The sequence below is a fragment of the Lepidochelys kempii genome, chromosome 8 (assembly GCF_965140265.1).
Source record: "Lepidochelys kempii isolate rLepKem1 chromosome 8, rLepKem1.hap2, whole genome shotgun sequence".
Lineage (NCBI taxonomy): Eukaryota > Metazoa > Chordata > Testudines > Cheloniidae > Lepidochelys > Lepidochelys kempii.
In genome coordinates, this window is record NC_133263.1 from 54,402,564 (window position 1) to 54,463,661 (window position 61,098).

The window sequence follows — 61,098 nt, forward strand, 5'->3', positions numbered from 1 at the left end:
AAAAGAAAGAGACTAGGGAAAAAACAGAAAAGAAAGGGCAGAAAGTTGAAAAACTGTAAACACAATATTGATATTAAGGAAAAGTACCTCCAAGTCTTCTTTGATTATAAGTTCCCTTTGACCTTCAGCAAAACTGCTACTCTTATCAAAATCTGCAAGGAAAACTTTATCATCCGCATCTAGCAAAGCAACATAATTTGTTAATAGTAAATGAACAGTTCCTGTGCGGTGTTCCACCTTTCTATTGTGTGGCTGAATTAACCCTTTGTTCCCCAGAGCAGGATTACTCAGAGGGATGCCCTGATCCCTCCAAATAGTGGTAAAGCTGCTCAACTGCAGGCTTTGTTGCCACTGCGATCAGGTTTCCTTCCCCCTTGTCTGTCTGTCTGTCTGGGATACACACAATATCCTTGTCTTTCACACATATACATACTACAACATCCTTGTTGTGAAAACACACACACACACACGGTGCAAGTCACGGGTTTGAATCTTCTCTAATACCCTGCTTTCTAGAATTTCTCTCCCAGCCAGGCTGCAGGATTAAATGGAACTGAATGTAAAACACACAAACCTATCAAAATGTTACGTGGGTGCAGGTCTCCATGGCCTAATTCCAAAGAGTGCAGATCTCTCACTGCTCCCAAGAGTGTCTTGAGGATGTCATGATTATTCACTCCCTGTACAGATTTTCTCAGATGATCCTCAAGGCTGCTCTCACAGAGGGAGAGGCAGAAGAGCTGGCAGTTGCCATGAGTCTCAGTCCCATGAAGTTTTACCATATGTCTGTTTCTATGGCAGTGACTGAGACACGTGGATTCTTGTTTAGCCTTATCACTGCCAAGAAGGAATCTCTTCACAGCCACCTCTTTCCCTGCATGGAACCCTAGGTAGATGCCTCCTTCAGAGATGCTCTCAATGCGTAATACTCATCAAATATGATGTTGAGTTTTCTAATCTGAGGGGAATTTATACCGTGAAGACGCCGTAGTTGCTCTCCCCAGCATTTGCTGGTGGGTGCCCACTCTTTAGGAGGCTGACTATTAGTAGCCGTTGCACGGTATTTGAGCAGCAACACCACCATTTCATTGTTGTAGTTCTCTTTGGCAGCAAAAACATCACTACCATCTGCCCTGGCTCCGTTCTCACATAACAGCTTGGCTATTTCCTCATGGTTGTTTTCCACAGCTACCTTCAGCGCTGTTTCGCCATCATTGCCCATGGCGTTAACATCAACTTTGCTTGTCTTCAGTAACAATTCCACCAAATCCTGACTTTGCCTCTCTGCTGCCAGGATGAGTGAAGTCTTCCCATTTTCATCTCTTCCAGTAACGTCAGCGCCACAGTCCAGCAGAAAGGAGACGATCGGTTCTATATTCTTGTTTTGTCTAAGTATGGTGTTCCTCTTCTGAGGCAGCCGTAACGCGTGGATCAAAGCGTTCCTGCCAAAGTTATCACAGGCATGCATGCTGGCTCTCATCTCTTTCACGAGGGTTTTCACAGCTGAGAGGTGGCCTTTCCTGGCAGCATCCATCAGGGCTGTTTCCCCGCCTTTGTACATTTGTCTTTGTTGTGTACTGACTATCCGGCCCAAATTCACATCCCTCTCTTTCTCATCCGAGAAATTCTCATACAAGAATTTCAAGGCCTTCTCCCTCCCATACCAAGCAGCCTCCATAAAGGCCGTGAAGCCGTTGTTATCCTTCTCATTGATTTCTGACCCCTTAGAAAGAAAGAGCTCCAAAAGGTTCACATTCCCCACTATGCCTGCTATAATAAAGGGAGTGGCACCATTGTCCTTTCTGGCATGTGGATCAGCACCCTGCTCCAGCAGAAAGCTAACGATCTCCTCCTGATCAGCCTGTACAGCACTGTGCAGAGGTGTCCAACCACCTTCTACCTTGGAATTGACATTTGCACCTTCCTCCAACAGCTGCCGGACTGTCTTTACTGAACCTTTTTTGATAGCCTCATCTAACTGAGAGGCTGTGGCTGCTGCTGTTCCATTTCTGCAGCCGTTTGGTGCCGCTGGCTGGCTGTTGCCTGTGGCCTCCATGAAGGATAAATCAGTGGCTGTGCCCTTTGCTCCTCTTTGTCCCTTTCATGAGCAGTTTTTAGAACAAAATTTATTTCCCATACAATCGAACTGGGAAGAAGGACATGGATCTACATCTGCCTTTGATGAGAGCTGCACACAACACTTTACTGTGCAGTCCTGAAGATTCCCTCAGGAGTTTTTTTCAGCTATTTCATCTGGTTAACAGAAAAAGTAGCATCTCCTGTTAACTTAATCCCGGAGTTTACAGTTACAATAAGTGTTCTTTACAGCCATCCCCACTCTACTCCCCTCCCCTGTACTCAAGACTTATAATTATAATGAATTCATGGGAACGGAGTGGAACTCATGTTTTCTAATCTAAGGGACTAAGATGAATACTATTAAACTCATTTTCTTAATCCTGGATTAGTGCCCAAATCCCAAGAGGTGAAAAACCTACTGTGCAATAAATGCTGTATTATGTAACCCCCTAAATGGATAGATCAATACATTCAGAGGGAGCGTGGAGTTTTCCCTTGCCCTCGAGTGGGGAGGGAGGCCACTCCACCTCACTACAGGAAGACAACAAGTTTATAGGGGAAACTCCGGACCTCTGGGCAGGGCAGAGCCACAGCCAGTCTTTAGCCTGCAATCGCCTGGCTGGGGCTGACAGCAAGGAACAGTCTGGGGGGGGAGGAGGAGCTCTGGCCCTCTGGGTGGGGCAGAGCCACAAACAGTCCTTAGCCCAGCACCTCCTGGCCCAGGCAGACAGGAATTAACAGTCTAGGAAGGAGCTCTGGGCAGCTGGGTGGCTAAATTCTCTGTAAACTGCACGGCCGCGCAGCAGCCTATTTAGCACCGTGCAGGTACTCAGGGAACCCAGCCCTGGCCCAGACCTGCAGCGGCCGGGACACCATTCCCCTGGCCCCAACTCAGCCCTGGACCTGCCACACACCCCAATCCCCTATCCCAGCCCTGAGCCCCTCATCCCTGGCCCCTCCCCAGAGCTCGCACCCCCAGCCGGAGCCCTCACTCTCCTGCACCCTAACCCTCTGTCCCAGCCCTGAGCCCCCTCCCACACTCCGAACCCCTCGGCCCCACCCCCACCACATGAATTTTGTTATGTGCACCAATATGGAGGTGACGTGTCACACATCACCTCCATATTGGTGCACATAAGAAAATTCATTCCACACTAGTGTGGAAAAAAATTAGGGGGAACACTGCTGAGTGGGGCAGAGCAGGGAGCATGCTTGTGCCTAACCCTCTTGGCTAAGGCAGCCAGCAAACACAGTCTCTCAGGCAGGGGTAGTCAGTAGGCGGACCACAGTCCAAATCTGGACAGCCAGATGCTTTTCAGTGGACACCAGGGGCAAAGGTGACGTGTGGGCAGGACACACAGGGTCATATGTCCTCCCCCCCTCACATTTCTCCAGACGCCTCTGGCAGCCGTGCTCTCAGTGTGTCACTGCAGCCTGGGGAGGGAGCAGGGTGGCTGGCTGAGCTCCCCCCCGCCCCATGGAGCTGCTTCCTCTTCTCTGCAGCTGGAGTCCCAGCGCTGCTGTCTACTTCGCAGAACATCCAGACCAGCGTGCGTGGGGGGGGGCGGCAGGGGGGGCACTCTCAGGCACAGAGATTGGAGTGGGGACAAGGCACGGGGCAACCCCTCAGCAGGAGAGGGGGTGGAACAGGGCATGGACCAACCCCATGCGCAGTGTCCCCTTTTTCCTTTTGGAAATATAGTCATACTGCGCTGAGGATGGGGGGCACATGACCTTCCAGAACCTTTCATCTGTGCCCCCCCATCCCACTAGCCACAGCTACATGCTGCCTCTGCATGCAGGCTGAAGCTGAACTGGGGCTGGAGCCATGCGAATCCATGCTTGTGTTCTGAGTGGTCCCTGGTGTCGACCCATCCCACTCCAGTCTCGTGCCCCCCCACCCAGGAGCAGTTCCTGGAGCCTGCCCACCCACCCTGATCTCACACCCCTGAGCCAGCCCTGCCATAGGTGCCAACTCTGTGGGTGCTCCGGGGCTGAAGCACCCACGGGGAAAAAATGGTGGGGGCTGAGCACCCACCAGTAGCCTCCCTATCAGCACCTCCCCCTCCCCCAGCGCCTTCTGCCCACCAGTGGGTGCCTCGCCCTCCTTCCCAGCGCCTCCTGCGATCAGCTGTTCCGCAGCATACAGGAGGCTCTGGGAGGGAGGGGGAGGAGCAAGGATGCAGCAAACTAGGGGGAGGGGGAGGAACTGGATGGGACGAGGTGGGGTGGGGGTGGAGCAGGGATGGGGGCAGGAAGAGGCAGGGTGGGGCCTTGGGGAAAGGGGTGGAGTGGGGGCAGGGCCTGAGGCAGATCCAAGGGTCAAGCACTGCCCAGCACTTTGGGAAGTCGGCACCTGTGGTCCCCGCAGCACCCCCACCCTGGCCTCATGTGCTCTTCAGCCCACGCACCCAGCCCCAACCGGCCTCTTTCCCTCCACAGTCCGCCTCCAGTCACCTGCTTCTGCCACATCCTGGCCTCCTGCCATCTCCCCAGGGCTGCTATCTGGAGTCTCCTTGGTCGCTCCCACTACCCAGAGCCTCCTTCCTGCCCCTCTGCTATCCCAGCCCCGAAAGGGGCATTGCACTGCTGGCTGGATCATAATCCAACAGCTTCACCTCCTAGCTATGAGCTCAAAGGTACTCACGCATTCACACCCTGCTTTGCTGCCCAGGTCCTTGCCCATACCCATTCCTCCATCCTCATTCTTCCCACCCCATCTCTGCTACTTGGTTCAATTGGGAGCACGGAGGAACACTGCAAGAGGGGCAAAGGGTAAGCAGCAACATCAGATGACTCCAGCCCCAGCCCCTTGCGTCCCATTTTCAGTTGAGGGAAATAAGGTCACCTAACTCTCCAGGCAGAGCGGACGGGTAGCTGGCAAGCAATCGGGGAGCTTGTGGGGTTAACGGGACAGACCACAAGCAACACACAGGCCCAGGGGTGGCGTTGGCAGCAGGGGGGTCCACCGGGTCCCAGCCCAGGGGGTTAACAGTGGTGGATGGGTGTGCCACTGGGTCAGTGGGGGTCTACCCACAACACGCTGACTCACTCTCTGGCAGCAGAACCGGATTGGAGTCTGGTCCCCCGAGCTACTTCCTACCACAGTCTGTGGCAGAAGTCTGGGTGTAGGGCCCTGTGGTCCAAACATCCTTGTCTCCTCGGGGTACTTGCCCACTGGCAGCTCCTTGGGGCCCTTGTCTGCCTCCCCTAACTGCAAGGCATTGGTCCACTCAGGGGCTGGGCTGGGATCTTGCAAAAGCTCCCTAGAAGCCACATCCTCTCCCTCCCATGACTCAGCAGCAACTGAGCTCCAGGGCTCTCCTTTTCCTGGCTCTCCTGCAGAGTGTTGCAAATATAGGAGTACACTGAACAGCAATGACTTTTGACATTACTGTAGGGCATGGGGAGTCCTCCCCTTTGAAACCTTTGCCCGAGGAGCCCTACCTCTGCAACCCTATCCCTATCTAGAGGACCCTACCCTTTGGAACCCTAGCACTAGCCAGGGGAGCCCTCCCCTCAGGAACCCGATCCTATCCTGAGAAGCCCTAAAATATGGGACCCTGACCTACCAGGGGCAGTGAGTTATATGGGCCCATGGTGCCCGTGCTCCAGCAATATTCAGAGCACGGGGACCCAGCTCCACCAATGTTCAGGGCAGGGTCTGTCCCCCAGCCCCGCCCTGCCTCCCCCAAGCATCCCTACCTGTGCCGTAGGCAGCCTACGGCTGCCCCCTGCAGCTCCCCTGCGCACTGCCCTGCTGGCTCCCAGCATCAACTGCTGCCGCAGGGTCCTAGTGCCCCCCAAACACTAGTGCCAGGGCAGGCTGACCCAACCTGACCCTGACCCTGCCCTTCCGCCTCGGACAGACGGACTCTTCCCTTTTCCAGCGGGACCCTCCACCAGCAGTCACCGCTCCTGCCCCATGCTGGGCAAGGGGCAGCCCCATCCCCCACCCCCAGCAAGGCTACAATGAGGGGCAGCAGCAAGGAAGAAGGCGCACACATGATGGCAGTTCCACCCCACCCCACCAAAAGGGAGGCAAGGGGGCTTCCTGGGCCTGAGAGGGGCCCTAGGACTAAGTACAGTGAGAGTGGTGCAAGGTGCGTGTGCTGCTGGGGGGGGGCCTCCCCCAGAGCTTGCTGCTGCCAGTAGGGGGGGGGCTGGGGAAAGTCCTCTTCTCTGGCCCCAGCCGGGGGCAGCCTGCCTCCACCCCAAACTCCTCAGCCTCAGCCCCGCCCCACAACAGAGCCCTCACCCCTCCCTCTCCCCAACCCTCTGCTCCAGCCCTGAGCCCCCCCTTGAACCCCTCATCCCAACTCACCCCAACCCACCTGAGCCCCCATCACCATGAACCCCTCATCCCCAGACCCAGCCCACACCCCAACCCTCTGCCTGAGCCCTTCCCACATCCAGGGGTGAAAGTAAAATACAGCTCTTACCAGTACCGGTCCCACTCTTCCCCCTCCCCCGGAAGGGGCGGGGCCAGGGGTGGAAGTAAGTTACATTTCTTACAGGTACAGTCCAAACACAAGCAACCCACCTCCCCTAAATGCTTCATGGATCCCTCCCATTGCATGACTTAGCTATAGAAAATAAAGCTACTATTACTACTACCAAAAAGAAAAGGAGTACTTGTGGCACTTTAGAGACTAACCAATTTATTTGAGCATGAGCTTTCGTGAGCTACAGCTCACTTCATCGGATGCATACTGTGGAAAATACAGAAGATGTTTGTTTTTATACACACAAATCATGAAAAAATGGGTGTTTACCACTACAAAAGGTTTTCTCTCCCCCCACCCCACTCTCCTGCTGGTAATAGCTTACGTAAAGTGATCACTCTCCTTACAATGTGTATAATAATCAAGGCCATTTCCAGCACAAATCCAGGTTTTCTCCCCCCCACACCCCTCCCCAAACAAACCCACTTTTCTGTTGGTAATAGCTTATCTAAAGTGATCACTCTCCTTACAATGTGTATGTCTACTACCAGTACTGTCTGGAATAAAACTTTACTATTGCAATAAGCCTGAAAACTCTCTGTCCCATTTGTTTGTTTCCTTCTCCTCCTCCAGCCAGGCTGCCCACAGGGCTAGGCTCCCCGTTCCCCGGACCTCCGCACTCAGCAGGGGCTGCAGCAGCTCCCCTCTAGCTTGGAGCAGGGGGACTGGCTGAGGGAGAAGCCTCCCCAGGTAGCCTGCTGCCTGCATAAGAACAATTGAAATTTAGCTGTTCGCTCCAGGGGCTGAACCACCATTCAGGACTATTTCTGATTTCCTTGTTAATTTCATTCACAGTTGTTGGAGGTGGGGCCGGGGGAAGGTGAGACCAAGGCAGGGGCAGAATACAATAGTCATTTTACTGCACAGCTTAAATCCAGAGCTAATAAAAGCCAGTGGAAGGGGAAAACTCACTGTCACATTGGTTTCTTTCCTCCCTCCTCCTCCAGCCAGACTGCCTGAGAGGGCTAGGCTCCCGCCCCCTCAGCAGGGGCTGCAGCGGCTCCCCTCTAGCTTGGAGCAGGGGAACTGGCAGAGGGAGAAGCCTCCCCAGGATGCCTGCTGTCTGCATAAGAACAAGTTTAAATTTAGTTGTTCACCCCCTGGTCTGAACCACAGAATTAGGTGCTATTTCTGGCTTCCTTGTTAATTTCACTCAAGGTTGTTGGGGGGGAGGGGAGTACCAAAGCCTGGGCAGTTCTTTTCTGCCCCTTGGATGAGGCAAATACACAAAAAATACAATCAAAATCAGGAACCATTTCCAAGTTCAAATCTATCCCATTTCCTCCCCAGCAGAGGATCATGGTTGTGATGTCCAAACTGCTTGCAGATCCTCTTTGAAATGTTACTGTTTAAAAAAAACAACAACAAAAAACATGGAGAACTTGGTGGGAAGATGTGTTCTGATGATCAGGGTTTATTTTGGGCAAAGCAATTTTGGTAAAACAACTAAAGATTCACAGGGAAAGCAAATAGCCCCATAGACAAAACCACAAAGGGACTGAAGGGGAAAACTGGATATTCAGTTAAATTATTGTGCCTCCTTTGAAAGAAATAGTAGTTTTCATTCCATCCTCTTTATATATTGAATTAAACACCTGAAATGTCCTTAGGACATTGGGGCTCAGATCTCTTTTTGTTTTGTGGGTGTCTGTGTCCTGCAGAGTACAGAGGCTGAAATTGACAAAACTTTCTCTAAGTATCTTGTATATTTCATGGCAGCTATTCTAGTTGTCCTTCATTCACCCAGTCTTCCCCTACTAATAGCCACCCATTGGTGTGCCCCCTGCACACTTTTATGTGCCTGGGAGGGAGATTAAACAATCCTTGATATCTGACTTGCTAGATCTAAATCTACTCTTATTTCAGGTATGTTCTCAATGTATCTGTCCAGTATGGATGGATCTCTCAGAAAAGATAGCTCTTCAGTGTAGGAATCGGACCAACAGCCCCCCAGGAGCAAGATGCCATGAAGCAGCACACATTAAGCAGAAGTTTCTGAGGTGTTAGCTGCAAGGGGCACACCAATGGGTGGCTATTAGTAGGGGAAGACTGGGGTGACTTTCCCAAAGCCACATAGTGAGTCAGTAGTACAGCTGTGATTAGAACTCAGGGCTACCTACTTCTCAACCCTCTGCTCATTTCACCAGCTTACATTTCCCTTCTAGCACTTAGTTCTAGCACTTTCCTCAATGTAATTGTCCTCCATGACCCCACTGAAACATAGCATCTTTACCGCTGAGTGCTTTAGTGCTGAATCCAGAGACCAGATCCACTGACTGAAATTCCAATACTCTCTGCCCTCCCAGCCCCTTCTCCACTTTGTATGACACTTTTTGGCAGCTGAACGAAATGGTCCTGAAAAGGAAGTCAGTCAATGGGATTCAGCCATATAACCTGAAGCAACAGAACATGCTACAGCTGAGAAAGACACTGAGGGCTTGGGAAATGCTTATGATGCTGTATGCCGCGTAAACGCTTGTAGACATAAACTGTCAATTCTGGAAACAGGTGCATGAAATACTCCGAGGGCTCCTTGATTATTTCCTTGACCCTGAAACAGAAGAACATCAATTGATTTTTAACTTGGGAAGCCCCTACCCTGCTAAAAAGTGTCAAAGGATCAGAACAAATGGTCAGGTTTCCCCATTTGTTTCCCTATACAGTGAAAGCCATTTCAACAGCTTTCTGAAAACAAGAGTAAATTTCCTAGAAATGATTAATATCCATTATCCCCCTGATCTAACACATTATGCCTTTGCTAATCTCTCCCACTATCCTTCTATTTCTCCATCCCACGGGACTAATCTCTTCATGGATGAGGGGCCATTTATCTCATTATTTTCAAAATCCTCATACAGACCAATCATCAAAGCACTTTAATAGGGCATGTCTTCACTGCAGATATAACATGGGTGACTGGAACCTGGCTTAACCTAGACAGGGTGTGAGCACTGCAGCCACATGGCAAAGCACACTTGTGTTACCGTGTTCTCACTGGTGTTGCACTCCCCTCTGTGTGTTACTAGGGCTTCTGAAATCATATCCTCTTTGTGCTGCAATAAGCAGAGCTGCTCTATGATACTTCCCCAGTGCGTTGCGGGAGAACTTGTCTGTCCTTCTGGGCCCCCGTGGGAAAGTTTGGAGGACTATCAGCACGGCAGTAATTTAGCCTGACTCCTCACTGCAAAGTGGGCAGAGGAGCATGGGCTGAAAGCACCACTGAACTTGGGCAACAGAATTTCATCTGTGGGTGGGAGGAGGGGCTAATGGCAACACCTGAGTAAGAGCTTGAGTTAACCCTGCAGTGAAGACAGACCATGTAGGAGGAGAGAATTATGATCCCTTAGCAGCAGGACCGATGCTTCGTAATTTATAGATAACGCACCTAAGTACTATAAAGATAAGTGCTTGAGAAATACTTAGGTAGATGAGTTTTTTAAATGTTGGATATAATAATGAAAAAAACTATAGTACAAGCAGCCCATCCTGGGGCTGTTTGTCATAGAAGGAAGCACCAGCATCCGGTGAAAACAGAAGGTCAGGCAACTGATATTCAGAGATGTCCTGCTGCAGCATCACACCATTGCATTAGCCGAATCATCATCTATCCCACAGAGCTCTTCCATATTATGATTCTAGCATGTGTTTCTCCTGTTCCTAAAGCATGAGGATGTGGAAATAGTTACATTACCTCTCTGGAGATGCCTGGTAAACAACACAATGGAACAAGAGCTGCTGATCAATGTGTGACTACAGGGATGATTTGGAACCAAAAACTAGTTCAGAAGCATCTTGATCGTGTAAACTGCCTTTGGGTGGTGAGCCTGGGGTTATCTATTGTTAGTATTGGGACTTTCATAATATGATACACTGTATCCACATAACATTATTCTCTGCAACTACAGAGCACTGTGCTGCTGGAGAGCCTATCTTTCATAACCTGGACACGCTTTAGTCTATAACATGCTGGAGTACCGGGAAACGGTCTTTTCCCCACACCCTGCATATTTTTACCCTTCTTGAATGGCAGCATGTCCTTCTGAAGAAAGGATTCCTGCTCTTACACCTACAGGGACTTGCAGCCTTTTACAGACAGACAAAGATTCCTAGGGACTGTTCATCCCTGGCACGGACTGTGAAGCAATCACTTACTTTTCTTCCTTCTCATCAAAGTGCTCGCCCATGTTCCTGATGAACTTCAGTAGGTCTGTGACATAGTTTTCATATTGTTTCTTCTTGTTCTGGTTCTTGTTCTTGTTCTTGTTGTTGAAGGGGTCGAGCATGCAGTCCAGAACCAATTTGTCAATCTGAAATAAAACACTCTGGATTATTCCATCCCATTCACACATCACAAAACAACAACCTCCCCTGGCTGCAGTGGTCTCACTCTGCAGAAATATCATACACATGCATTTCTCATAGATGGAGCAATATTTTATAGCACTTATATTAAAATGTATGCTTAACAACATACAAAATTTCTATGGGTTTATCTTGTTTGATTCCCCTCTGGGTTCACCAGAGTGTGGATTTGTTAATCTTCACGACACAACGCATCTCTTTCCCAAATGCCCTTCTCTTTGCACAGCCATTTGGGGAAAAGCAGGGCTGAGAGATAGACAGGCATGATTATTATTATGGCTGTCATCATGATTTAGTGCTAGATCTTCCGGGGTGTCTGAGTTCTACTGGGTGAGAGGGACAAAGGTGGTTTTGTATCACCTTTCCACCCTCATAGTTGTGGCACTATTTGGAAAGGTCCATGTGGACTACAGTACTGTCCGAGGATCGCCAGAGCTCAGAGTACCCTGGCCATCTGCATTTCCACTTCAAGAATGCTCCCTACACCATGCAGGCTAGGAACAGGTGTCACAGAGCTGATTACAACATTTTTATGATACCTGGATATTTCTATGTCCAAGGGGAATCCTCAGTTACTCCATTAGGGCAGCCCTCCATCCTGTGTACACCATGGAAGATGTCTGAAGGGGACAGAACTTGGGCAGAGGATCTGGGTGGTACACTGTGTAGCTATGGTTTTTTACTGTGTTGAAACTGTGAGGCACATGGGGCCTAGGATGGATGCCTATGTTAGTCTTTATACATTAATTCATTAAATAAGTGAAAGCTGTCTAGAGGTTTGTCTATATTAGAAAGTTTTGCCATTTTGACTATATTGGTATAATTAAAGCAGCAACCTACCCCCTGCTGTGGACAGTTATATCCATAGAAAAGTGCCTTGTATCAGTACAGCTTATTCTGGTTCTGGAAGCAAAATAGGCTGTACCTGTATAAGGCCCCTTTATACTGATGTAACTGTGTCCACATTAGGGCTCATACCAGTACAAACACATCAGCTAAAATAACAGCCCTAGCCTACAGTTATTTACCCAGATAAAACTTTTAAGTGTAGACCAGGTCTAAGATTCTTCTGTACTGCACTCATTGCCATTGCAGTCAAGCACCTTCCAAGCTCAAATGCTTTTTAACAAGTTCCCTCTTTTCTCCTCCCTTTGCACACCCTCACTGCTGCAGTCCAACACAGGGAAAATTACTCTAACCACCTTCTCCCTTTAAAAGGCTGGTCACAACTTAAGCAGCAAGTCGCTAGGGTGATGTCTACAAACCACTCTCTGGAAGCTCCGTGTACACCACTCCAGCAGACAGTGACAGTAATTTTTAAATCTCTTAGATTTGATTAGATTTTGCCCCCACATTGTCAGGATACGGATGGAGTTACACTTCCAGTTAAGATTTAAAATGGGGCTTGTAAGTCCTGTAAGAAAACTTGCTCCTTGTGCATCCACAGCAAAAACAGCTTACCTGCTCAGTCCACTGCTGAAAAGGGTGCTCATCACAATTCAAAGCTTTCAGAATCTCACTCTTGTTGTTGTGATGTTTGGTGTTGCGAGTTTTGATATCACTTTCATTCCCAACATCTCTCAGGAACCTGTACCTGCTGTGGAATCAAAGGCACATTGGGGATGGCCTGCTCCACTGATTCTTGACAGAATGGGGCAGCCAGCAAATCTGCTGTTTGAGGGTTTGTAATTTTCATTCATGGCACTTACGTCTGCTTGCTCCAGAAAAAGGGATGTTGGATCAAGTCTCTCAGCAGGTTTTCAACTGGGATTCCTTCATCAGGGGAGACCAGACTTTTCCTTAGGTCTACAGTCTCCTCGTAGTCCTGCACATCCTCTGGACAACTTGCATCCAGAACGTCTCTATCATTTTCCTCAAAGGGGACCTTACCCAGTGTAACAACATACAGGACCAGCCTTCTGAGCGCCTGAGCATGAGAACAAATGGCTGTTTCACCCCAGGGCAAACAACTTCCCAACAAAAAGAAACAGAGACAGACAAACTATCTTCTAAAATCAGCACACTGATTGTAAAATCAGTACACTGTGTGTACACTTGTGTGTATGTGTATGGCAGCAATCACGTCATGAAGTGTTTGTATTAGAGAGCCCACCACACTGACAGCATAGAGCAAAATCAGGGAGAGACTTCTAGGGTTTGGAGAAAATCTTCATTCCTAATCACTGTCACTTCCTTGTACTGTGGTCTCCTGTGCTATGGGAATTTCCAGAAACCACGCTGTTATACATTTCCCTCTGAATATGCAGGAAGATCAGCTGATTCACCCCAAGAAAGCAAAGAAAATAAATGAACAGAAAGAAGTGAGCAAAAGAGAGAAAAGGTGTGAGGGGTAATCTGAAACATAATTTTGGTTTAATGGAAAGTTACCTTCAGGTCTTTGATTATAACATCCTTCTGTCCTTCACTCAATCTTTTGCTCTTATCAAAATCCGCTAAGCGAACTTTACCAGCAGCATCTGACAAAATAACAGGAACAGTTAAATCTGTTGTCTGTCTTTATGTGTGTGTTGCGCTCCTTTTCTCTAGTACCTGGTTGAATTATTCGCATGACCCCAGAATTCTTTGGTAGATTATTCAGTTGGATGACCTGATCTCTCAGTAGGAAGGCAAAACTAATGTGATACTTATGGCTGCTATACTACATGAGCACGAATGCACACACACCCTCTCTGCGCAAAAAGATCTCTACACTGCTGACGTATACGGTCAGCTCTATAATGCCTCACTTTCTCAACTATGGGCAATAGGAGAATAGAGTAAGAATGATAAGAACATACAAGCTAACCTATCAAAATGTTACGTGGGTGTAGATCCTGATGGCCAAATCCAAATATGTGTAGTTCTTGAACTGCCTCAAAGAGTGTCTTAAGAACACTCTTGCAATTCACTTCATTCTCTGATGCACTCAGGTGTTCTTCAAGGTTCTTCTCACAGAGCGAGAGGCACAAGTACAGGCAGGGTCTCTTTTCCTCAGCACCAAAAAGCTTTACTAAATGCTTGCTGGTCAGACATTGTTCAAGGCACATTTTCTCTTGTTTAGCAATTTCTGTGCCAATGCAGAATATCTTCACAGCCACCTCCTTCCCATCAAAGAGTCCCAGGTAGATGCCCCCTTGGGAGGTTCTCTGAATCCTGAAATCATTATGTTGGAGGATTTTAAGTTTTCCAATCATAGGACGATACATGTTGTAGAGAACCTTCAGCTGCTCTCCCCAGCGTTTGCTGGTGGGTTCCCAATCTTGAGGTTGACTTGGACCAGCCTTGGCGCCGTACTGGCGAAGAAGAGCTGCCATTTTCTTATTGTATTTCCTATTGACAATCCCAATAAGGTCCCCAAGGTCAGTCCTTGCCCCTTTTTCACACAGTAGCTTTGCTATTTCATAATAGTTTTTCTCTACAGCTATCACCAGTGCTGTTTTGCCCTCTCTGTCAGCATCATTGATGTCAACTTCATTCTTCTCCAATAAAGCTTTCACCAAATCCAGACTTTGTATCTCAACTGCCAGCATGAGGGTAGTTTTCCCATGCTCATCTCTTCTGTTCACATCAACACCACAATCCAGCAGGAAATGAACAACTGGGGCAATAGACTCCCTTGTTTCGTTATCACTTGAAAGGAAGGCATGGATTAAAGCATTCCTGCCCTGGTTGTCACAGATGTTCATGTCAGCCTTCATCTCACTGACAAGAATTTTTACGACTGAGAGGTGGCCCCTCGTGGCAGCATCCATCAGGGCTGTTGCCCCACCTTTATTCAGTGTTCTTTTCTCCTCGTTAACCACCCTCCGCAAATTCACATCTGCCCCATTATTGTACAAGAATCTTAAGGCCTCCTCATTCCCATAGTGAGCAGCCTCCATAAAGGCTGTGAAACCATTGTCATCATACTCATTGATTTCTGACCCCTTAGAAAGAAAGAGCTCCAAAAGGTTCACATTCCCCACTATGCCTGCTATAATAAAGGGAGTGGCACCATTGTCCTTTCTGGCATGTGGATCAGCACCCTTCTCCAGCAAAAGATCAACAATCTCTTCCTGATCAACCTGTACAGCGCTGTGCAGAGGTGTCCAACCACCTCCTACCTTGAAATTAACATCTGCTCCTTCCGCCAACAGCTCCCGGACTTTCTCTATTGAATAGTTTCGGACAGCATCATTTAGCAGAGAGGCTTTGTCTGCTGCTGTTTCATTTCCGGAGGTCAATACCTCTTCCTGGCTGTTACTAGTGGCCTCCATCACTGTTAAGATAAGTGGCTGTGCTCTTGTTCCGTGTCCGTTTCAGACGGAGATTCTTCAGTAAAATACTTCCTGGGCTCTCCTTTAAGATGGAAGGCATGGATTGGTCAGTGCCTTTGTTGTCAGGACATGAATGGAGTTTTGCTGATGAAGTGCACCAAGTGTAGCTGAAGTGTACCCAGCTCCAAGGGCTCTATGCTTCACATATTCCACCTGATTAGCAAAGAGAGAAAACAAACCTGTTTACTGATTCTTAAGACTTTACAGTTGTGCTTGATAGGTGATAGTTCAGGCTACATTTTAGTCACGGGTATTTTTAGTAAAAGTCATGGACAGGCCATGGGCAGTAAACAAAAATTCATGGCTTGTGACCTGTCCATGACTTGTACTATACCCCTGACTAAATCTTAGGAGTGCTGCGGGTGCTCGTGGTGGGGCTGGGGCTGCTCATGGGGGGAGGAAGGGGGTAGCCTGGGGGACTGTGGTCTAAGACTGCCCCAGCAGCAGCTGGTGCGACAGGCCCAGGGGCTGCCTGAGCTGCTTGGGCAGCCCCGGAGCCAGCCGCACCAGCCACTCCAGAAGTCATAGAAAGTCACGGAGCCATGACTTCCATGACAAACTCACAGCTTTAGCGACAGTCTATGGATCAGTAAGAGACAGGACAGTGAAGATTACACCACATGGTTTTCAGAGCCGTGAGTGAGTGAGAGAGAGTGTGTGTGTGTGAAGGGGGATTATAACAGATGTTCTCTGGGTCCACATACAACAGCCCCTGCTAATTTGGTTCTGAGTTTCTTATCAATACAGATTGACAATCATAATGAATTGGTAGGGGTGGAAAGAGTAGTTTGTACCTTTAGGCACACACCCGGTACTCTTGGGTGTTCTTGTCAATGGGGAGAAGACACCCCAAGAAGGGTGTTTGTCATTAGATGTTGAGGGTACTTGGGTTATATAAATATGGCTCTTTGTATTCTTCAGTTCTGAAGCTGCTTGTGTTCCTACAGAATTACTCTCTGTACAGAAGAGTGCAGGAGATTCCAATCTTAAATTTTCAAAACATAAGATTCTAGTCATCATGACTCTTAAGATAACCTTTCAAATATGATCTGAATAGAAGCTGATCTTAATTGGATGGTGCCTCTGGAATGTAATGAGGAAATTTAACTATTCACCCCCAGTAAGTGTATTAGAAAGATCCAGCTATGGTGCTTCTCTGTAACTTTTACATTCTCCAGATGCTGCTGCAGAATTTTCAGTTCACTCCAGAAGTTAGCACTATAGTGCCACAGAAACCATAGGTCTTGCTGTGAAATTTAGGTTAAACTTGCTGCAAAATACACATGGCCTTCATTATATGCACCAAATACCTGATGCTTCCTGTTCTTTGTTGAAGAATATAAGTATACACATATCTATTACACCATTCAGTTTTGGACAGGTGGCTATGCCCTTAGCCCAGTGAAGAGACCAGTCAGAAAGCAGTATTAGACAAAAAGTCCCACCTTACCTCTGCCCCCTTTCTGCCCAGTGAGAAGCCCGTATTTGTCCATTAGACTTTCTTGACCCTTTCATCATTTTCTGGGGTCAATCAGGAAGGAATTCAGGGTCTGGAGGCACACCTATCACTGACAGGCAACTGTCAGAAAGTCTTTAAGAAAAGTGGGCACATTTAAGACTGTTTGTCCCCCGAGATATAAAATGGGCCATTCGTTTAAAATTTAGGCGTATCATAATCAAAATGCAAGTAAGGGTTTACAGCATTATATGCGAGGATGGAAAAATGGTACAATATGAAATTAAAAAGGTGTCTAATGAATACTCTCCAGAATCAAAGGGTATATTATTCAGTTAAGGTTTGTTGTTGTTCTGTCTTATGAAGGAAAAGAAACCGAATAACAAAAGTAATAACCTCTTTTCCCCTTTAAAGAGAGGTTATAACAGTTACAGAACAATAAAATTCAGCCTAACTGTCAAAGGTGACAGTTGTTAAACATTTTTACCAAGGACTAGCTCCTTCTGGGCTTGTTTGTGGATCTGACAGAAAAGAATGATTTCAAAGGGAAACTGGCAGAAAAGCTGCAAAGTCTTAATTACAGGAAAAGTTTAATTCACATAAGCTTGATTGTCTTCTGAGAAAACCAAATGAATCGAATCACGTATCACAGTTTTTGTTTAAAAAAGTTTTTTAAATGTATAATTAAGTTGCTTACATATGTTTGAGTTGCTTCACAGTATTCATTTTCTACATCTTTTGAGACATACTGTAAAAATAAAAGGCTCTTCTCCGAGCCACCAAAAAAAGCTACAGCCTTATTAGAGGAACTATTACCAAGAGTCTTATCATATAAAAGGGGGAAAAACAAGAGAGTCTTGAAAAAGGGTAGAACAAAGATTCAGAAGTTTCCTTATTGAGCACCGCCCCAGTCCTACTGACAACATGCTTCTATTCTGCCCTCTTTTCCTGATTCATGTCATAGAGGGCAGGTGTTTGTGGGAGTTAGCGAACATGCTGCTTTTTCAGGCGGTGCTGCCACTCTCTCTCAGAATGAGGGAAAGGGTTACTACATATCTTAGGGGAAAAAAACAACAAGGAGTCCTTGTGGCACCTTAGAGACTAACAAATGTATTGGGGCATAAGCTTTCATGGGCTAAAACCCACTTCATCAGATGCATGGAGTGAAAAATACAGTAAACAGTATATATTATAGCACATGAAAATATATACCATTGTAACCATTCAAGTTATGTATATGTCAGGCTTATTGTTGGTTTTGAAAAATATTTAATGGAAAAATTGCTCACAGCACTAGGTTTTTGACATAAATTGTAAAAAGAGGCTCAAACTAAGTGATCAATAATAAGGTCAACTTAAACAGCAGGTATAGCTAAACTTGCATTTTGTTTCCCCACAAATTACCGTGGTCTTTTTTTTGCCCACACAATCCCACCCGCAACAAAGTACATCTCTACCCTGATATAACAGTCCTCAGGGACCAAAAAAATCTTACTGTCTTATAGGTGAGACTGCGTTATATCGGGGTAGAGGTTGGGATTGTGTGGGCAAAAAAAACCAAAAGACTACGGTAATTCGTGTTACCGCAAGTGGTTCCTCTGCGCCCCCCCTTTACTTGCTGAGGCCCCCCCCACCCCAGCTCGCCTCCGCCTCCTCCCACGAGCATGCCGCAGCTCCGCTTCTCCTCCCTCCCAGGCTCGCTGATTGGTGCGGCAAGCCTGGGAGGGGGGAGAAGCAGACCTGCAGTGCACTCGCGGGAGGAGGTGGAGCGGAGGTGAGCTGGGGCAGGGGGGCCGCAGCAAGTAAGGGGGCGGGCTCAGAGGAACCGCTCCCCACCGCAGCTCACCTCTGTCTCCTCCCCTGAGTGTGCCGCTGCCGCTCCGCTTCCCCCCCCAACCCCTTCCAGGCTTGCCGCCGCCAATCAGTTGTCTGGTGCAGAAAGCCTGGACGGAGTTGGGGGGGAAAGCGGAGTGGTGGTGGTGTGCTCAGAGGAGGAGACAGAGGTGAGCTGGGGTGGGGAGTGGTTACTCTGCACCTGCCCCCTTACTTGCTGCGGCCCCCCCCCGCCCCAGCTCACCTCCGCTCCGCCTCCTTCCGCGAGTGCGCTGCAGGTCTGCTTCTCCCCCCTCCCAGGCTTGCCGCACCAATCAGTGAGTCTGGGAGGGAGGAGAAGCAGAGCTGCGGTACGCTCGTGGGAGGAGGCAGAGGAGAACTGGGGTGAGGGGGCTTCAGCAAGTAAAGGGGGAGGCGCAGAGGAACCACTTGCGGTAACACGAATTTGGATATAACAAGGTAAAGCAGCCCCACTCCCTGGAGTGCTGCTTTACCACGTACTATCCAAATTCGCGTTATATCGCACCACATTATATCGGGGTATAGGAGTACATTTTACTCACTCCCACTTTATGGCAGTGGGTTCTGCAGGACCCCATTCTCACTGCAGGGCTCTACCTTGGTCCCTATTTATCCTTCTTGATGCTGACGCTGATGATGAGGATTCTCTGTGTTAATTCCAGTACCACCTGCAGTGTACAAGGCCCTTTAGATCAGAACATGGAGAGGACATGGTCTCTGTCCAACCAAGATGTGCTTAGAGCAGAGCCACAGGGGAGAGGTACAAATGTCTTACCTCACTTCTCTGATCCCCTGATCCGTAGGAATGTGCCTGACATAAGTCAGAGCAGCCTCAGTGGTACTCTGACTCGCAGCTGCCTCCTGTAGACAGCTGCATATCACTTGGGCACAGCATTCTCCCAGCACATCGTGTATGCCAAAAGCTGTGAGCGAGGCTGGCGTACAAAGCGATATCACGAGTAAGACTAAGCTGTTGAAGTTGTGAAAGCTACAAGCCCTGCTGCCAACTCTGACATCCTACCGCACTTCACACAGTTGCTCTCAGTCCCCCTTAGGTCCTTTCCCTTTGTATTTCCGTGAGCAAAACACAATGGGCACAACACCGTCACAAGCAGCTGCTGTCATTAGCAGCAAGGAAGCAAAACTAGTAACTTACCCCAGCACCCTTTCTCCTGAGGATGGAGGTACTTGCTGCCCAGCATCTCCACAGCCCCAACCTGCCTCCCTGTCTGCTGTGTCCCTGCACGCTGAACCCATATGCCAAGCACTCACCTTGCTACAAAATCAGAGATCTGCAATTAGCAACCATAGTTCCAGACAAACAGCTCAGCTCAACTGGGCAAAGAAGGGCTGGGCATGGGAGAGAGGAAGAGAAACAGTAAGAAGTGGATAAAATGAAAGTGTAAATGAGGGGAATGAGAAACAGCATGAACAGGAATGGGTTTGGGGGAGGACCACAACTGCAGGGGGAGGTCGATGGGAGAAGGTAAATGTGAACATAAGGACTTTTCTGTGATATTTTTCCTACGACACGTAACAGATAATTCTAATGGACTATTTACATGTTTCTACACCTAGAGGCAATTTTCTTCTGGCACCAGATACACACTAAATCCAAATTTCAAGTCGTTGTGTAGGATGTTTTTGTGGGGATAGAAAGGCATGGATTCCTTCCTGAAGACAAGGAGCTGCAATGGGGCCTCTCCATACTAGTTACTGCAGCCTCAGGTCTCCAGTAGTATCTGCGACACTTTGCACCCTTTTCCCTGGCGGGAAATGGCCTGTGGATCTGCTCCTATCCCTCTGCAAGCTGGGGCTCAGGAGCTGGGCCTCACAGGTGCAAGAAGAGAGGATCAGCTGCACCAAAGGAGGGATTGTGTCGTCTATAAAGATGGTGCTTGCTTAAAGAAATGTGTTGAAATGTAAGCAGGGCCGGCTCCAGGCACCAGCTTTCCAAGCAGGTGTTTGGGGCTGCAATTAGAATAGGTCGGCGGTCCGTGTCCTGCGGCAGCAATTCGGCGGCAGCTCCACCGCTTTTCCCACAGCTCCGGTTTTTGGGGGGCAGCTCCGCCGCTTTTGGAGTGGCGGCAATTCGGTGGCGACTGCTTGGGGTGGCAAAATTGCTAGAGCACCCCCTGAATGTAAGTAGCCCAAAAATGTATTTCCTAAAAATAGGCTTGACAATAGTCAAGAGAGGCCCTACGTCATGCTGTAAACATGTTTTGGTCCTAACTGGTTTTTACAAGCGTTTTAAATAAAATGTAAATGTTTTCAAAAACACGATCTATACTGATTGTTAGCTTAGCATTTATGCAGATGTTAATTAAGACAATACTTCATATTAAATAGACAATAAAAAATTACAGAATATTTCATTATAGTAGTGGAAATATAAATATGGTAAAGGGTAATGTTAATTAATTATAATTGGTTAGGAAAAATGTAGCATGCCAATTTTAGATTGGCGCACCCATCCACCATCAAGGTCCTATTAGAAAAAAAAATTATTCCCATTCTTCCCCTCCAGGGATTAATCAGCCCTGCATGCATCATTTCATCTTAAAATGTAAGCATGATATGCAGTGTGTACTTATATTCGTTATTTTATTTTAAATTAAGTCTTTGATTTTCTCTCTCATTGTGTCATTCGCAGTCCTCCACTAAATTAAATAATCTGTAATTGCCCTGGAGGCTTGAACCATAAAGAATTCAAATTGGTTTTATTCCTTATCTTTAAAGTACTAATTGGGACAATATAAATCAAAGGTTACAACGGGGAGGGGGGTGAATTCTGAAACTTCTCCTTCCACCACCCAAGTGGAACAGCACACAATTCTGCCATGTCTTAAACCCTTCCCTAATCTAGAGATGACATGACAGACAGCCACACTAGCTCCAACATAGATTCAGCAAAGGTTACCAACTATCAGTAAATGTAAGACCGGTCAGTTAAAACAAAACAGTGAAAATTACCTGCCAGAGTCATGACTGTCTAAAAAAACATGTAGCCAGAACTACAAATGGCAAGATACTCTAGAACAGTGGTTCTCAGCCAGGGATACGTACATAGAGATCTTCTAGGATGTACTCGACTCATTTAGATCAGTGTTTCTCAATTTGAGGGTTGCAACGCCCAGGGGGGTCATGAGATGGGTTTAGGGATGACATTGGGGCAGGGGGCGGTGCAAACAGGGCAATTGTCTGGGGCTTAATGCCACAAGGGACTCTGCAAAGCTAAATTACATGCTTCAGCCCCAGGAGGCAGGCCTCAGGCTTCCGGCCTGTCCCCCAGGGCCCTGGCTTCAGACAAGGCTCACAAATGAAAAACAGGCTTAAGTATCACACTGAAATGTAAGTACAATCAATTCATTTTATAACGATATGGTAAAAATCAGAAAGCAAGCAATTTTTCAGTAAGAGTGTGCCGTGACACTTTTGTATTTTTGTGTCTGATTTTATAAGCAAGTAAAAAGAAAAGGAGTACTTGTGGCACCTTAGAGACTAACAAATTTATTTGAGCATAAGCTTTCGTGAGCTACAGCTCACTTCGTCGGATGCATGCAGTAGAAAATATAGTGGGGAGATTTTCTATACACAGAGAACATGAAACAATGGGTGTTACCATACACACTGTAACGAGAGTGATCAGGTAAGGTGAGCTATTACCAGCAGGAGAGAAAAAAAACCTTTTGTAGTAAAACTATTTCCCATGTTTATTCCCCCCCCCCCCGTTACTGTTCCTCACACATTCTTGTCAACTGCTGGAAATGGCCCACCTTGATCATCACTACGAAAGGTGAGCTGTAGCTCACGAAAGCTTATGCTCAAATAAATTTGTTAGTTTGGGAGACTAACTTCCCAGACATAGACTGGAGGACAAGTGCTAGTAATAATAATAAAAAGAAAAGGAGGACTTGTGGCACCTTAGAGACTAAGCTGCCACAAATCCTCCTTTTCTTTTTGCGGATACAGACTAACACGGCTGCTACTCTGATACCAGTAATAATGGGGCTCAATTTTCCTGATGTGATAGCTGATAGATTCCTTCATCAAGTAGTTGCTGAACCAATAAGAGGGGATGCCATTTTAGATTTGGTTTTGGTGAGTAGTGAGGACCTCATAGAAGAAATGGTTGTAGAGGATAATCTTGGTTCAAGTGATCATGAGCTAATTCAGTTCAAACTGAACGGAATGATAATCAAAAATAAATCTGCGACTAGGGTTTTTGATTTAAAAAGGGTTGACTTTAAAAAATTAAGGAAACTAGTTAGGGAAGTGGATTGGACTGAAGAACTTATGGATCTAAAGGCAGAGGAGGCCTGGGATTACTTCAAGTCAAAGCTGCAGAAGCTATCAGAAGTCTGCATCCCAAGACAAGGGAAAAAATTCATAGGCAGGAGTTGTAGACCAAGCTGGATGAGCAAGCATCTCAGAGAGGTGATTAAGAAAAAGCAGAAAGCATATAGGGAATGGAAGATGGGAGGGATCAGCAAGGAAAGCTACCTTATTGAGGTCAGAACATGTAGGGATAAAGTGAGACAGGCTAAAAGTCAAGTAGAGTTGGACCTTGCAAAGGGAATTAAAACCAATAGTAAAAGGTTCTATAGCCATATACATAAGAAGAAAAAGAAAGAAGAAGTGGGATCGCTAAACACTGAGGATGGAGTGGAGGTTAAGGATAATCTAGGCATGGCCCAATATCTAAACAAATACTTTGCCTCAGTCTTTAATGAGGTCACATGGGGAATTATTAGTTAAATTGGAAAAGATGTGGATCAATAAGAAAACTGAAAGGTGGATAAGGAATTGGTTAAAGGGGAGACTACAGCAGGTCATACTGTCAGGCTGGAGGGAGGTTACCAGTGGAGTTCCTCAGGGATTGGTTTTGGGACCAATCTTGTTTAATCTTTTTATTACTGACCTTACCAAAAAAAAGTGGGAGTGTGCTAATAAAGTTTGCGGATGATACAAAGCTGGGAGGTATTGCCAATTTAGAAAAGGACCGGGATATCATACAGGAGGATCTGGATGACCTTGTAAACTGGAGTAATAGTAATAGGATGAAATTTAATAGTGAGAAGTGTAAGGTTATGCATGTAGGGATTAATAACAAGAATTTTAGTTATAAGCTGGGGACACATCAATTAGAAGTAATGGAGGAGGAGAAGGACCTTGGAGTATTGGTTGATCACAGGATGACTATGAGCCGCCAATGTGATATGGCCATGAAAAAAGCTAATGCGGTCTTCGGATGCATCAGGTGAGGTATTTCCAGTAGAGATAAGGAGGTGTTAGTATCGTTATACAAGGCACTGGCGAGACCTCACCTGGAATACTGTGTGCAGTTCTGGTCTCCCATGTTTAAGAAGGATGAATTCAAACTGGAACCGGTACAGAGAAGGGCTACTAGGATGATCCAAGGAATGGAAAACCTGTCTTATGAAAGGAGACTCAAGGAGCTTGGCTTGTTTAGCCTAACCAAAAGAAGGTTGAGGGGAGATATGATTGCTCTCTATAAATATATCAGAGGGATAAATACTGGAGAGGGAGAGGAATTATTTAAGCTCGGTACCAATATGGACACAAGAACAAATGGATATAAACTGGCCATCAGGAAGTTTAGACTTGAAATTAGATGAAGGTTTCTAACCATCAGAGGAATGAAGTTCTGGAATAGCCTTCCAAGGGGAGCAGTGGGGTCAAAAGACCTATCTGGCTTCAAGATTAAACTCAATAAGTTTATGGAAGAGATGGTATGATGGATAGCGTCATTCTGGCAATTAATTGATCTTTAACTATTGTTGTACCAATAAAATAAAAACCAGCAGGATCTTATTAAAGGGAAAAAGGCAAAATACCACATTTACTGTGAATACAGAAAGAATCATAGTAAGCAGTTAGTTATAGTTATAACATTCCATTCAATCTCAAATTTATTCTCACATTCATTCATACAAACATACACACACACACACAGGTTCTGCAAGGTTGTTATCATAGTTACCAGCCTTAGAGTTGCTCATGCCAAGCCACTGGCCAGGTGGCCTGGACATGAGGAGGGAGCAGGGCCTTGTCAGATGCTCATCTGATGCTCCTGGAAGTTGGTTTGCAGAATCAGACCCCCAAAGTTCTCACTTTTTAGAGTCTATTTTTATAGGAATTTCTTCCTGTGCCAGTCTATGGGAATTGCTTCATCATGCTGTTGCTGAATCAATCAGCAGATAGCACATTCCTGACGGCTCCAAGATGTTATCTTGTTCTTTGGTTCTCCCATCCTTGAGGCTGTTGGGTGGATTCCAGTCTGCCCTCCGGGGGGTCCTCTGGTTATTTCCACTTGACGCCTTCTTCAGCCGATGGACACTGGATTCTTAGGCTGGCACCTCCCTGATCATTCAGTTATTATCCACACCAAGCATCCATCCACATCCATCCTCTATCTCTATTTTAATCACAATTGTTAATACAACAAAAGGGTGGGGAGTCTCTGGGTGCTGTTTCTGTTGTTAGAGTATTGCTTTGAGTCTCTCTCTCTTGTGAATTGCTTTGAGAATAGACTCTGTCTTAGAATGTACTAACACAATTAGCAGCTTGCAAGTTTCACACATAGAGGGAGAGAAACAGTACCAAAAACCAAGAGACCTCTTAATTAGTAATACCCTGGAATTTAAACTCTGGGGAATCAAACTCATTTGTGATTTTAATACAGAACTTCTTTAATATGATCCAACACTATTCATGGTAAATAGGCCCAATGGCCTGTGATGGGAAGTTAGATGGGGTGGAATCTGAGTTACTACAGAGAATTTTTTCCTGGGTATCTGGCTGGTGAATCTTGCCCACATGCTCAGAATTCAGCTGATTGCCATATTGGGGGTCAGGAAGGAATTTTTCTCCAGGGCAGATTGGAAGAGGCCCTGGGAGTTTTTCACCTTCGTCTGTAGCATGGGGCATGGGTCACTTGCTGGAGGATTCTCTGCCCCTTGAAGTCTTTAAACCATGATTTGAGGACTTCAATAGCTCAGACATAGGTGAGAGGTTTATTGCAGGAGTGGCTGGGTGAGATGCTGTGGCCTGCATTGTGCAGGAGGTCAGACTAGGTGATCATAATGGTCCCTTCTGACCTTAGTATCTATGAATCTATGACCCTAGCCCAGGAAGGCCTACTGATAGGAACCCCAAACCTAGCTCCAAGTACCCCACCCATAGGAGCCCTACCTATTGCAACCGTAACCATAGCCCCATTTATTCTATCCATAGGAACCCTAACTCGGGTGGGGGGGGAGCCCTACCCATAGGAACCCTAACACTGGGGAGGGGGGGAGAAGGGACTCCTACCCAATGCAAAGTCAACCTGAGGAACTCCTTGCCAGAGGATGTTGTGAAGGTCAAGACTATAACAGGATTCAAAAAAGAACTAGATAAATTCATAGAATAGGTCCATTCCTGCCCAGCTAGGATGTCCCTCGCCTTTGTTTGCCAGAAGCTGGAAATGGGCGACAGGGGACGGATCACTTGATGATTACCGGTTCTGTTCTGTTCATTCCCTCTGAGGCACCTGCCATTGACCACTGTCGAAAGACAGGATACTGGGCTAGATAGACCTTTGGTCTGACCCAGTGCGGCCGTTCTTGTGTTCTTAGGAACCCTAACCCTGGGGGCGGGGAAGAGACCCACTCATAGGAACCCTAAATCTGGGGGAGGAGGGAAGACCTATCCATAGGAACCCTTACCCTAGCTCCAAGTACCATACCCTTAGGAACTCTAACCCTCGGGAAAGAAGCCCTAATCAATAGGAACCCTAACCCTTGGATGGGGAGCCCTACCCATAAAAATCCTAATACTAGGGCAGGGAGCCTTACCCTTATCAACTGTAACCTTAGCTCCCTTAACCTTATCAACAGAAACATTAAGACTAGGATGGGGAGCCATACCCATAGGAACCCTAACCCTAATGCCAAGTATCCTAACCTTAGCCAACCAAACCATAGCTCTAAAGACCCTACCCACAGCCACATAAACCTAGCTCCAAGTACCCTACCCTGTAGCCCACTGGGCTAGATTGCCTTTATTACATTCACTGCTTTGCGTTATATTCTGCTTTGCGTTATATTCAGCAGTAATGCAAGAAACCTACAGGCCTGTATCCTGTAAGAGATTAGCTTCAGCAAGTTAGCATAAGGCTTTAGGCCTATGAGCTTTGAATAGATAAACTTTGCACAGATAAACGGCCCACTGGCAACCCCAACTATTGGGGAGCTGAACATAGAGTGTTTAAGAGGAATTTCTGACCACAGGAACAGGACCCAACTACAAGAATGTCATGGCAACAAACTGATGTACTTAACAGGTACAAGACCTACATCTGTAGATACCTAACCACAAGAGGCCCATGGTAATGGATTGACATAGGATAATAAGTTAAGATCTTTGATATACTAACCTATACAAGAAGGACACACCAAAATTAGTAAGGTGAGGCTATACAAATAAGGAAAAAGGGAAATACCCCTACTGAATATGCATCAAACATAGCGGTGTCAGCATATCATATTATAAAAGTTGCATCCCAGCCTAGGGGCCGTAGGAGAAAGAGATGTAGTCCTTGGGAGGTGCCAGAATGATGGCCACTGGTGATGAGGAAGATGATGGCTAACATTTCAGATTGTTTCACAACGGATTGTGGGAGTATATGGATGTGCAGATGTACATTCTGTAGTATCTCTATCTTCCTGAGTTGGGGTGTTTGTGACTGTGCTAAATGTATTAATAAACTATTTTTAAATACAGAAGAGTTCCTATAGTGTGAGTGTTCCAACTGCGCACATTAGGGTTCCCAACTATATCATAATTTGAATAATACTGGGCCTGATCACGGGACAAGATCCTGTCAACCCACAAAGTGATAACTGGGGAGTCTTAAGAAATCAATGTAATTAATACATAAGCTACAGTTCAGGCTACAACCCATAGCAACCCAAATGCTAGGGTGCGAACCCTACCATAGAAACCCTAACCCTAGCTCCAAGTACCCTATCCATAGCCACCCAAACCCTAGCTCAAAGTGCCCAATCCCTAGAGATGCTAACTTTAGGGCAGAGAGCCTGACCCACAGGAACCCTAACCCTAGGGCGGGGAGCCCTACCCATAGCCACTTAAACCCTAGCTCTAAGTACCTTACCCCATGAATCCTAACTCTAGGGCTGGGAGCTCCACCCATAGAATCCGTAACCCCAGCTGCAAGTACCATACCCATAGGAACCCTAACTCTAGCCCAGGGCATCCTAGTCTCAGAAACCCTAACCCTGGCCCGGGGAGCCCTCCCCTTCCGAACCCTAACCCTGGCCCAGGGAGCCCTACCCTCTGGAAGCCTAACCCTAGCACGTGGAGCCATAACCTTTGGAACCTTAACTCTAGCCTGGGGAGCCCTACCCTTTGAAACCATACACTTAGCGCCTGGAGTGTTATGTTTTGGAACCAAAACCCTAGGCCCAAGAGCCCCACGATCTGGAACCCCGTCCCTATCCCTAACCATAACCCCGTAAGCCATACCTTGGGAACCCTAACTCTAGCCCAAGAAGTCCTACCATCTAGTTTAGATATGCCCACTAGTGGCAGCATGTGGCACTTACACTATCTAACACCTTTAACCATCAAAGCACTTTATACACACTAGCCAGAGTTGTCAACATTTGAAAATGGTTTCAATGGACATTTTCTAACTAAGCTGAGATCTAGCTGATGAGATCCCAAGCTCTGGAGGGTTGTGTGCATATTCTGCTGAGTGTGAGGTGATTTTTTCTTTTTGAGGAAGAGGCAGAGAAAAGTGCCTGAAATTCAGCAAAATAGGCTTCGAACTGTCTAGTGCCTGGGCCCAGCACGTGCATGACTGGAAAAAGTGTCACTTGACTATGTCAAATCGTTCCTCTCCCCAACCTTACAGTTCTCTCTTCCTCCTACTCTCCCTCCTCATCTCCATTCACTGCTTCTTCTCATGCTGGAGGAGTATCCTACTGTGTAAGTACAAGGTAAAACACCTTGTTCAGGATCTCCCCCAGGCAGGGCCTGGACTGGCCTCTATTTTGCCTGCGTTGAGTGTAGATGTGCTCAGCAGGAGCTTAGGAGGTGACGCCTGTACTTAGAGAGGCCTAAATGGTCACACCAGGTACAGGCATCCTCTCCCCTTCCCCCAAGCTCCTGCTGAGCACAGCTGAGAGGCACCCAGGTCTTCAGGACCATGTGGTGATTCTCAGAGCTCATCACACCTCCTCAGCTGCTAGAACGATTCTTCACCAAGCCACTTGCCTTACACCAGGGGTAGCCAACCTGAGCCTGAGAAGAAGCCAGAATTTACCAAAGTACATTGCCAAAGAGCCACAGTAATACGTCAGCAGCTCCCCCACTCCACTCCCAGCACCTCTCACCCACCAGCAGCCTAGCCAATCAACGCCTCCCCACACCTGCTAATCAGCTGTTTTGTGATATGCAGGAGGCTCTGGGGGGGAGAGGGAGGATCGAGGGCATGGCAGGCTCAGGGGAGGGGGTGGGAAGGGGTGGAGTGGGGGTAGGGCTTGTGGCAGAGCCAGCGGGTTGAGCAGTGAGCACCCCCCGGCACATTGGAAAGCTGGCAGCTGTAGCTCCAGCCTCGGAGTCGGTGCCTATACAAGGAGCCGCATATTAACTTCTGAAGAGCCGCATGTGGCTCCGGAGCCACAGGTTGGCCACCCCTGTCCTACACCCTGTGGCCATCTCTGGGAATTGCAGCAGCTCACAGGCCTGGAACCCTGGAAGAAACTGAAATTACCTGGGACTTAATTGCAAATAGGAGCAACAAAAATTATTAAAAGTCTAGAAAACATGATCCATGAGGGAAGATTGAAAGAATTGGGTTTGTTTAGTCTGGAAAAGAGAAGGCTGAGAGGGGAACATGATAACACTTTCCAAGTACATAAAAGGTTGTTACAAGGAGGAGGGAGGTAAATTGTTCTTGTTAACCTCTAAAGATAGGACAAGACGCAATGGGCTTAAATTGCAGCAAGGGCAGTTTAGGTTGCACATTAGGAAAAACTTTCTGTCAGGGAAGTTAAGCACTGGACTAAATTGTCTAGGGAGGTTGTGGAATCTCTGTCATTGTCTAACCTGCTCTTAAAAATCTCCAAACACCTGTCAGGACTAGATAATACTTAGTCCTGCCGTGAGTCCAGGGGATTGGACTAGATGACCTCGAGGTCCTTTCCAGTCCTATGATTCTATGAAATAGAGAAGCAGCAGGGGCATAGCCGATGTTTTTTATTGGGGGAGGAAGCTAGAGTTAAAAAAAAAATTTACTATTGCTTTAATGAGTAGTTTTGTACCATAGCTAAATTTGTCCACTTTTAATAGAGACAGATGAGCTTCTGTTCCAAACCCTGTGTTTCCTTTATTTATTACTGCAATCCCTAACATTTTGGAAGGGCTAAAGACCCTACAAGCTCCCAGGTCATATATCCATGGGCAGTAACCTGGAGGTAGAAGGTCTAAAGCAGAGTGCAAACTCAGAGATGAATGGCGGAGCAACCAGCATGACACAGGATATCCTGAAACAGAGAGACACCTGCTTCCACAGTATCCAAAAGAGGAGGGAGTGTGAGAAGAACTCCTTCAACTATCAGCAACAATAGAGCACTCATCACTAAAGAGTAATGAGGAAAAAACCTGTCCTTGAACCCTAGGAGAAAGAGGGGAGAAAGTACAGACAACATCATGCGACAGAGAACCCTCTCAACTCCTCAGGTATGGGCAGTAATGACTAATGGATATAGGGGATCAGACCTCAAACACATCAGGAAGCCCAGTCCCAGGCAGATGGCTCCCAGCTCTGACATCCCTGAGGTGCTGGCTCCTTTTAACACTTTGGCAACACTCATCATGCTGATTTATTGAGTGGGATGGTGTCAGTCTTGCCTCTCCACTTTCAGATGTCACTGGTCTTCAGTGAGAAAGGGACAGCGAAAGCCGCTGCAGGAGGATGAGGGAGGGAGCACAATGGCTGACCTAAGCAGTGTGCATCTTCTCTGGAAATACTGTCACTGTGGCCCAACTAACTGCCTTGGAAAGAGGAATCACTATCTTCCTGGATTTAATCATTCCTCTGCTCATGGCTCATCTTGCACTCCTTGCCTTTGTAATACAGCCAGACTAAAACTGAACCATCCCTTCAACCACCTGTAACCACAGTTGCCAACTTCCACATGGTAAATAAGCACCCTGCCTTTCACAATAAGCCAAAAATCAAGCTAATCCCATTTCAAAACAAGGCAATCCCCAAGAACCCCAACACTCTATGTGACTAGCAGGGGCAGCAGGTTTGTATAATTTTTGGTGGTCCCCAGAACGGGGTCAAGTCATGCCCCCCCCCCCCACACACACACACATGTCCCTAAGGGTCTGGGAGGAAGTTTGGTGTGGGAGGGGGAAGGCATTTGGGTGCAGGCTCTAGGCTGGGGCAGGGAGCTGGGGTGGGCTCTGGGCTGAGGGTTGGGGTGCAGGCTGGGGCAGGGGGTGGGCTCTGGGAGGGAGTTGGGGTGTGGGATCTGGGCTGGGGCAGGCAGTTGGGAATGCAGGGGGCAGGCTCTGGGAGGGAGTTTGGGTGCAGGGTCTGGGCTGGGACACAGGAGGAGGTGCAGGGGCGGGCTCTGGGAGGGAGTTGGGGTGTGGGATCTGGGCTGGGGCAGGCAGCTGGGGTGCAGAGGACAGGCTCTGGGAGGGAGTTGGGGTGCAGGGTCTGGGGAAGGGGTGGGGGTGCAGGAGGGGGTGCAGGGTCAGGACTGGGGGTCAGGGGGTGAAGGCTCTGTCTGACAGGCTCTGGGGTGGGGTAGGGCAGAGCCAGGGATGAGGCGCTTAGGGCGCAGACAGGCTGCCCCAGGGATAGGGCCAGAGAGGAGGACTCCCCATCGGCAAGCTCTGGAGGAGGGACCCCACCTCTTCCCACACTCACCCTGCACCCACCGCTGTCACTGCACTTGCTCCTTGGGCCCCTCTCCGGTCCAGGAAGCCCCCTTGCCTCCCCTGTGGTGGGTGCCAGGGGGGCTGCCATCACGTGTGGCCTCCTTCCCTCACCGTAGCCTCATTGGGAGTGGGGGATGGGGCTGCCCCTTGCCCAGCGGCAGCTGGGGGCGCGGATCACAGGGTCAGAGACTGGCCGAGGCCCAGCCGCTGTGCAGGCGAGTGAGGTCGAGCCCCGCCCAGCCGGAAGTGCCTTTCGCAAGGGGCGGCTGCCGCTGCTGCTCTCGCCTTAGGCAGCAGGCGCGGCCCGCGGAAGCGCGGACAGGGCGGGGCAGCAGGGCCGCCGCCCTCTGTGGCTCAGGCGGGGACACTCCAGGGTGTGGGGGAGGCGCGCGGGGAGCGGCAGCTGGGGCCCGGTTGATGCTGCAGGCAGGACCTGGGGTGAGGGGAGACCCGGATCCAAACATTGGTGGAGCTGGGCCCCCGGCCCTGACTATTCCTGGAGCCTGGGCCCATATAACTCCCTGCCGCCGGTGACTAGATCCCCCCGGCATGCAGTCTGGGACTGTGGTGGGCCCGCTGTGCGCCCCGGACTCTCTCCCCCTCTTGCCCCTGCGTGTCCGGAGCCGATCAAAAAAAGAAGCAACAAGCCAACTAAGCCAAAAATAAGCCCAGTTTCTGTATTCCCCTTCCCCCCCTCCCCCTGCAGGGTTGACATGTCTGCCCGTAGCCCTTCTCTCCTTTTGTTTCCTTTAGTAAGGCACCACAGACCAGTCACTCACCTCCCTTCTTCCTCAGACACCTGCGGTCCCACACAGCAGTGTTTGCCTAGTTGTTTGTTCAGAGTTCTAGCTGCACAGCTCAGCAAAGAGAAGGGAGAGCAGAGGGTTGGACTGCAAGGGATGGAGAAGAAAAAAGCAGAGAGAGGAGGAGAGAAAAAACAGCGCAAACAGAGTAATGGAGGAGAGAGACGCGCCGAGGGCTCAGCTAGGCATTTTAGTTTCATTTCTCCTGCAGTGTCTTCGGAAGGAAGTCAAAGACTTCCTTATGGTCTTTTCCTTTATGACACATCATAGATCATTCTAACGAATGGATATGTTTGCAGTGTAAAACTTTCATCAGGGTTCCTAGCTGTTGGTACATGTATAGCCTATCAGTACAAGAGACAGCACCAATTGCCTACCAAAGACAAATCCATCCAAAAAACTGTGGGTGTCTTGGCAAGTGGCAAGGTCCTCTAGGAAATGCTTGCCTCTTATCCAGTGTGTGTCCTGTGTATTTTCAGAGGTGAATTTAATACAATATAGTTTTCAGATATAAGTTGTCAGCTCCCAAAGCGAGAATGCTCAGTCACTACTCTGCTCACTGACTCATGCAAAACAGACTCAGGAAAATAACCCCCAAAAAGTGTGTAATCTGTAAACACTAAGTAATTATAAACAGAAGTATTGGAGCTATTATTAAAAATGGAAAAAAATCAGAGCAGATTTTCTACCTGGTTCTGCTCCCTTTTCATACATCAGGAGCATACGTGGAGAAGAGACTGGCCACAAACCCCTCGCTGTCCTCAGTGAGCATAGAGCTGGCTACACTCCCCTTCTCACAGCCCCCAATGCAGGGGATATGGACTAAGCACAATATGCTCCAGCAACTTCCAACTGGTGTTTGGTCTCACTGAATAATGAGGTTGCCATCTGCTGGTAAGGCATCCTTTAGGAACCATTGGCAGCTCACACATTAGAGTAGCCCACAGGCTGCTCTATTTTACACCCTGGGCTCACTGGAGAATCAGGGCATCATAGCTAGCACACGGATCATCCCCTCCCTACTACATCCAGTGGGAGCTGGTCATGGCAGAGCTCTGGCGCCTTACTTTTCCATACAGTCAGGTTCTTTCTATAGTTAATCTCTACTCTTTGGTTTTTAGAAGCTGCTGAAATGTTGTCATTAAAAATGTGAACAGAGATTTGTTTTTTTCCTAGCTGTTGGTAAACCAGCATTCAGTCACTTACACATAAAGGGCCTGTGTATGCTATTAACTGTAAGGACCTGGGACTAGAACTCAGATCTTCAGAGCCTGGGGTAGCTGATAGTCCCACAGTGGCACCAGGAGGCTATGCTAAGCTCCACCCAGGGAGCACTGTGGAGAGAATGCATCACAGGATGTACCACCCACAAGACAAGGAGTGACAGAACCTGCAGCCCTCTGATTGGCCAAGTGCCCCTTCTTAACCCCAGGAATTGTTCAGGCAACCATACGGACCTTGGTCTGCTACAGTGCCAGACTTTGCCTTGTCTCCTGATCACCAGCCTTTGACTCCAGCCTGACTTCAGCCCTGATTCCTGCCACTAAATTCTAGCCCAGTGCTGCTCTGATCTCCAGTCTCTAACTCCAGCCTGACTGACCCTGACTCTTGTTTATAGGATCTGGCTTTGTGATGCCTGGGTCAGGCACTAGTGACCGACAGCAATTGAAGTACAAAGTCAAGGACAAACCAGGATTGGAACCCAGAGTCTAGCACAAGCAGGGCCTGGAACAGAGACAGACAGGCACTCTGTGTTGTTGTTCAGACAGCTCCCCTTCATGGCTTCCTGGTTTAAGTACTGGTATGGGCAAATCAGGGGGCTGTGAGGGGCTGCCACTCAGGTCTTGCTGGTAGTATGTTCTGCCAGCACCAGCCTCACAGGGTCCTCCTGTAGAAGCTTAGCCTAATCCTCCTGGAGTGATGTGGAGGTGTTAGTAGCCCAAAACCCCCATGGTGCTATGTTCCCGCCCTGCAGGACCTTAACATGATGTCATCTTTCACCATTTTTCATGTTTAGTAGAGTATTATTAATCCATGACAAAATGATGCGAAAACTATAACAGTATAATTTACATTTGATACCAGTTACCTCAAGATTAACAAAACAAGGCACTGACATGTTGATATATTAAGGCAACTGTTTTAAGATAATATGTTCTGAATTTTATTTTAACCTTTAAGACAATAAAATACTCACCCAGAAGAGAGCAGGCAGAGAATTTAGTTCATAATCCAACACCACATCCCCATCACAGAAAATGTTTCTATTTACACATCAGTCACTAGTCATTTGTTAGCATACACACTTCTGTATCTTCTTCAAGTGATAGAGAAACTGTAATCCTAAGGTGTTTCTCAGGATCATATTAATTAGGGCTGTCGATTAATTGCAGTTAACTCATGTGATTAACTCAAAAAAAATTAATCGTGATTAAAAAATTAATAGCGATTAATCACAGTTTTAATCACACTGTTAAACCATAGAATACCAATTGAAATTTATTTAATATTTTGAATGTTTTTCTACATTTTCAAATATATTGATTTTAGTGACAACAGAATACAAAGTGTACAGTGCTCACTTTATTTTTATTTTTGATTACAAATATTTGCACTGTAAAAAAACAAAAGAAATAATATTTTTCAATTCACCTAATACAAGTACTGTAGTGCAATCTCTTTATCATGGAAGTTGAACTTACAAATGTAGAATTATGTACAAATAAACCTGCATTCAGAAATAAAACAATGTAAAATTTTAGAGCGTGCACATCCACACAGTCTTACTTCTTGGTGAGCCAATGGCTAAGAGAAACAAGTTTGTTTACATTTACAGGAGACAATCCTGCTCTCTTCTTATTTATAATGTCACCAGAAAGTGAGAACAGGCATTTGCATAGCACTTTTAGAGACTAACAAATTTATTAGAGCATAAGCTTTCATGGGTTACAGCCCACTTCATCGGATGCTTAGAATGGAACACACACATATATATATATATATTATATACACATACAGATAAGTTGGAAGTTACCATACAAAATGTGAGAGGCTAATTAGTTAAGATGAGCTATTATCAGCAGGAGAAAAAAACTTTTGTAGTGATAATCAAGATGGCCCATTTAGACAGTTGACAAGAAGGTGTGAGGATACTTAACTTAAGGAAATAGATTCAATATGTGTAATGACCCAGCCACTCCCAGTCTCTATTCAAACCCAAGTTAATGGTATCTAGTTTGCATATTAATTCAAGCTCAGCAGTTTCTCATTGGAGTCTGTTTCTGAAGATTTTCAGTTGCAAAATTGCCACCCTTAAATCTTTTACGGAGTGGCCAGAGAGGTTGAAGTGTTCTCCTACCAGTTTTTGAATGTTATGATTCCTGACGTCAGATTTGTGTCCATTTATTCTTTTGCATAGAGACTGTCCGGTTTGGCCAATGTGCATGGCAGAGGGGCATTGCTGGCACATGATGGCATGTATCACATTGGTAGATGTGCAGGTGAACGAGCCCCTGATGGCATGGCTAATGTGATTAGGTCCTATGATGGTGTCACTTGAATAAATATGTGGACAGAGTCGGCATCGGCCTTTGTTGCAAGGATAGGTTTCCTGGGTTAGTGTTTGTGTTGTGTGGTGTGTGGTTGCTGGTGAGTATTTGCTTCAGGTTGGGGGACTGTCTGTAAGCAAGGACTGGTCTGTCTCCCAAGATCTGTGAGAGTGAGGGATCATTTCTCAGGATAGGTTGTAAATCTTTGATGATGTGCTGGCGAGGTTTTAGTTGGGGGCTGAAGGTGACAGCTAGTGGAAAAATTGCTCACAGCATTAGGTTTTTGACATAAATTGTAAAAAGAGGCTCAAACTAAGTGATCGATAATAAGGTCAACCTAAACAGTAGGTGTAGCTAAATTTGGATTTTGGTTCCCTGCAAATTACCATAGTCTGGTTTTTTTGCCCACACAATCCCACCCACAACAAAGTACATTTTACTCACTCCCACGTTATGGCAGCAGGCTCTGCAAGACCCGTGGGATCCCATTCTCACTGCAGGGCTCTACCTTGGTCCCTATTTATCCTTCTTGATGCTGACGCTGATGATGAGGATTCTCTGTGTTAATTCCAGTACCACCTGCAGTGTACAAGGCCCTTTAGATCAGAACATGGAGAAGACATGGTCTCTGTCCAACCAAGATGTGCTTAGAGCAGAGCCACAGGGGAGAGGTACAAACGTCTTACCTCACTTCTCTGATCCCCTGATCCGTAGGAATGTGCCTGACATAAGTCAGAGCAGCCTCAGTGGTACTCTGACTCGCAGCTGCCTCCTGTAGACCGCTGCATATCACTTGGGCACAGCATTCTCCCAGCACACCGTCTATGCCAAAAGCTGTGAGCGGGGCTGGTGTACAAAGCGATATCACGAGTAAGACTAAGCTGTTGAAGTTGTGAAAGCTACAAGCCCTGCTGCCAGCTCTGACATCCTACCGCACTTCACACAGTTGCTCTCAGTCCCCCTTAGGTCCTTTCCCTTTGTATTTCCGTGAGCAAAACACAATGGGCACAACACCGTCACAAGCAGCTGCTGTCATTAGCAGCAAGGAAGCAAAACTAGTAACTCACCCCAGCACCCTTTCTCCTGAGGATGGAGGTACTTGCTGCCCAGCATCTCCTCAGCCCCGACCTGCCTCCCTGTCTGCTGTGTCCCTGCACGCTGAACCCATATGCCAAGCACTCACCTTGTTACTACATCAGAGATCTGCAATTAGCAACCAGAGTTCCAGACAAACAGCTCAGCTCAACTGGGCAAAGAAGGGGTGAGGAATAGAGGGCTGGGCATGGGAGAGAGGAAGAGAGACAGTAAGAAGTGGATAAAATGAAAGTGTAAATGAGGGGAATGAGAAACAGCATGAACAGGAATGGGTTTGGGGGAGGACCACAACTGCAGGGGGAGGTCGATGGGAGAAGGTAAATGTGAACATAAGGACTTTTCTGTGATATTTTTCCTACGACACGTAACAGATAATTCTAATGGACTATTTACATGTTTCTACACCTAGAGGCAATTTTCTTCCAGCACCAGATACACACTAAATCCAGATTTCAAGTTGTTGTGTCGGATGGTTTTGTGGGGATAGAAAGGCATGGATTTCTTCCTGAGGACAAGGAGCTGCAATGGGGCCTCTCCATACTAGTTACTGCAGCCTCAGGTCTCTAGTAGTATCTGCGACACTTTGCACCCTTTTCCCTGGCGGGGAATGGCCTGTGGATCTGCTCCTATCCCTCTGCAAGCTGGGGCTCAGGAGCTGGGCCTCATAGGTGCAAGAAGAGAGGATCAGCTGCACCAAAGGAGGGATTGTGTCATCTATAAAGATGGTGATTGCTTAAAGAAATGTATTGAAATGTAAATAGCCCCAAAAATTTATTTCCTAAAAATAGGCTTGACAATAGTCAAGTGAGGCCTAGTAAAGTAAAGTAAAACAAGTTAGGGCATAAGCCTATGTCGTGTTGTAAACATGTTTTGGTCCTAACTGGTTTTTACAAGTGTTTTAAATAAAATGTTAATGTTTTGAAAAACACTATACTGATAGTTATTAGCTTAGCATTTATGCAGATGCTAATTAAGACCATACTTAATGTTAAATAGACAATAAAAAAGTACAAAATATTTCAATATGCTAGTGGAAATATAAATATGGTATAAGGTAATGTTAATTAATTACGAGGTGTTATTATAATTAGAAAAAAAGTAGCATGCCGATTTTAGATTGGTGCACCATCCACCATCAAGGTCCTGTTAGAAAAAAAATTATTCCCATTCTCCCCCTTAGGTCATTAATCAGCCCTGCATGCATCATTTCATTTTAAAATGTAAGTATGATATGCAGTGTATACTTATATTTATTATTTTATTTTAAATTAAGTCTTTGATTTTATCTCTCATTGTGTCATTCGCAGTCCTCCACTAAATTAAATGATCTGTAGTTGCCCTGTAGGCTTGAACCATAAAAAATTCAAATTGGTTTTATTCCTTATCTTTAAAGTACTAATTGGGACAATATAAATCAAAGGTTACAACAGGGGGGTGAATTCTGAAACTTCTCCTTCCACCACCCAAGTGGAACTGCACACAATTCTGCCATGTCTGAAGCCCTTCCCTAATCTAGAGATGACATGACAGACAACCACACTAGCTCCAACATAGATTCAGCAAAGGTTTTTAAGTGAGGTGAAACCTAGGATACGCAAGACAAATCAGACTCCAGAAAGGGATATAGTAGTCTGGAAGGGTTGAGAACCACTGCTCTAGGACAATAGTCCCTGAACTGTGGGGCACGGCCCACTAGCGGGGCATGGAGGAATGTTCGGAGGGGTGCACAGTGGGGACTGGCTTAGCCCCCAGCCCAGGGATGGGAAGAGAGCACCACCCAGCCCCGCTTTGTCCCAGCTGCAGCTCCACTCTGCCCCCAGCCCAGCTCCAGCCACAGCTCTGCTCTGCCTCCAGCCCCATCTCCACTCCAACCCCTGCTCTGGCCCCACCCCAGCTCTGCCCTCATTCCCCCTCTGCCACCAGGTCAGCTCCACCTCTGGATCCAGCTCCTCCCCCATCCCCAGTTCTGCCCCCCAGCTCCACGTTCAGCCTGAACTCTTCTGCTGAGTAATATAGTAGTGCAGTAATAGAGGGGGCCTGGACAGATTCCATTACTGGTAAGTCGGGGGGGGGGGGTGGGCATGACAGGAAAACTTTGGATACCACTGTTCTAGAAAATATTTTCCTATTATCCTGGCGTGAATTTAATGCAGAGAGAATTATCAGAATCAAAATGGGAACATGTACAGATAGAATGCTTAGTCAGAAGTTGCATTTTCTATCTTTGCTGTTCTTTTCTCTCCCCTATTGAGTGTGTGGTTTTGTCTTCTGTGAAATGGGATTGGATTTAGGAACAATAACGATGACGATTAGGATGATGTGATGGGGTGTTCAGCCCACACTTGCCCAGAAAGATGGGGGGGGGCTAATTAACCCAACAAGCCACAGCTGAGGGGAATTAGGTAGCCAAGTAATCCTCTGGCTGAGTGAGGGAGTCCAGCTGAGGAGGAATAGCTAGGTTGGGGCTATAAAGGCTGGGAATTGGCATCAGAAGGTAGAGTAGTTTGCAGTCGCTCCCTGGGTGAAGGGAGGTGGGTTGGGACTATAGAGGGTAGACAACAGTTACTTCCTGGAAGGATGGAATTGGGAGGCTGGCAAACCCAAAGAGAGGGGAAGGTAGGAGAAGGGTCGGGGGAAAGCGGCGAAGAATAGGAATGCAGGCCTTATCTGCTGACTAGAGGGCCCCTGAACTGGAACCTGGAGTAGAGAATGGGCCTGGGTTCCCCTACCAGCCACTGGAGACATGGCACAAATGAGGGAAAGAACAATGGACTGCCAGGGATAACTTGTTCTGGAAAGATTTTGATACCCCCTAGAAGGGAGAACCACATACTGTCTCTGCTGGAAGGCGGAGTCATGTAGAGGAGGCTGCGGTTCCTGGAGTGAGATTGGTCCTAGGGTGAGAAGATGACAGGAGAACTGCTACCAGAGGAGGGCCCAATGCTTGGCCAGAGCTAATCCCTGGGGTGACCAGGAAGAAGTGCCATCTGTGGTGAGTGAACCCTGTGAAAGGAGACCACCTATGCATTCCCGGAATATTGGACATTCTAGTCCTTCCAGAAATGGTGTGGGGCTGCTCCCATCAGTGTGGCATTGCACCCACTTGTGAGACCTTGCACACACGGTGTGTGTAAAGTCATGCCGCATGGGGATGCCATTTTGCAGTGTGCGCCACCCTGCCCTTGCTGGCATGACCTCACATGCACAGTGTGTGTGAGGTCATGCTGCGGGACAGGGGCAGGGTGCATGGGGAATGGCATGCTCTTCAAAATGGCGTCCTCTGTTCGGTACTGGACAAAACCACATCTGGTTTTGTCTCAGTCCTGGATGTGGGACACACGAACCAAAAAGAGGACTGGCTGGTTCAAAACCAAACTAGTGGCCTCCCTAGCAACAACAACTCCAGCCCATCTCAACTAAGATTTTCTTTTTTGCCAAAAAAGGACAGTTATTGCCATCTTTAATACCATCGAGAGGCTGTCAAATGGGGCTGTGTGCGTCAGGTATTGCTCCAAAACTCTCTCCAGGGAAAGGGAACACGGGATATTGTGAAAATGAAAGGCCTACTTAATACTTTACAATTCAAACACTAACTGTTTTTCTTCTTTTCTATCTTTTTAATAAAAGGTTAAAGAGATATTTAATGATCTGTTTGCCATAGTACTAAGCAGGCTGAGGTCTCTGCATACTGAACTCTGTTGAAAATTATTTTATGTAGGACAATGGCTAGGTCATGTTAACACCTTTTACACTTTGGGCCCCATACTCCAACTAAATCAGGGGTTGGCAAACGTTTTGGCCCGACGGCCACATTGGGGTTGCAAAACTGTGTGGAGGGCCAGGTAGGGAAGGCTGTGCTTCCCTAAACAGCCTGGCTCCTGTCCCCTATCCATCCCCTCCCACTTCTCACCCCCTGACTGCCTCCCTGACTGCCCCCCTCAGAACCCTCGACCCATCCAACCCCCCTGCTCCTTGTCCCCTGACCACCCTCCTCTTGGGACTCCTGCTCCTGCTGGGGAAATGGGGTTGGGGTGTAGGGGCTTGCCCTGCCCTTCTCCCCTCCCAGCATTCCTGCTGGGGAGCGGGGTTGGGATAGAGGGGCTTCTCCCACTCCACAGCAGGAGCGCTGGGAGAGCAGGGCAAGTGTACCTGTCACTGCCCCATCAATCTGCTTGTACGCTGTGCCCCTTCCCCTACCCCTCATCCCGCTCCGTGTCTTTTCAGACTATAGGGCATGGACTTTGTCCTCCTATAAGTCAGTGCAGAGCCTAGCATGGTTTGGACGCTACTGGAATAGAAATAATGAAAGGCAGACATGCCTCCCAGGGCAGTAACAAGAGGGCACGGCAGGTAGGAGAGAGGGTTCCAGTTGTGTCACCGACAGGGCAGATGGAAGGAAAGAGGGGAATGGACCCTCGGAAGGGGAGTGAAAGAGAAAGAGGGACACATGCTTCACAAAGAAGATGGAGGAACAACAAGCAATGTCTCACCAAATGCTGTAAGGGAGAGTGGGCTGATGGTACCCCCTCAATCACACCAGCTGGGAGTGGCAAGCCACTTGGCTCCCCTCAAGAAAACTACAAAAAGTATGAGAAGCCAAGGTCTTTTGGGAGGAATGATTGTTTTGGAAAGCTCAAAGAGCCTGGTGGGGGTCTCTGCAGTTTTGCAAAACCTTCTGAACTTGAGGTGGTGTATCCAAACCACTCTCAGATCCTAAACTTTTGGGGATCTCCCCTCACTGATTTGATATGTGTTTTTTGCAATGTTGACTGGGGGCGGGGTTCCATGCTCTCCTGTTTTCAAGATTCCCCCCCCCTCCCCGTCCCAGATATTTAATTGTACTCTCCAGTCAAGAAAGTTCTGAACTAGAGATGGGAGGAGGTGAATTGGCTAGCTCTGGGAAAGGGAGTGAGGAGGGGGAGGGGTGAATAGAAACAGGAATGGGTGTGACTCACAGAAGCCATCTCTCAAAGGGGACGGAGAGTGCATGGGTCAGCTCAGAAGAATATGATGTATTCAGAACTTTGAGCAAAGGGTGAATTACAGGGACTTTTTTCTGAAGGCAAAAATTACACAATGTTCTTCTCAGGTCTTAGAGAAGGTCAATATAATAATACAGTTCCCAGGACCAGTCATGCCCAATTGTGATTTTGAAAAGCACCAAGTAAAGGTTCCTATGGGAATCTCAAGCACAGAAGGCTGAGTTTTTTTCCGCTGGGTACTGATTCTGAGATTTGAGTTTGTTTCTGAGTTTTCAAAACCCAGAACCAAATCTTGTTTTCTGATTCCAAATTCACAGAGCCCTTTCCCTGGGAAACTGTCAGACTTTATTGGAACCAAACATAATCACCATGTCCAAATGAAATACTGATATAAGGGTTTTGATTACATTACTCAAGTCTTTTTAGTGTTTTCACAGCTTTAAGTCTGTAAACAAATTAAGATTGGAGTTTGCTAGCAAAGGCTGTGCCCATGATTATCACTTGCAGAGTGCCAGCATGATTTCCATGAATATACTGGTCAGCTTTTATTCCAGAGAATCTTGCTAGAACTGTGATATGAAATCAGACTGCAAACTTGATGATGTGTGTGACGTTATTGACATGAACTGTAACCGTATAAATCATTGTTGCAACCAGAGTCCTATAGTTGCACCTAATCTTGTAAAAGGGAGGTCAAGTAAGGTGTCTATGGAAAGGTTGTAATTTGCTGGTTATGTTTATGCTGTCTGTAGGGGTGTATCATTTTTGTATTTGAAGTTATGAATATTGGTTATGTACTTGTATCTCAATGTGTTTGATTCTCAGTAGCATCAGTGAAGCATTTGGTCAGCTTCTTGAGAAAGGACTATTCTTAGTAAGTTCCCAATCAAGAAACACTTAACTGACAATGGACTTTGGGAGACGCCAATCTACATCTGAGCTTTCCTGGGAACGTTCAAACTAACATGTAAATAATGTAATAACATGTAAACTGGCCACCAGGAAGTTTAGACTTGAAATTAGACGAAGGTTTCTAACCATCAGAGGAGTGAAGTTTTGGAACAGCCTTCCAAGGGGAGCAGTGGTAGCAAAAGAATCATAGAATATTTGGGTTGGAAGGGACCTCAGGAGGTCATCTAGTCCAACCCCCTGCTCAAAGCAGGACCAATCCCCAATTTTTGCCCCAGATCCCTCAATGGCCCCCTCAAGGATTGAACTCACAACCCCGGGTTTAGCAGGCCAATGCTCAAACCACTGAGCTATCCCTCCCCCCAAGACATATCTGGCTTCAAGACTAAACTTGATAAGTTTATGGAGGAGATGGTATGATGGGATAGCCTCATTCTGGCAATTAATTGATCTTTGACTATTAGCAGTATGTATGCCCAATGGCCTGTAATGGGATGTTAGATGGGGTGGGATCTGAGTTATTACAGAGAATTCTTTCCTGGGTGTCTGGCTGGTGAGTCTTGCCCACATGCTCAGGGTTTAGCTGAGGTTGGGAATTTGGGGTTGGGAAGGAATTTTCCTCTAGGGCAGATTGGCAGAGGCCCTAGGGATTTTTCGCCTTCCTCTGCAGCGTGGGGCAGGGGTCACTTGCTGGAAGATTCTCTGCCCCTTGAAGTCTTTAAACCACGATTTGAGGACTTCAATAGCTCAGACCTAGGTTAGGGCTTTGTTACAGGAGTGTGTGGGTGAGATTCTGTGGTCTGCGTTGTGCAGGAGTCAGACTAGACTATCATAATGGTCCCTTCTGACCTTAACGTCTATGATTCTATGAATGGTATCAGCCTGCAAAAAGCTGAATCATTCATGGACATGTGACTTGCCCAGGTGGCTACAAACTCCATCTTGTTGTTGTGATTTTGCACAGAAGAACAAAGGGTTTTCTGCCTACAAGAAAAGAATATAAAAGGCCCTGGAGTCCTCTCCATTTTTTCTTCAGCTGGCTCAAGAGATGGCCTCTCCACCCCCAAGAGATGCCTGAAAGAAACTGGAACGAAGGACAGTAATTACGAGGGTGTGAGTGATTGCTGGATCCAGGCCATAAACTACAACATTGGTCTGAAAAGGATTGAGCCCAGACTAGGAAGGAGTCTAGTCTGTGAAATAAGCTTATTGGGACCTCTCTGAGGGTGAGATTTACCTGTATTCAGTTTCCTACTGTATTAGGCTTAGACTTGCATGTTTTGTTTTATTTTGCTTGGTAACTTACTTTGTTCTGTCTGTTATTACTTGGAACCACTTAAATCCTACTTTTTATACTTTATACAAAATCACTTTTGCTTATTAATTAACCCAGAGTAAGTAAGTAATACTGGGATAGCAAACAGCTGTGCATATCTCTGTCTTATAGAGGGTGGACAATTTATGAGTTTACCCTGTATAAGCTTTATACAGAGTAAAACGAATTCATTTGTGGCTTAGGCGCCCAGAAAGACTGAATACTGGGTGCTGGGAAAGTCCCTGTTAACTAAGAAGCCCCTGAGCTGAGTGGATCTTAGTTTCAGTGAACTGCAGAGAGGTGCGGCCCAACCTCGCAGTCTGTGCTGAAGCTGACTGGAGCGTCTAACTCAGCAAGACAGGAGTGTAGGGGCGCCTGTTCCGGCAGGAGGGTTGTTCTCAGTGGTATCCCAGCACATCTAATGACAGTCTTGAGGGAGTGTCTGTGACCAAACCCGTCACAGTGACGTATTCGAGCAGGATCTGTGCACAGCCAATTGCTTTGAGATACTGGTGGTGGTTTTGAGTGTGGTGGCTGGAGAACAGACAAAATGGTTACTGGTTTATTTTCTGTTTGTTTATTTTGGGTGAGGGGAAATAAGCACAAGAAATCAGGAAAATGACTGTCAGTAAGGCAGCTACAAAACTAGAGCTGGCCAGACTGGAAGCAGAAGAGAAGGCAAAGGACCGTGAGTTTCAAATGAGACTCAAAGAAGCAGAGGCAACCAGGGGGGAGACTGCACAGAGAAGGGCTATGGAGGCAGAGGCAGCCAGAGAGGAAGCTGCTCACAAAAGAGCCGTGGAAGCCCAGAGGTTAGTCCAACAAGCTGCTCAAGAAGAGAGGCAGAAAGCCCTGGAACTCAGACAGCTGGAAACTGACGAAAAAAGGCAGGAGAAGGAGAGAGAGAGGCAGCTAGCGCTGGAGTTAAAAGACAGAGAAATACAGACCCAGATTGAGATCCAGAAGCATGAACTGAGTGTAATGGAGTGGAAAAGACAAAACCCTTCAGCTGCTGGCTACACTTCCCCAAAAATCCATAAATGGGAGCGGTTATGTCTGCAGTATGATGAATCCAGTGATATTGCTGAATATTTCATCACCTTTGAGAGACTGTGCACTTTCCATGCGATTCCTGAAGATCAAAAAATGACCACTTTGGTTGCAAAATTGACTGGGAAAGCTCTGGACATATTCAAGAAGATGCCTCTTGATGATGCTTCAAACTATGGTAAATTTAAGGAACTGGTTTTGAAACAGTTTCAGATTACACCTGAAACCTACAGGGTTAAATTCAGGAGTCTTGAGGAAGTTTCTGTGACCCAACCCATCACAATGCGATTTCAGCCATAGTGGACAGAGCATTGTTCACCAAGGACCAAATTACGCCCAGTCCAGTGATTTCACTGAAATTATACCAGGGATGGATTAGACCCCATATTTTAAAAAGAAAAATGGAGAGTCAAATTCACTGCCGGCATGAGTGGGCTGTAACTCCATTGACTCTATTTACCAGTAGCGAATTTGTCTCTAACTACCTAATATGTAAAAAGAGCTACCTGACAACCTTTTGTTTTTGCTTGAGTATCGCTCATATAGCATTAAATTTTGCCCTCTGTTGTACCAGTGTAAATTTGGAAGAACTCCACTGACAGTAATTGAACAGAATTTGGCCCTATATCACTCTCTTAATTTTTAGAGACTATTCTTCAGGCTCTTGAAAAGATTTCAGTTGCCTCTTAAATATTTTTTCTTCTATGGTAATTTAAATATTTTGCTCTATTTAAAGATTTTCTACAATAATTCAGTTTCAGATTAACCTTTAATGAGTATTAAGAAACAGTTACTTTTCAGTTAGGAGCTTTAATTTAAAAAGAAATCAAAGTATTTTTTTTCTCCTTTAACACTATTTTATTGAAAATCCTCTCTGACCCTTTCCTTGCTGTGTAAGCTAACAAGAGCGTTCTGGACATCTCTCAAACGTCTTTCCTCTCCTATGCAAAAATAAGCCAGTATCCAAGTACAGTGAATCTAATTTATCTGACTCATTAAGGGAAACTACATTTAATAAAAAAGGAAATAGAAAATGGGAAATCAAAAAAAAATCTATACCTCAAATGGGCACTTGGCGGTGGCAGCAGCAGAGAGTTAGAATAGGAAAGGAATGGTCATACTTCATAATGTATCGCTGAGTTGAATTTTGGATTCTGTACACTAATATTTCAAGGGTTGGGGGTTTTTTGTGGGGAGAAGTTGTGTTTTGTTTTGGTAAAAGCAATAGAAGATTTAAAGAAACAGCTGCTGGTAAAGGACATTTTTAATGAGAAGGAGCAGTCTGGTCTCGTGGTGTTAGCACAGGATTAGCAGCTGGGACTCCAGAGTTACAATTCTGTCTGACACCAACTCCCTCTGAACTTGAGGAGTTTGAGGCTCTGCCCTGCTCACTACATCCTCCGTCCCTCCATTGCTTGCTCTCCCCCACACTCCATTCATTTTCACCAGGCTGGAGATGGTCCCTTTTCGATCAGGTGTTCCAGTTGAAAACCGGACACCTGGCAAACCTAGTTTACTTATTTTCCCCTGTGTTAAATGGGAATAGTAGTACTCTTCATCAATCTCATACAGGAGTTGTGAATTGTAAATGTTTGTACAGTAACTCACTTAAAGTCATCCCGGTTAACGTTGTTCCATTGCTGATCAATTCGGTGAACATGCTCGTTTAAAGTTGCACAATGCTCCCTTATAACATTGTTTGGCAGCCGCCTGCTTTGTCCACTGCTTGCAGAAAGAGCAGCCCTTTACAGCTAGCTGGTGGGGGCTTGGAACTAGCATGGACCCGCAGCTCCCCTAAGTTCCCTGTGTGGCAGCCGCCCAGCAGGCTATCAATTGCTGGCAGTTCAGCTGTCCCTCCCTGCACTGCCATGTGCTGCTCCTGCCCTCTGCCTTGGAGCTGCTCCCGGGAGCCTCCTGCTTGCTGGGTAGGGAGGAGGAAGAGGGGGGCTAATATCAGGGTGTCCCCTCTCCTGCCACCTGCTTACCCTATCTCCATAGAGCAGGGGTGGGACACGGCAGGGCTCAGGATGGAGGGAGCTTGCAGGTAGCAGCTGCTGTCTCAACTTCCTGATCTAAAAAGGCAGTGTCCTTAGAGTGGGGTCAGCATATGTAAAGGGGCAATGCGTGTCTCTCTCTCACACACAGGGTGTGTGTCTCTGTCTGCCATGCTGTCTCCCCTCCCTCCATTCGTGCTGCCTTGTACAGTGTGAGGCTACATTAACAATGTGTTAACCCTTGAGGGCTCAGCCGAGTGCTAGTTCATCATTTAGCAGTAAGGCATTCCCTGGGAAATATCCCACCCTCTCAACAAGGCTTCACAGTCATCACTGCTGTGTACAGTATTAAATTGTTTGTTTAAAACGTATACTGTGTGTATATATATATGTATATAATATTTTCTTTTGTCTGGTGAAAAAAATTTCCCTGGAACCCAACCCCCACATTTATATTAATTCTTATGGGGAAATTGGATTCGCTTAACATTGTTTTGCTTAAAGTTGCATTTTTCAGGAACACAACTACAACATTAAGCGAGAAGTTACTGTAAAATAACTTTGAAGATGAAAATTGCTATAAGAGGGCTAAATATTATTAATGAACATGTTCTTAAGCTTAATAATTACTTTCATCATCTTTGGAACTGGTTAATTTCTCTTAAATAAGACTGCTATCTTGTAAAAAATGTTGTCCCCCTCCACCTTCCATTCCTTTAGTGTCTCTGCTTCTGGTAGTGTAATTGTTTTAAAACAACATTGTGAGTGACATGCAACCAATGTGCGCTGTTGTCCTAAACTACAGTTTATGTCCCACGATCACCAATGCAAAAAGAGTGTAATTTAAAAACAAAGACAATAAGGGAAGCTGTCGCAATATTTTTTGTTTTATTTCCTAATAATAATAAATAATGATATTGTGTTAACCATGCAATCAGAACAATGTGTATCTCAATAGCATTATGAAGCTAGTTCCAGTTGTGAAAATAAATAATAAATATTAAAGCAGCTAGAATCTCTTGAGAACCCAGCTAGAACCCATGAAGACTCAGAGGTAGAATTGGAAGGAAGAGGAGAGGAGGATGCAGAAGGGAGTCCAGCCACTAGTTCTTGAGATTCTTGAAGCCACTGGCCAGACAAATTGCAATAGGAGGACACCACTAGTGATCCAGGGCAAATTCTCTGTACTTACTCAGGCAAATGCTCATGGAAGTGACAAGGAGGTTGTTTGGGCAAAGAATGAGTGTCAACTGAGTAAGGATCTCAGGCTTTGGCCTTTGTGAATAAATTGCTGCAGGTAAGATTGCACTATGCTTCTGTCTTACCAGGAAAGTTTGCTCAAGGCAGGTTTTCAATGAGACAGTGCTGAAAACACCTGAGCCTGAGCTACACTAGTGTTTATACTGTTACTAGCACCAGTGTAGCTGCACCCTCCGTGACTGAATAATTATCTAATCTAACTAACGCATCTGTAAATACCTAATCAGGGTGGTTCTGAAAATCAAGTTTTGTGCCAAAAGTCTCAGCAAATGAAATGTGCTACAAGCCTCTCAGGAAAGCACTGGACAGCAGCTTCTGGTTAAATGTGTTCTTTCACTGTCTCAGGTTTCAGAGTGGTAGCCGTGTTACTCTGTATCAGCAGAAAGAATGAGGAGTACTTGTGGCACCTTAGAGACTAACATTTATTTGAGCATAAGTTTTCGTGGGCTAAAGCTCACTTCATCAGATGCATGCAGTGGGGAAAAAAAGCTTATGCTCAAATAAATGTGTTAGTCTCTAAGGTGCCACAAGTACTCCTCGTTCTTTCACGGTCTCAGAGCTTTACGCTCACAGAACTCTATTTTGTGTGGATCACTAAATGCAAGTAACCTGCTCAGTATTCTGCCTATTGATTTCACCAGGTAGGGGACTTAAGCCCAGATTTAAAACCAAGGGAAATCTCTGTATTTCCTTTACCACATTTCCTTCAAGGACCTATTTTCCTTTCTCTGGAGGAACATGCATGAGAAACACAAATTCCATTAACCTACTGGGGGGAGAAGGGGTCTATCTCCTAATCTATATTTTGCAGGGTTCCTTTCATGGCAGCTGAGGCAGAAGCACAGGGGAGAAGGCATGGTCTTAGCGAACTTCTTTATTTGAAGAAGGCATGTAAAAAGAGGAGCCCCTGCACAGTCAATCACAGAAGGGCACATTTTGCAGGTGAAAACACAAATGATAAAAAAAAATTGGGAGTTAGTAGCCTAAATACCTTTAAAAGTCTGGCTCTTTGGGCCTTTTTAAACACCATTCTCCAATTCCACACAGACAATAAATCTGTCAACCCTCCTCAATCTCCCCTTTCCCATGTCTTCTAAAAAAAACAATGCCAGCCCTGACCACTTAGGACTCCAGCTGTTGCCACACTTGTGCCTCATCCTTTGACTGTATTGGCGTTCTCTCTACCTACCTCTCTTGGGTTTTTATGTAGTGCCTGTCACCATGGTATCTAAGGACTGTGGTATCTACAATAAATCCAATTTCAGTTGTAAGCTCCTCAGGGCAAGGGCGTACCCAAAGTATGTACTTTGTAAAGTTCTGTGCTCATCTATGAAATTTTATCAATAACAATAATAATAAAAAGTGGGACATGCAATCCAAGATTGCACACAACAATCTACAGGACCAAAACATGAGCTCATGTAGTTTATGTGAGGGGTGGGGAAATGTCCATGCTATGCTGATGTCTTATTGGAAGGAGGTGTAAAGGATCTCCCAGAGCATGCATGGAAGAGGGCAGAATAGAACCTGAAATCTCTCTCAATCAAAACAAAGCAGATGCAGGATTCCTGTGGCTGAAAACCCAAAGTTGTGCTTGCATCTTTATGATTTGAGATGCTGGAAATTCCAGCTGGTGCAAGAACATGCAGACTAGTGTGGGTTCATCGGCCACAGCACTACAGAAACTGCAAACTTCTGAGCTCTATGTATAGTTTGTAATTTTTGTCGGTATAGAGGCAGGGTCTTGAGAGCAGACTGAGGCTTTCTCTCGTGCAGACAGACATGCATAAAGTTCAGCATCAGATGGTGGACAGTTTGGGGGGGAATTAAATCTGCCCTGTTTTCAATGGAAACTTCCACTCGATGGAGCCTCTCATCCAGCTCCCCTCTCTCTCTCTGCTTTTAGTGCAAGTCTCTTCTTGCATACTTTTCCCCTACTGCCCGTCACTGGAGTGCTTGCTTGCATGTAAGCAACTGTCCACCCATATCTCTCTCCCAACAGTTCCCATTTCACCATCTCCCATCCCCATAGTGCAGGACAGGTGCTCTTCACTACATCTCGGAGGTACATGGAAGCGTTGGAGGTCCTGGGGATCCTGATAAGGATAGAATCCCAGGACTTTAGCCAAAACCCCACTGCTCAGAGCTCTTTCCGCCTCAGTCACTGTTTCTCAGGCTCCTGCCTCTACCTTTGCTTCACTATGTGGCTCTTCCCCTCACCCCCCAGTTTCTGGCAGTACAGGTGACTTGGATCAGGTATGCAACCGCTTGCTGGTGCTATGGCTGGTGGCTTGCTCTGTTAAGTCCTGGTAGGAGGTAGATTTCAGGAACCTGGGATAGGAATCCTTCTCCATCAAAGTGCGGGTTTTTGCCTGTGCAGCATCGAAACAAGAAGAAGTGGCAGCTGTCAGGTTCTTCTGGGTTATTTGTCTGGTTTCATGGTCAATATTCACCTGTGAGGAAGGACAGGACACACAATATTCTTTTTGTGGGGGAACATTACCATATGGAAAGGGAAATGATTTCCCTCCATGAATAAAATGGGGGCATGACTATAAATATTATTTATGGTCTTCTGGGAAATCACATGATGTGCCTTCTATAGTAAGACAGCGTTTGGTGTGTGGGAACTAATTTTCCCATGGTATGAGTGGGGGAAGCACATTACTGTCACAAAGTTATATTAAATAAGTGAAACAGTTCTCAATTCCACACCCATACCATAAAATACAAAGCTAGAAATAATTCTGACCTCTTTAGGTGCTTCATTTTGAACAAACTCCTTAAAGATCCTGTGGGCCTTGGATGACAGTTTAGTTTTTGACCGGGACTTTTTGAACTCCTCACAAGCCAACCAAAACTCTAGGTTCTCCTCACTGAACTCTGTTTTCAGGAAGGCATGGAATGTAGCCACCCCATCTGTGAAGAACAAGGAAAATTAGATTTAGGGGTGGAAGAAGGGGAAAAGGAAGGAGCTTCATACAGCTTTGGGAGATAAAGAATGCTGCCAGGTTTTAAAATACATTTTGCTTATTGAGTAATGTAGCATTATTGAAAAGTCTTTCTTTGGGAGTTAAGACCATGACATAATAAGATTCTACTTCACCCTGGACAGATTCCACTCTTCTCAGATTGTTTGTTGGCCACTGGGTTCCAATAAACCACCTTCCCACAGACAAGAATGGAATGGAGCACACCCAGTGTCTCCATCACATTCTGCATGTCTGATCTTCTGTAATGGTTCTCCAGAGTGTAATCCCTGTGGCTTTGGAACAGACAGATAGATCTACAGAGATCTATCTAGGTATATATATGCCCTCCACGAGTATCTGAACAGATCTGAGTGGTGACTCTCTCCTTCTTGGCTCTGTTGTACAAGGAACAAGTCACAAGTAGTGCAGAAGCACACATGCTTCATGTTCAAGAGAGTATGAAGTCACACCTCTGAATGTACTTGTTAACCAAGCAGGTGACAAAGTTTGGATTGTGCTCCTTGTTTCAGCCTATCAGTAGAGAAGGGCCTCTCCTCCGTGGAGTCATTTCTATCATGTCAGTAACATTTTCAGTCCACTTTAGTTTTAAGATTTGTTATTTCTAATGTCACTTATTTAATAGTCTAACTCCTGGGCACTGCGGCCATGTAGGAAGGAAATAACCCTCACCTGATTCCAAAGTGTATCCCTGAAAAGAATTATGTGTGTGTGTGTGTTTGTGTGAGAGAGAGATTTTCTTACTGGGACACTAGTGCATAGCACAGCGGATTGCAAGTACAGACAGTCTGGACGGCAGGATGGATATACTAAAACCACACCGAATCAGTACCTCTGGGCTGGGTCTCTTACTTTAGTTTTCTACCGTTCTGGAGGAAAGCTGTTGAATTCTCCCTCTCTACAAAAATTCTGAATGGTACAAGCGGTAGCATTGCCTCTCAACCCCAAAGTTGTTGAACAATATCAATTTTCACGGGTCTCTACTGAATGTGCATTGAAACTGGGATGGGTAATAACCTTAGCCTGCAGGACAATTTACAGTCCAGGTTTTGACAAAGTGATACATCCCACTGACACAACATCAACATGGTAACGTTTATGCCCCAACAACATGGCATTGCATTGTGACACAACGTCTCTGCCAGAAAGAGGACCAAGCCTGAAAAATGGCAAATGGCAATCCTACTTGGTCATGCAGCAATTCTGTTTGGTTTTTGCCCAGCTTATTCAGACAGTTATCTGCTCCACTGTCCTCTTTTCATCAAAGCAATACTCTCAGGAGGGAGAAGGAAGCAGTTCTTAAAGACTGACCTTTCTTTTATTCTAGTCTGAGAATGGGCAAACATTACCTATTATGCTGAGCTTACGCACATGGTTAGTCCTTAGTCTCCCCTCCCACTCGGTCTTGTGTACTTCCCCCTCAGGCTGTCATACAAGAGACTCATACTCACTTTTACTCTTCAGCAAGTGATCAAAGGACTTCTTCCATTCTAGTGCTTCCTCTGAGGAGTTTCTGGAGAGGAAAAGTAAAGTGAAGTATTAACCTTGTTTTATGGAAACAAACTAACAAGTATTCAATCTGGCCAAAGTCTCAGGGATAGAAAAGCTCTGTGACAGAGGCAACTGCGTTTAGGGGAAGAGGAGAGGATTGCATCACTCCATAGAAAACTAAAGTAAGAGACCCAGCAATCTCATTACCTCTGGGGTCTTCTCCTCCTTTCTTTCTCTCTTTCTTTCTCCCTCTCTTACTCTCCCAGATGACTGGCTAGATCTTAGCTCCACAGTGTAGCTATGGCCAGTTGTTTTTCCTATGTAGATATTCAAAAGAGCAAATTCCAGCTGGTACAAGCTCTGGCAAAGAGTTTGCCTTCAAATAGTGAGGGTCCTGGTTCTAAGGTTGACTACATTCCCCAGACAGAGTCCAGCAGCTGGTTGGGGGACTCCAGTAATCAGTTAAGTCCACTCTGGTGTCTAGCCTGAAGCTGGAACACCACACTGTTCCAGATGCCACGCACTAGGGCTCCTCTTGTCCAGTCTGGTTTTATGACTGGTAAAGCGGGGTAATAATCATTCCCCTCTGAAAATTTCGGGGTGGGGCTTAATGGGGGGAGAGCTGTGAGTTCTCCTGATGTATTGTGCTTTCTTCCTCATATGGAGAGGGGCACGAACATGATCCAATCCCAGTGCAGTCTTTGGGGACCAGTATAACTCTCTCATAGGGTGACCAGATGTCCTGATTTTATAGGGACAGTCCTGATTTTTGGGTCTTTTTCTTATATAGGCTCCTATTACCCCCACCCCCATCCCGATTTTTCACATTTGCTGTCCGGTCACCCTACTCATGATACAGTGCTCTACTGCTGTGTTCTCTTTCCTATGTCCACCCATGTACAGCAGCAGGGGGCCTGTGCTGAGTTGGGGGAGAAGGCAGGCTTGGCTTACCTCAGTTTGGTGCCCTGCTCAGATGTGCTGAAGCTCTCAGCCTCATGTCCCAACTCCGGTTTATGAAGCAGGATCCCTAAACGAGTCTTGAGTTGTTTGGCTCTGAGAGACAGAAGAGGAGCAGATGGGTATGGAATAGATACTAAGAGGCAAGGAATGGCCACTAGGGGGCGGAGGTGCATTCTCATCAAACTAAGGGAAGGCCTGTTGTCAGGACAGGCTTTTTACATTACATCCTTACAGAAAAATGCCACAGGATGCAATTAGCTGGCACTCTCTCTGAATCCAGCATGGATACACAGGACCAAATTAAACACGGCTAGAAGCAGGCACAGCTCCACTGACTCTAGTGAAGTTTCAGCCCCTTATTCCTCTAATTGGCTTAGCCCACTGTTATCTTTAGTATTAGTTATTGTGTTCCTATTTATGAATTAAAACCTTTCTTCTCCAATCCCACCCCTTGCCACCAGAACCCACTAGAAAACTCTCAGTAGCTCCTTGGGAGATGGTTTCTTCTATACGCTTCTCCTGTATGCACATACAGAGCATGTGTGGAGGTGTTTGCCTGGTTAGTGTATAGCATAGAGGCAGCTGCCTGCCCTGTATGGTCCTTTCGTTATCCCTCTGGCTTCCTCTTCACCCTGTCCATTGGTCAATCTCTGCTCTGATCTCCTGATCCTCTTGTCCTCAGTACTTTTCCCTTCTGCTCTGGAGTCTCAGGGAAAATAGTGAAACCGCTCTCTTCTCAACAGCAGTATTGAGACAGCTCCCCGTCCTGCTGTCTCTGCCACACTATGCAGACAGCCCCATGCCACAGTGTCTCTGCAACACGACTGAACTATCTGTGCCACCTGGTCTCTGCTGCAGTACTGGTTGCAGCTGCCTGCAGTGGCGTCTCTATGCCGCACAGAGACAGCTCCGTGCCACAGCATCTCTGTGACAGTATCAAGCCACCTCCCTGCCAGTGCATCTTTGCAACAATACAGACACAGCTACCTGCTATATCCCCTGCTCCCTAGAGTACCATCCCTAAGAAAGGGTACAGATCAAATGTTATTCATATACTGCTGCTTACACAAGTTGTCTCAGAGGACGGTTATAAAAATAATCAATTCAGTGCCAAACAGGTAGCACAAGACTCTGCATCCACATCATTGTTTATTTTAAATATGTTTGCTGCTGTCAGGGCAAAGCAGTTCTGCAGTTGAAGGGGATAGCAAGACAAACCTCAAGCATTAAAAAAATATAAAAGCAGCACTACCCCTTCATACTGCTTACCCCTACATTCCCCTCCTCCCTGGTACTATATTGCTAAACTATATTGCTTAAACCATTGTTAGCTAGGATTTAAACACAGTTTTTGTCCCAGTTTTACAAACACAGCATCATTGCCCATGCAAAAGGGGCCGTAAGGCTGGTACGGAATTTAATATTTCTGTATCGACAAGTCCTTTATTTCCCAGAGTCCCCGTATTTCAAAACCTCTTACCTTTCCAAGCAGGTGGAAAGTGCAGCTAAACCCCGGCACATGCTGAGAACTGGGCAGGCAGGAGGGTAGGTAGCTGACAACAGGTTTCGTCCTTGTCACTGGAATGGAAAGCAGCTGCAGTAGTCCTGTGCTGTAGCCTGGAAGCGGGGCCTGGGAGCTGTGCTTTATATCACATGGGAAGTGGGAGGGGTTAACCACACACAGCCCAGCCTCTAGCCAACCAAAAGCTCTGACAGTAGTAAGAAAAGATGATAATGGTTTAGGTGGGTTTCTTTTGTGTGTTAAGAGAAGGAAGTGCGGGGAGAATCAGAGCTGTCCTTGAACATCACAGTCCTAACCTGTTCCCAGATAACAGGAAAAACAGATTAATTTCCACCTATAAACTATATCTGCTATGTAAACATCAGAAGCCATTACTGCCCCTAGACTGTCTGCCATGAAATAAGGAGGATATGCTGTTACAGGTGTCTGGAGAAGGGGAAGCTTTTCTTCTTCTTAAAATAAAATAATCTGTTTAATATACAGTATATGAAAAGCAGTTATCAGCTAAGTACCACTGGCTGGAGACCACTTAGTCCTGTCTGCACTACAGATATGAGCATGTTGGGAAAACACCAGGTACAATGTGCTTGTCCTCACTGGGGTTTAAACAATGGGCCAGATTCACTGGTACATTCCGGCAATTTTGCACCATTCTGGCATAAGTAACTATAAACCCAGTTTAAATGGTTTACAATCTCCAGATCAGTGCAAAGCAGCCGGAGCATGCAGGTGAAACTGGCCTAGTGTCTGCCTTACATAGTCAATAGGGCAAAATGGTGTTTTAACCAGGCCTCCAAATCATGCTATACGTCCAATTGTGGCACAACTCAGAGACACTAGTTAAAACAGGGTTTGGCGTCACCTATATTTTGAAACCATGCAGAAGGACAACCTTAGTTATCATAACCAGATCCCCTGATGTGGTTCAATGTGTAGTGTACACTGGATCATAGTTGCAGACTCAGTTTCATTCTGCTCTGCATGTGGTGAAGGGAGAGAAGGAGAAAAGACACCACGGTAATAGGCACAATGTAAGAACCTGAATAGGAGAGAACAGAAGAACAGAGATAATAAAACAGAGGAACGAGAGAATGGAGCCCGAGATAAAGGCAGAGGAGCTGAAGAGAATGGGGCAAAGAGGTAGAGAAAGAAGGTCAATTTTCTGAATATTTATCATGGTAGGGGACTGTACTGAAGCCTGATATTGCCTCCACATTCCTACAATGTTATAACAAGCAGAACGTCACTCCCTCTAAGGCCACGCCAAGGGCTCCACTGAACCAGCCAAATGCGTAATAAAACAGCTTCTGTCATATTGTGCTGCAGTGCCGGAGAGAGAAAGGGAAGCAAGAGAGACCTGCAGATAGAGATAAATGGGAAACAGGGATATAGCAGAGGATAGATGGATGGATAGGATGCAACTGCCATACCAACATTCTGTTTCAAGCAGTGACTAGTATCAGATGCTAGAGGAAGGTGTAAAACCCTTGTGGTGGACAAACATGACAGACAGACAAGCAGAGTCTAAAGCTCTCTGCTGTGGAAATGCAGTTCTCTCTCTGAGTAACACCTGCTCCCTCTATTACTACAATCACCGTGACGGCTTTTGGACATTAATTCTTTATGGTTCCCTGTTTTCGTTGCATTCTCTGGGCATCAGGGTTCATAATATCACGGCTCTTATGTTCCTCATCTTTCAAATACAAATCTGTGAGCCGTGATTCTAAAACCATCTGCTCCTTCCTTCCTGCCTCTCAACCAGCCCCATGGCCACTGTGAGCCCATCCACTGGGTTGGACATTTTTCACAAACTCTAACTACTCTCCTCTGCGTCTGTCCATGGGCTGCATCTTCCACGACAGCCGCTCACGTTAGACTGCCTAAGCTGCACCATCTGTGGTGGCGGCAATGCAGCGTGATGGAGATTTCAGTCTGTCTGCTGCAATAAACTCAGGACATCTCATTTAAGCTGCTTCAGCAGCACCTGTGAAGCACGTTTTCATCTTCCTAGCTATGTCTGTCCATCCAGCAATGGAATCGTAGAACTGAAGTAGTATACAGGAAACAATAAATACAATGAAATAATGATAAGGGGCCAGATTCATTGGTAGCAATGGGTTGCTTAACTGGTCTATTATACTGGATTTATAGCTGCTTTGGATCACTGGAACAGCTGAAAATATCCAGAGCATACCAGTGACTCTTGCCCTTGATATTTGTCATAGACCCTGTACTGTCTTAGACTCCATTGCACAGGGGCACAGGAATCTGGTAAAGATCGGTCACTTACTAAACACTGCATTCAGTCTATTGCAGGATAGGGCGGTGGCCGTGATGTTTCCTGGGAATACCCAGGGCTATGAGGACCTTGCTACCACCTGCCCTTAACATGAGGTAACTTTGTGCCTGCTGTGGGTGAGCTCCCTAACTCCACCGGCCAGGGGCTACACAAGCAGTGCCCCCTCTTGGCCTTGCAGGCCCTACTGTCACTCTGCAGGTTAGCGATAGGCACACTCCACCCCTCAAGCCCTCTGAGCATCTCCCTGGAGTATCCAGCCCCTGGTCCACTGGACATTCTCACTGTTCAGAGCCCCTGTTTCCAAAGAAAGAACACCCTAGCTTAGTAGTCACTCCTTAGAACTCCACTTTGGATTAACACACAGCACTCGGGCATGTTTATGGTGAAATCAAGCATATGTTTATTTAACAACACACACAGATTCAAGTAGAAGCAAATAGAAGTATCGGGCGCAAATACTTACATATAAAATAAAATCATAACACACATTCTAGAACCTAGAATTTAATCAACAAGAAACCCTTATGTCTTGTAAAGTAATACTCACCCCAAATCCTTGCAGCGCTTTACAACCAAGCTGGATATGACCCTCCTTGTGTGGGACAAGCACGCTATCAATTTCCCTCCTTGGTGAAGGAATCAGTGTGCCTCCTCTCGCATTCTATGATATACCAGACCAATCCTTTGTCTTCATTCATAAATGGGATGTCCTCTGCTGTCTGTTTCTTCCTGTAGATTTCTTCTCTAAATTTTGCAGTCTCTCAATTCGCACCTGGCTCAGTATGCAACTGGGCATACAATACACAAATGGCCAGACAGGGAGATAAGTATCAGTTATCTCCTGCCTGCAAAGAACATCTCTGAGGTAACTCATGGTGACCTGCCTTAAGCCCAAGACCTTAAGAACCTAATTTTCAGTATTGATTCATAACTCCCTAAATATTACCTGTGCATACATTTCACAATGATTATGACAACCAGTGGGCTTCTGGCTCTCAGTAGAGACCTCACATGCCATCCCTTGTGCCTTCTGTCAGCTGGCACTAAAGGGTCCCTGGAGCATAGGAGCACACAGGAAAATTCAGATCTTTCTCCTCCCTTAATTCCTAAAAGCACTGGAGATATTCTGAAATGGGATAGGTGTGTAGCAAACTTGATAGGGTTAACGCTTTCTAGGTACTTATATGGCCATCTCTGTAGTATCCGAGTGCCTCACAAACACCAGTGAATTTATCCTTGCAGCGTCTTGATGAGGTAGGGAAGTAGTGCTACTCTCATGTTACAGACGGGGAACTGAGCCACAGAGAGTTTAATGCTGGGATTTTCGAAAGAGCCTAAGGTAGGGTGACCCATAGGCGCCTGGGTGCCCTGCAGCTGGAGAACCCACGGGGAAAAAATAGGGAGTGCTCAGCACCCATCAGCAGCCCCCCATCAGTTCCCTCCCTCCCCCACAGTGCCTCCCGCCTGCCAGTGGTCCCCGTGGATCAGCGCCTCCCTCCCCCCGCCCCCCCACCTGCTGCAATCAGCTGTTTTGCGGCGCACAGGAAGCTTTGGGGGGAAGGGGGGAGGAGCAAGGACAGGGCATGCTCAGGGGAGGGGGTAGAAGTGGGCGGGAAGAGGCAGGGTGGAGGTGGAGCAGGGGCAGGAAGAGGTGGGGTGGGGCCTTGGGGGAAGGGGTCGAGTGGGGATGGGTCCTGGGGCAGAGCCAGTGGTTGAGCATCCCCCGGCACTTTGGAAAGTAGGTGCCTGTGGGGTGACCAGATAGCAAGTGTGAAAAATCAGGACACTTTTTGGGGTGGGTGGGGGTGGAAATAGTTGCATATATAAGACAAAGCCCCTAATATCAGTATATCTGGTCACCCTGGCCTAAGGGAGTTGAAATGTAATGGGAATTGGGCATCTAAGTACTTAGGCACCTTTGGAAATCCAAGGTGAAGAGACTTGCGCAGGGTCACACAGAAAAGTTGCAACAGAGCCAAGAACTGAGTGCAGCTCTTCTGAGCCCCAGTCCAGTGCTTCAATGAGAAGACCAACCTCTCTCCTCCATGGCTCTCTTTAATAAACTAGTTTAAGGATTTTTGTTTGTTTGTACTTTAGTTGTAGAGATATATGTTCAGTGCTAGGGGGGGTGTATGTTAATGTATTTCCTGTGTTTTAAAACTGGGATTTGAGCTGTGGTTTCCTATGTGTTTCCCCTTGTATATGGATTTCTCCTTGGGTTTCAAGGAGTACAAAGGAAATGGAGGAGTGAATATGTGATGGATGCAACACTACATTTGCCTGGATATGTGTTGGAAATTATGGGGATCTGGCTGCATGCTTCTTCATATTCCCTTTTTATTGCGTACCATACTGATCAAACAACAATAAGAAGACAAGCTTAAAAAAGACTACCTGCCCTCAGCCTGTAATGTTTGTTCTCCTCAGTAATCTGCATGTTCCTCTCCATTTCCTCTCCATTCTTCTGCTCAGACACACAATGAGAAAACATCCACCAGCTTGCTTCTTCTAGGAGGAACTACTGCTGCAGCCACAGTGCTGCTTCAAGGCACATGAGCTGTCTCAGACTCTCCTGGGAGTACTGGTTATGTGTCTGCACGTGTGCTTGGGGCACGGGCTGTTTCTCAAAGTACGTTAATGCTTGCTTTGCTGTGATGAGTTCTCCGTGTGTGTGTGTGCATCCATATGTTTATGCTAGTAGCTATGTCTGTGCATGCATGATGGATACATTCGTTTGTATGCACATGTGTGCATGCGTAATTGTAGGAGGGAATCTGTGTCACGCTGAATCATAGAACCATAGGGTTAGAAAGGACTGCCAGGGTCATCTAGTCCAGGGGTTCTCACACTTCATTGCACCATAACCCTCTTCTGACATAAAAAATTACTACACGACCCCAGGAGGGGGATACAAAGCCCAAGCCCCACCACCCTGAGCTGGGGGGCTGAAGCCAAAGCCCAAGGGCTTCAGCCCCAGGCAGGGAGCCTGTAACCTGAGTCCCACCACCCATGGCTGAAGCCCTCAGGCTTTGGCTTCGACCCCAGGTGGTGGGGCTTGGTCTTTGGCCCCAGGCGGTGGGGCTCGGGCTTCGGCTTCAGGCCCCAGCAAGTCTAAGCCAGCCCTGGTAACCCCATTAAAACAGGGGCATGACCCATTTTGGGGTACCGACCAACAGTTTGAGAACCGCTGATCTAGTCTAACTCTCTGTATGTACATCTTGGGGTATCCCTAAGTATATTAGTGGTTGCATTCTGATGTCTAAATGTGAATGTGTTTTGGGAAAGTGGGGATCACATGGTTGTGTAAAGAGATGGTGAAAATGT

The 61,098-nt window shown here is 46.6% G+C and overlaps 3 protein-coding genes across 7 annotated transcripts; all 3 read right to left on the minus strand.

Moving 5' to 3' along the window:
• Nucleotides 1-854: 854 nt before the first annotated feature.
• Nucleotides 855-2,553, minus strand: LOC140915937 (2-5A-dependent ribonuclease-like). Its single transcript, XM_073356600.1, has one exon. The coding sequence runs from the start codon at nucleotides 2,054-2,056 to the stop codon at nucleotides 887-889; it is 1,170 nt and encodes a 389-aa protein (XP_073212701.1). The 5' UTR covers nucleotides 2,057-2,553; the 3' UTR covers nucleotides 855-886.
• Nucleotides 2,554-6,714: 4,161 nt separating this feature from the next.
• LOC140915940 (2-5A-dependent ribonuclease-like) lies at nucleotides 6,715-32,560 on the minus strand. 5 transcript variants are annotated; one of them, XR_012160328.1, is made up of 8 exons: nucleotides 31,546-31,815; nucleotides 13,753-15,415; nucleotides 13,335-13,423; nucleotides 12,656-12,873; nucleotides 12,408-12,543; nucleotides 10,737-10,891; nucleotides 8,644-9,135; nucleotides 6,715-8,332 (listed from the first exon to the last, which is right to left on the minus strand). XR_012160328.1 is itself a non-coding variant. In XM_073356609.1 (7 exons), the coding sequence occupies exons 2-7, from the start codon at nucleotides 15,200-15,202 to the stop codon at nucleotides 8,997-8,999; spliced, it is 2,187 nt and encodes a 728-aa protein (XP_073212710.1). In that variant the 5' UTR covers nucleotides 15,203-15,415; nucleotides 32,336-32,560; the 3' UTR covers nucleotides 6,715-8,996. The 5 variants fall into 5 exon arrangements, 4 of the variants coding, with proteins under 4 accessions (XP_073212710.1, XP_073212709.1, XP_073212708.1 ...); XM_073356609.1 differs by lacking the exon at nucleotides 31,546-31,815 and adding an exon at nucleotides 32,336-32,560 and having other exon boundaries at nucleotides 6,715-9,135; XM_073356608.1 differs by having other exon boundaries at nucleotides 6,715-9,135; nucleotides 31,557-31,815.
• Nucleotides 32,561-48,100: 15,540 nt separating this feature from the next.
• Nucleotides 48,101-55,560, minus strand: RGS16 (regulator of G protein signaling 16). Its single transcript, XM_073356602.1, has 5 exons — nucleotides 55,434-55,560; nucleotides 53,945-54,046; nucleotides 52,954-53,015; nucleotides 51,265-51,431; nucleotides 48,101-50,965 (listed from the first exon to the last, which is right to left on the minus strand). The coding sequence occupies exons 1-5, from the start codon at nucleotides 55,472-55,474 to the stop codon at nucleotides 50,765-50,767; spliced, it is 573 nt and encodes a 190-aa protein (XP_073212703.1). The 5' UTR covers nucleotides 55,475-55,560; the 3' UTR covers nucleotides 48,101-50,764.
• Nucleotides 55,561-61,098: the final 5,538 nt, after the last annotated feature.

Excerpts from the sequence above, each read along its gene's own strand:
- LOC140915937 (XM_073356600.1), bottom strand. The coding sequence starts at position 2,056 with ATGGAGGCCACAGGCAACAGCCAGCCAGCGGCACCAAACGGCTGCAGA.
- LOC140915940 (XM_073356609.1), bottom strand. The coding sequence starts at position 15,202 with ATGGAGGCCACTAGTAACAGCCAGGAAGAGGTATTGACCTCCGGAAAT. Across the intron at positions 13,424-13,752 it reads CCCACGTAACATTTTGATAG|ATGCTGCTGGTAAAGTTCGC; the intron begins GTTAGCTTGTAT and ends TTATTTTGTCAG. Across the intron at positions 10,892-12,407 it reads TTCAGCAGTGGACTGAGCAG|ATTGACAAATTGGTTCTGGA; the intron begins GTAAGCTGTTTT and ends GTTTTATTTCAG.
- RGS16 (XM_073356602.1), bottom strand. The coding sequence starts at position 55,474 with ATGTGCCGGGGTTTAGCTGCACTTTCCACCTGCTTGGAAAG. Across the intron at positions 54,047-55,433 it reads CTTTCCACCTGCTTGGAAAG|AGCCAAACAACTCAAGACTC; the intron begins GTAAGAGGTTTT and ends TCTGTCTCTCAG. Across the intron at positions 53,016-53,944 it reads GAGCAGGGCACCAAACTGAG|AAACTCCTCAGAGGAAGCAC; the intron begins GTAAGCCAAGCC and ends TTTCCTCTCCAG.